Raw genomic sequence first — 72,089 nt, forward strand, 5'->3', positions numbered from 1 at the left:
GACGATACATGAAATTGGTACCATAGGTACACGCTAAATGACGCTATATACAATGGTTGCGCTAATAACCGACTGTTCCGGGCTCAGACAAGGGTCGGCCACCGCAGACAAAACCAGGCTCAAACCCTAACACTTAGGTGTTCTTTACGGGGGCGAGGCACGAAATATCCCTCAAAACGTAGTCTACTTTCACTTTCCCCGTACTCTCATCATAGTTGCAGACGGCAACTTTGGCTCTACGAACCACAGGCTTCCCTTTCCTAATTTGTGGAACTACCTCATGCACCCTCCCAAGTTGATACTTCCCACGTTTACCAATGTCTTGGAGAGAACCTACCACTACAAGTTGACCAGGCTCCAAATTCTCGGCCATTTTTAGCCATTTTTTCCGGCCCTGAAGACCTGGCAAGTAAAAATCGATCCATTTATTCCAAAACTGCTAAGAAAGTGACAAATTGAACCGATAATCCCTTCTTAATTGGTCACGATCATGTGGTTGCCCAACAGCACAGTATGGGTCTAAGTATGGGGTCAAAAGTGAGGCAGGGGTGATGACAGTAAAATCCCTAGGGTCGTCACTCAAAGGTACCAAAGGGCGTTCGTTCACGATCCGAACGGCACTGCCTGTGTACGTAAGCAGTTCAATAAAATTGGGCTTACGTACTGAAGAGTCCAAAATGTGAAAGAAGTATTTGGTCATATCGGCCACGAAACCAAATCTTTCAAGCCGAAATCTAGCCAAGACATCTGCCAGAGGGTTTAACAAGTCAGACAAGTCAAGACAAGAAGACATTAAATCATTAACACAAGTTCCTCGAAATTCAGACTTGCCATAGTAAACAATGCGCTTTTTTAATTGTGACGTCACAAAGTATGGTAAATACCATTCAAATCCCTTGACATTTCCTGCTTCACCAGCACGCTCAATATAGCCATTAGATTTAAGATCTTTCATGGTGTCAGTAAGGAAATCACGAAGTTCAGGTTGTTTTAAAGCTTTCTTTCTTAAAGCAGCAGCTCTATCTGACGCCAACACAAAATTGTTAGGTAGATCAATATCTTCCTTCAACGGAACAGGTATCTCAAATCGACCATCTTTCAACTCAATATTCGGTTCGACAAGTTCTCTAGCCAAAATATCATTGCGAGACAATTCACAGGTTTCATTTTGCAAAGTCAAATCCTGAATGACTTTATTCAGGTCTGCTATTTCCATATCGCGAGACTCAATTTTACGCTGAAAGCCAGAGATGACATCCGACTCTGAAGACGTCTGCACTCTGCACACTTTAGCAACGCTTTCAACTAAGGGTGACTTACCACCACAAGCCAACCAACCGAGAGGAGTGAGTAAAGCATGTGGTTCACTGCGATTTTCACCAACACGTTCTTCTTTTGCCCACATCAAATAAGCGTTGTCATTTCCAATCAGTACATCTACAGTACTACAATCATTCAAATGAAACATATTCACGTCATGAAAATGACGGAAACTACTTAAATCCTGCTTATGTGGTAAAGTCTTAACATCGTCAGCCCAAGCTGGGTTAACCACCGAAGTTATATCACAAAACAGTTCATTCGTCTCTAACGACTGAATGTTGAGTTTAACAAGTTCAGCACAAGTAGGTTTCTGACCAGCCAGAGTATCCATTTTAAACGACGCTTTATCATACGGTTTAAGACCAAGTTCGCACACCAAGTCACTCGAAACAAAGGTCAACTGCGAACCAGGATCATGCTGACAATACACCAACTTCGATTTGCCAGTCATTGGATTCAAAACACGAGCAGCAGTAACGCGGTTAAAGGCTGCTTTAACATTTCCAATCTTAACATTACGCACAGGAACTCTGGCACCAGCATCATCTTTACCGACCGAATCCAGAGAATCACGTGACGTCACATAAAAATCATGCAGAAGAAAATAGTGTTTCCTATCGTTGTTAGGCCCACACTGACGACAGTTGTTTGCATGATTACAGTCCTTAACCATATGCTGGCGCAAACAGTTCAAGCATTTTCCAGCTTTCACAATGACATCTCTCCGACGTTTAGGTGTCAAGCGCAAAAATTCTTTACAATTAGACAAAAAATGATATTCAACTTGACCACGTGATGAACAACAAAAACATGCCAGTATGTCACTATGTCTGGCCACACCGCCGCGCGGTGCGCCAACAGCAGTCGAGTACTGCGAACTCCCTGAAATCACATTATCATGGGGCTTTACCGACGTCTGCCTAACCGGACATGAAGGCAATTTTCCTTTGCCAAACTTTTTAAAATGCTGCGACTCACCAGAATCGCCCATTAGCATAATGCTAAAATCAGTCGACTTGCGCGTTTCCTCCCGTACTACAAAATCAAACAAACTCTGAAAGGTAGGTTCCTCAGTGCTACCATACTGATCACCTAAAAAGTCAAGATAACGCTGCTTAGCGTCAAACGGGAGTCGCTTAGCCAAATCCAAAACAAAACGTCCTTCTAATTTATCACGCTGACCATAAGCTTTCGCGTAAAGCAAACACTGCGACAATTCATCTTTAAACTCTTTCAAATCACTGGAAGAGATAGAAGTCAATTTGCTACCATAGCGATACTTTCTAATTTCTGGTTCTGCGAAAAGACCTCCACGAACCCCAAAATGTTGGGACAAGCGAGCTAACGACATTTCTATCCTGTCTTCCTCTGACAAGCCAGGAGTGTCAGAAACCAAATTAGCAATCGTTTGTGCAGCTGTTCTAACACAAGCTGCTTGCAACAAAGTCAAACGAGTTCCCTTAAAGGGCGAAGCTGCCATCAAGGCCATAACACGATTTTTAAAGAAGACAAATGGCATATTATTACCATCGTAACCAATCAAGGCCGCCTTATCGAAGAACGTCCTACTATTTTGGTATTCAAAAAAGCAATCCTGCTGTTGAGAACTCGATTTAGCGGGAGAAGACAAGCTATATCCCTTAATGGGCTGAGTGGGCTCAGTCACATGCACAGCCCGATCACGATCCTCACATACGTTAAAATCAGGAGACACGATACGCCTCTCACAACCACCCAAATTACGTGTAGCTGGGCGATCAAAAACTAGCGGCGCAGAAAACTTTGAAGGGGGCAAAGCATTACTGCTAATGGCGGCCCCGTGACCTGTACGCTCTGGGGGAGGAGTTCGGTTGTAATTCACAGACCTTGGCTCTACAGCCTTCGGAAGACCCTTAGCCGCGGCCCCGAGACCTCCTGAAACATCTTGAAAAGATGTGGATTGTACTGGTCCACTTACAGATTGAACAGGCGTCTGGAAAAGGTTAGGTAAATTAAACTGCGATTGATGTTCACTTCTGGAATGCCTAGAAGAGCCCTTCCTAGAGCTACGCCGGGAGCCCAACTCAGAACGATATTCAGCTAAAACTACCTCTTTACGTTGTTCAGCCCTCAACTGAGCGTCTTTGAGTGCGAACTCAGCAGCTCTGGCTTCGGCCTGAGCTCTCGCGGCAGCCTCAGCTCGTACGGCCTCAGCTCTCGCGGCGGCCTCAACTCGTATGGCTTCAGTTCTCGCGGCGGCCTCAGCAGCTCTCGCTTCGGCCTCAGCAGCTCTCGCTTCGGCCTCAACTCTCACGGCGGCCTCAGCAGCTCTTGCTTCGGCCTCGGCTTGTATCTGGAGCTCCTCTCGTCTTAGCTGTAGGTTAATTTGTGCAACTATCCGTGACGAGCTCTCAGACATCCTAGTGCTTACATTTGAGGCGCTATCCTCAGGATGTATGTCAGCATCCAACCTATCTGAGAACTCACTTTCTTTTTGTTCGAAGTTATTTTTTAACGAGTTAAATTCGGGATCTACCCTATCATGAAGTTCTGCTAAGATTGCAGAGTTAACAATTTTACTCAAAAGAGCATGGAAATGCCGTAATTCCTCTTCTAAAGTAGACAACTTAGATCTAAAAATTAACAGTTCCTGCTTATCACTCAAAGAACCTAGGGCTACAGAAAGTTTCCCAATTTGAGTCAAAATATCCCGTCTAAGATGCCGGGCCTCTCGAACTGACTTAGCCTCATCGTTAATGGGTCCCTCCCCAGAATGGCCTGCCCGACCGCAAAGAACATCATCAGGCTTAAACTCAGTCGAGTCGACGGCGGTCGAGTCCCTGTCGCCACCGAGTGTAGACATATTAAATGTTAGGGCTAAATTTAACAATTAAAAAATTAAGTTACACAAACACACAAATTACAGTAGTTATAAAAAACTTAACTGCAAAGACCGTAAAGATACAAAAAAGAATTTAAATGCACGATACCGTAGCTGTACGAGTATATGAAGTCCAAAAGTCCACAAAACTTGCTTGGATTCTTCCACTTGAATCTTCAAGCACAGATAGATTGCTTTTAATCTTCTTTCTTGCCAATGATTGTCAAAGTTATTTTTCTTCAGTACCAAACTGAGAAGATATGTCTTTACTTTTTAGCTTAAAGTTCTTCAGTTGCCTACCGAGAAGAAATGTCTTTAATTTTCTTTGCTTCTTTAGACTACCAACCAATAAGATCTTCTTTTATTATTTCTTTGCTTCTAAGTGCTTCTTAGCCTACCAACTACAAACTTCGTCTTTTATTTTTTGCTTCTAAGTGCTTCTGTGCCAAACACTAGACAGAGAATCGTCTTTTATTTTTTATGCTTCTAAGTGCTTCTGTGCCAAACACTAGACAGAGAATCGTCTTTTATTTTTTTATGGTCACAGCGGTAAACCATAATCTCTTCGTGGGAAAATTGTAACGTAAGATTCCCAAATCCGTTCGTCTGCATGCAATGACCCAAAAATAAACACACTTTCGAAACGTCTATTCAAACAGTGTATTCCAGTAAAATTAGCCCGAGGCTATCGAAAACGAGGGGTAACGCCTACACCTCTAAAAAAACTGTCACTACAATACAGATTAATTGGATAAAAGACGGAACTTTTGTCCAGCTAGCAAGCACTAAGCCAACAGTTAAATGTGCGGCCAACTTTCAAACAATCATTTTACGAATGACCAGAATAGATAGCAATATCTCAAATTCACGTATGCAGTACTGTGACGCAATAATGAAAGACAATTATGAAGTCATTCCAACAGGTGTTTAAAGCTGATGTAATATTTCCTGTTTAAACAGGCCCAAACAGGTCTTATGAACGATGGTGCAATTTTGGCACATGCTTTAGGAATTTCCATGACGTAATATTCAGTAGACTTGAACGGTTTTATATGACGTTTGATTTGTACAGAGATTGGCCGTAACAATCATCACTTAGAGCCTGACCTATATTCGTTTTAATTTTAATTAGTGAGCAGAGACATAGGTAGAGAGTAGAGAATGTGTTAGCGGTGGACAGGGCGGTTCTATTAAGTTGCACCTGCCGTAAACCGTAAAGTATACACTTGCCTTGTTTGTTAATGTGATGTGTTTGCATTCCATTTGTGCAATTGTCGTATTTTGTTTGCTGCTAAATAATTTCAAAACCGAGTATTAGTTTTAGTTCTTATGACATCTTAAATGTATTGATTTCGTACTGGGTTGGTCTGTGAATAAGTTTATTATAAAAGCCTACGACAACACATTTCACTGATTTTTGAGCACTCCACGTTTACTTCTGATCCGGTTTGCAATACGCAAAATGCTACAGAACGACAGGAAATCTTTGCATTCGTTTATTTTTGATTTTTTAGATTCGTGGTTTTAAACTTCTATACATTAAATAACTTAAAATAAGTTTTGATGTGAGTGAAGGCTATATTTTATATTGTTATTGCAAAATTGAATTTTATACATTCTTTACTTGATACAAACAGTGTTTTATTTTAATAATTCTTCTGTAGTCATGTATAGCCCTGAAAATAGTTTCCAATCCTGTAGTTGTAGACATCCTTGGTAAATATACTCAATAAGACAAATTCATGCTTATTGCTTAGCTAGATGTTCCGAATAGCACTGTTCATGAATTGAAGCAATAGTGGTTTCTAGTTTATCTGCTACTACAGTAATTTTTCATTAATCAAATTATGCAAATGAACCGGTCATTATGCTCTGACAGTGCTAAATTATTATCTGTCATATTTGATCGTAAAATGGCATTTTCAAAAAATTATTTCAATTAAGTTGTTAGCGTTTTATTTAACCTTAGAAGTAAATAAAAAATTTGGCCTTTTTTTGGCCTTATTTTATAATGGATTTGGCCTTACTATAGCTTGAGTATCTGGCAACCCTGGTTATAATATCGGCCTTGTAAGCAAAAGTTTGAGCCAAATGTTGGCTTTACACTGTTATCCTGGCTGGATAGACTTTGGAATAAGACAGGATATGTGAGGTCTAAGCTAGACTTGACTTTGTAGCTGAGTTTTTGGTGTTCTCTAATTATAGTCGCATTTTTGCCCTTTGCCCGTTCGTGTGTAAGAGCTACCTTTAACAAGTTAATAGCTGTTTATCTGCTAATAAATTTCATACAAAAATTACCCTAAAGGTGTTTCCAGAAAGCAGTATAATTCATTATTTGAGTGTAATTTTGCAAAAATTTTCCGGGGGAGCATACCCCCGGACCCCCCTAGAAAACACGTGCCTTCGGCACGCTCTATTTCCCCACGAGTTTTATTGCTTCCCTTGCTCAACCAACCAGGATACGCCACTGCAACAACCAGTTTTTATTGCTCTCTCTAAAAAACAAGGAAGCAATGAATGTGAAAACTTTCGGCCCAAGAGTCATGTTATGAAATTAATTTTAAAAATAGTTATAAGTAATCTCTGGTTTTACTCAGTACAAAAAATTAATTCTGAAATTTGAGAAGAACGATATAAATTAGTCACTTTGTGCCAGACAGAGGAATATGCAATGCAATATTTCTGCTCCGGACCATTTGTGAAAAGGCAATATTCAAAACAAGTTGATCTTTATTTCTAAGTCATAAGCTACAAAAAGGCTTAAAGAATGAGCACATCTATAACTTTCGGAAATGTTACATGCAATTAAAAGGATTAAAATAATTATACAAAACCTCCACTTCCAACAAAATGCAAAGATACGCATAGGCGCTACAAAATGGCCTAAAATTACATCAACTATAAAAATGCCCAAATTAACATATGACACAATGGCTTTAAATGATTTTTTTTAAATTTACACCACTATCATTTGTAATTTACACCACACCATATCAACTATTGGAATCTGGGTAATTTCTTGATACAACTGCTCAAAGTAACATAATGTTGTTCCCTTTTTAATAAACATTTGCAAAACAAATCCTATGCTATTTTACGCCATTTGAGCAGCTACAAAATGAACATAGTTTGGTGAAATATAATAAAGTGACCGGAATTTTTTTTTTGCATCTGAAAGTAGGCTTTCAACAAATATCGTAGCCAGGTTTGTTTTATTTAAATCAATCGATCAAAATCATTAAGACTTTTTCAAGCATGGAGGAAAAGGCTATCTTTGAATGAGCTTGACGCAGCTATGAAATTTTCTGGGGACGTTAGTCCTAACATTTTGTCAGAAGTCCTTAAATATCGTGCTAAAACTGGGCCTTTTATACCATACGCAGGCCTATTTCAAGAAGATGTGCTCAAAATGGTATCACTTTTGACATGGTGGGAAAGACCCTGTGTGAAAGAATCACCAATGACATGTCAAAGGTGGCTTTGGACTACCAATGCACATGTTGAAAAGTTTGAAATCGATTGGGCACTGCGAAAGCTGGCAAGCTTGTGTACAAAATTTTCAATGCAAAATAAACCGCTAATTTTGTTCATCTGAACTTTCATTGTTTAATGTTTAGGTCCGTATAACACTCAGTAGCCTACTATTAAACTTTATTACAAACGGTCTGATTGTATGTATCTCATGATCAAAAACAACGTGATGTGCTGAAGGAGAAGGGACGTTTGAGTTTAGCTGCAGCCTAAGTCTGATGAAATGAGTTCTGATCTCAATCTGAATGCAAAACGACACAATAAAATGACATAATCGAAGCAATTAATGGGTCAAAAATAAACTTATCGCTAAACTAACCCTCCTCTTCCTTAAATAGACAACAAAAATCTGTTCATCCAAAAACTATGATTTAAAAAAAATCCGATTATTCTCAATCCTGATCGTAGCACTGCATAAAGAACAGCGTCAACGAAAAGAGCGGAGTTTCTAATGACCAGGGCACAGCAGCCAGTTATAGCCTACAGTAGAGTTGTAATATGTGCTTATCTGTGTGCAGTTGTAACAGCTCATTCGATAGCTGTTTGATGCATATTTGGCATTTTTTGATTTTGCCCCCCCCAAAACTGTTTTGCCCCAGTACGCCTATGCGCACAGGAACAACCGAAACAAGTTCGATACCGATTAAGGAGGTAGTGAGACAGGGTTGTGTTTTATCTCCCGACCTATTTAATTTATACAACAAACGCATCGTGCGTTTCATGACAGTGAAACCACATTACCACATCATAAATTGTTAGCGAAGGAATGACAACAAAAGATGTGATTATAAATGATCTCTCGCTTAACTTGCAATGTACTGATTTCAACCAAACAAGTCAACTCTTTCTGAAATATTGTGCTTGGGATCGTTCCTTACAAATGATGGTAAAATTACAAAAAAAAGATCAAAAAAAAATTGCTAAAGCGAAAAAAGCATTCCAAAACACTGCATAGCCTACGTTCTTTGAAACAAAAATTTACAATTTGCAACAAGGAAGCGTGTTGCATCTTTCCATTTCACTGCATAGATGTGAAGCCTGCACGATAAACAAAGAAACGCGGAAGTATTCAAATGACGCTAAAATGTAGTTTCCACGTAAAATGTAACGAATATCACATCTCAGCCACAAATAAATGAAGATATACTAGCTCAAACCAGAACTCTCTTGAACAACATCGTCAAACGACAGAGCAGCTTTTTTGGCCATGGCATGAAGTAAGAAATATAGGAGCACACTGCTTTTGTGGAAAGATTAAAGGAAAACGAGTACGTGGAAAACAGTGTCTCACTTTTATCAATAACCTCAAGGATCACCTTCAAGCTACAACCACAACTTTTAACAGTCAATTACCAAGATAAATGGAAAAAAACTGTGCATGAAAGTCAAAGCCTGTAACAGGCATGGTACCAGGTACACGAACAACATTGTCTTAAAGGCACTGAAGAGTGAAGACAGAAGATTAAACAAATAAAAAAACGTGAGGTTTTCTGGATTAACAAAGCAACGCTTCAAGAGTATGGTTGGAAAGTGTGATTTCGACACAATTACTGGTAAAAAATAAAATAAAAACCATTGGAACAAACTGGGAACTAGCGTACGGTACCTACGCGCAAACTCGAATGGACACAAATTTCTTCTGCTTGGACTGGCCGGTAAAGTGTCGATATTGGTTGCAGTTGTATAAACGCAACTGAAACAGATTGAAAACATTACAGGAGTTTTATCTGACTAGCGGTGTTGTTCAAATCACCGTGCTTCGTTAAATGTAGAATTGTCCATGAATGTCTTCATTTTCAAGGGGCAGTACCTTAACAGGATACTGTATGAAAAACATCAGCATGAAAAGCGCATTGAATTAGAGAAAGGAAACTTGTCTATTCAGTACGATAGGCAGTAAGGCACTATTTCCTCAATAACTAAACCAGTACAGTGCACAATACATGTTTGTTTAATCCAGCTTTGTAATTAATGATCAGACATACGAATATAGAAATCAAACAAAAAATAAATAGAAACTACGAATATTGCGTTATCAATAAGTTTAGTACACTGAAATATTGGTTATAGGCAAATTTTTCGTAAGCAATTGTTCGTAAAGCAATTCTTCGTAAACAGTTTTTCGTAAAACAATTGTTCGTAAACTGTTGTTCGTAAAATGAAATCCGTAAAACAATTCTTCGTAAAGCATTTCTTCGTATACATTAAATTTCAACTGCATGCACGAAAAAATGCTTTAGGAAGAGTTGTTTTACGAAGATTTAAGTTTACGAAGAATTGTTTTACGAACAATTGCTTACGAAGAATTGCTTTAGGAACAATTGCTTACGAAAAATTTGTCGGACACCGAAATATTGTGTTATTATAGACATGATCAAAATTACTACAACAAGTTATACATATACATTAAATAAATATCTAAATAATCTCGTTATGCAGAAAACAGTGGTCTTACAAGCATTGTAGTTTCAACACACAATAACTCTGAAACATCAGACGAATGCAAAGATGAACATTTTTAGTTAATATTCACTGCTTGAATCTGTGAGCAATTGAGTGTGAGAGCTACTGACAATTTTTGACGCTGAACTTTTTGAATATTTTTGTTTTGGAGTGATCAAACTTTTATATTGATCTGATTTCAAAAACCTTGCATAACTATCACTCCTCATCAAGTGAAATATGTGTTCTTGTGCTTGTTCAAAACAATATCGGTCGGGATTTTCCATATTCTTAATAGTGGCATCCTTAACTTGGGAATCGATGTTTATTGGAATAAGAGCTTCATCTGAAAGGTAACTTCGAAAGATCTTTTGCACAGTGAACTTTACATCTCTTACGGGTTGCATCTTAAAGCTTCCGCAAGCCAGATAAAAATCCAAGTTTTCAGCTGAAACTTCCTTTTCCAAAAACTTACGAAATTCACTTTGTCCTTGCACATCTCGAAGAAGCTCTAAAAACGAAAGTTTCCACCTTGTGGCACGCTGTGGAGTTATATCTTGCGCTCTACTTTCCGTCCAGTAATGATCTTCATTGCTTATCCAAGGATTGGAAGGCTTAACCACGACCATAAACGGGTCATAGTCAGCTTGTTGGTGAGTGTAGTTAATGAAAGATTCACAAACTTTTGACATTTTAAGGCAATGTCGATCTAGTTGTTGTTTAAGGGTCTTCACGCTTTGATTTAACAACTCAACAGATTTACATTCCATGCTTTTGGCCTGAAGTAGATTTTCATTTGTTTTTCTAGGTGATGAATTGTATACCGACTTTTTGCTTTTATCTTTGTACCAATATGCTTTCTTGATGTCAATTTCTAATGTGTTAACACATCCTGGTACAGGTCGATGCACATCCCAAAATGCTCGTTCACGGCTGTCAAAAACTTTCCGTTGAACTTTATCTCTTCTTCTGTCTGCTTTTGCTTCTTCTTCTGCACGTGCAAAAATTTTTTCCCATATTCTGGAAAATGACCTTTGTAGCCTTGCAAGATTTTCTGCTTCATAATCAGCTAGTTCTAATCTTGCTTTATTTTGCATAGTACGTTTGCAAAGGTACACAGCATACTCTTCATTTTCTGGATCCCATCCATTTGAAGGCCAATAAAATGGTGACTGAAACCGATAAAAAGAACTATCATTTTTCAAAGAAATTACATGATCATCAATTGGAAAAAAATATCCATGAGCTGCTATTAGTGATCCCAGATGTATTGCTTCATCCTGGTCAATTATGCCAAGGTTTTTTATCAACCACGTTACCAAATCTTCACCACTGAAGACATCAGGTATTTTTGTTAATAAACTTTTCACAGTTTTTATTGGCACACCTTCTGCGCCTTCAACTTGCATTTTAGTGATCAGGTGTTCCATTTTTCTGTACAGAATTATAGTTGGGGAGTCTTTTTGCACTGATTTGGAAGCTTGTTGCGCAGGAGTGACACATAATGTTGCTTTTTCTGCCATTTTATATTAACAACAAATACTACAAAACCATTTTCTAAAAATAAAATGTCAGTGTTGTTCAGAAAAAGCAGTGGCAACTAGTTTGTCTAATTTTATAAAAAAGCATCCAATACACACAGAACTTGATTGTTTGCTGTCTTTGTAGCTTTCATTTGTGGCAAGATTTTTTAACAAGTTTAATTATTTTTACATTTTTTATTGGACTAGATAACTGTTGGCCATTTTTGAACAGTTTATTCCAGGGCTACTCAACTAATTTTAGCAAAGGTCCATTTTGACAAGTTGAATATTTTTGCGATCCGGTGAATATTTCACATGCAACCACAAAAATTAAACAACCAGTACGAGCACCGACACACTTTTCAGGTAGTGTGTAACACATCTTGGATTTTTGTCTGACACAAACAAATAAAAAATGAATTGTGTTTCTTTGTAGTGTAGCTGTGTGGATCGCACATCAGAAAAGACGGCAAAGCATTGGGGGTCTGGGGGCGAAGCTCCCAGCTCCTTGGATAATCACAAAAAAATTGCTTTTCCCTAATGGAAATCTGTTTTAAAAGGCCCTAAAATGTGTCAATTAAGTTATTCTTTCGGAGGCTCGAGGTCCACCTTCAACACCCAGAAGGTCCGGATTTGGACCGCGATACGCCAGTTGAGTAGCCCTGGTTTATACAAAACCCTCCATTAACACTTTCCTAGTTTTTGTTTCAGGTTAATAAACAAAGTTAAATGACACTGTTTGAAACAAAATGCTTTGAAAATAAGGCACAACCTTGAATAGTTTTGACACAAAAAATATCATACTTTTTGATAAAGTTTTCAAAATCCTAATAAATTAGCAAAATGTGGTGCTGACTGCTGATGCTATGTCACCTTGGCGAAGGCTTAATGTCAGTAGTAAATCAATACAAGCTGATGATTCACCAGACTATTCAAACATAACACCAACCAAAACTGTCCTGCTATCACAGTGGCTAGCAAACTTTTTATGACCAAAACCCACAAGACCTGGCATGCACAGAGCATTTGATGAATGCAAAATAGCAGTATGCACTATGCAGTGCACAGCATACAACATAATGCACACATAAAAAAACAGGCTGCTATAGTACCAGTAATGAAATAAACACTCATGTCTCTCAATTTCTGTTCTGGTTCCTCAGTGTTATTGAGAATGAAAAGTTACACAATGACTCCTCATTGAGAATTCACACTAACAGGGGGGACTTAAACCAAAAATTTTGCTCCAACCCCCTCAAAATATGGAGAAACATGTAAAAACACCAAATAACTTATTTTTAGTGATAAAAAACCATGTTTACCCCCTTGAACACGGGGGTTACAAAATTTTGGACATTTTAAAAATATTTACTGTTTGTGGTACCTAAACAGACCACTTTTGTTAATTGCTTTTCTGAAATCTTTTAGTGTTACATCAGGTTTTGATGCAATTTTTTTAAGGCAAACCTCAGCACTGGCTGACCTAGTGACCTATTGCAAGTGCAGGGTTGTGATTTTTGCCTGTTTTGGCGGCAATGCCGCTCGACACGTGCCGTCACTGTTCGACATACACCGTGCCTTGCGGAATTTTTTTAAAAAAAAAAAAGAAAAAAAAATTGAGGACGTCAAGTCAGGTCGAGGAACAATCGGGGGTGGAGAGAGCATTACTTGATGCAATCATAAGAGTGCAGCTTACGTAAATTTTCTTGCTCCAGGTACATCAGGGCAAGGTCTAAAAGTGACGCTTCATGCGAGAAATTCCCAAGGCATCCGCATCGCCATTTTGAACACTGAGGAAAAATGCTTTGATCGAGTTCTAACGCCTGGCAACAAACATTTTGCCACACACATTTTGTGCTATTCGACACAACTGGTTTCTTTTATAGATGAAATAACGTAGGCTACTTTTAGTTGTCAACGTCTATGCCAGTTTGTATTTTACCATATGAGCTAATTAACAATATTGCACTGTTAAAATGATTTTGTTGGATATTTGTTACAAAAGTTTTTCACATCTAGAAAACAGCCTAGTTTTCGACCAGATGTTCAGAAATACCGTCACAAAAGCCGCTATTTTTATGGAATGGAGTTATCTTCCTGAAAAACATTTTGAACACTACAGGAAAATATTTCGATTGAAGTTCTAATACCTGGCATCAAGCATTTGGTAACTTGCATATTTCGCTCCTAACTGTGTTTGCGTGCGGGACGGTACATGCATAACCATTTACGTACTATGCAAGACTAAAGAGATATATATCAAAAGAAAAAATCTCGCAGTGGGTTATGCTAGCGGTTAGCCTAAGGGCTTTTTTCTTTTGCGATCCTCGGTTTCGCGTTTACAACAGTTCCCTTCCTAGAGCAAAACAAACAATATACACTTCTGGTAGGTACACAACTTAGCGCTTGATACTTTTTTGCAATGACTCAACCAGCGTGCGATTAAAAACTTAAGTAACTCTGGTGTACATCCACACAACTTGTGCGGTAATTCGCGGCCAAACGTTTATCTGACTCTTGTAACGTCATATTCCTACTTGACAAACAAACGCAGAATTTTTGGTCGTTTGACAAGCAAGAAAAAATTGCAGCCCTGCGCAAGTGTTTATAATATTCAGAGACTGGATTGTGTGTTGCAAAATAATGTGTCAAAATGATGTCACAATGCAAATTAACATCAAACTGCAAGTGCTATTACTAGGCTACAAAAAATAATGAAAATGTTGCTTCCAATGCTTCGTGAAACTCAGCGTGAGAACTCTCATAGCCTCCCATCCACAAATTATCAAATTAAAATGTCTACAGGAACTGTTTGAACTGCATTTACAAAGTTACAAGGGTTCAATCTTTGCTTCTGGTCAATTAAAGAAAACTTTTCATATCTATAAATTAATTTATTTTGTAAGACAAAAAAGGTTTAAAAGTGATAATGTTATTTCATATGGCAACATTGAATGAAAATATCTGTATTCTGTAGTAACCACTAACCAATTGGTCATCTTAAAGGGGTATGCTCAAGGGGTTAAACAACAGTCCAGGGAGGCATAAATTTTGGTTTGATGGAATTGTCAAATCATGATCAATATTTTCAGCCTATAAGAGCATGACTTTTTGCCAATTAATCTTTTCTAAGTCCCGCCTAATACAACCAAATGATAAAACATAACACGTAAACAAAATCAGTTTGGGAAACTTGTTTTAGTGATCAAGCTTTCGCAACCGTAATGGCAACTTCTTTAGCACCTAAAAGAGCAATAAAAACACAAATATTAATTAGCTAGTGAAATCTACTGCAAAAACCATTTAAAACAACAACAACTTCTTAACAGTTGCAAAGCTGTACAAGATTCACAGCGAAAGATATCATAGTACTGCTCAATGTAACAACAAAAATACAGCAAAGAAATAACAAATATAGGTAAAAATGTCATAGAAGTTCATAACAATGGAATATTTGCTATTAATATTATGCAAAGGAAAGTAAAGATGTTATCATTAACCCATTAGTGCCCGACTGCCTAGTGCCCGACTGCCCGCGCGTCCCTACAAGGATGTAAAAAGTGGGTATTTTAGATTCCAAATTGCTTTCTTCAGATTGCTGATAATAACTTCTTTTTTTTTTCTTTGGTTAGAATAACATTGTAGCTATAGAAATAGCTCCAGAGTATTTTCTTGAATAAGTTTTAGTGTTCACTATACAATGTTCAAGGTGGACCTTTTGTGAGATATGGAGCCAGCACATGGTATACGAACTGTGGCCTACAAATCGAGCTTTGTAAGGTTATTTTTAATCAACTTTTTGGTTTGATAAATCTATAAATATGTATGGCCGGTAGACGACAACTGGGCGAGACAAAGTGGGCGATACCCACTTGGGCGAGACCAGGTGGGCGACGAGACAAGTGGGCGACGAGTCAAGTGGGCGACGGACCAAGTGGGCGACGATCCAAGTGGGCGACGGCCAAAGTGGGTGACGGAAGCGAAAGTTTAGCCGTTCGGAAAAAAAAACACTTTTAATTTTTACTTTAAAATACAATAATTGATTTGTGGAAAGGAGGCAATGAGAGTTCTCACGCTGAGTTACACAAAGCATTGGAAGCAACATTTTCATTATTTTTTGTAGTCTAGTAATAGCGCTTGCTGTTTGATGTTAATTTGCATTGTGACATCATCTTAACACATTATTTTGCAACACATAATCCAGTCTCTGAATATTATAAACACTTGCGGTAGGTCACTAGGTCAGCCAGTGCTGAGATCTTAACTACTAAGTAGCTGGTTTGGTAGGTACATGCATTAGACATTGGAATGTTTGTAGTGATTTTCAAGCGAAACAGAAGTTTTTGTTAGTTGTTCGAGTGTGTTATTGTTTAAAATATATGTAAAAACTTACATACGAATCATTAACTACGGAGATTAGCATAACTTTGATGCTCTAAAAATAAAGTCATATTTTTCAATTTTTAGGTCATAAACAAAATGGCCCTAGTCATATTTTATACTGACAAGCTTTGATAACGGTTAGGGAACATTCATAACTGACTTAAACCACTCTTTGGCCATTCGTTTGTCTCTTTTCTGAGAGGTTTCTCTTAAGCTTCACGATAAACCCTGACGCTGCAAATTGCAAAATAATGTGTCAAGATGATGTCACAATGCAAATTAACATCAAACAGCAAGCGCTATTACTAGACTACAAAAAATAATGAAAATGTTGCTTCCAATGCTTTGTGAAACTCAGCGTGAGAACTCTCATTGCCTCACTTCCACAAATCAACCATTGTATTTTAAAGTAAAAATTAAAAGTCATATTTTATACTGACAAGCTTTGATAACGGTTAGGGAGCGTTCATAACTGACTTAAACTACTCTTTGGCCATTCGTTTGTCTCTTTTCAGAGAGGTTTCTCTTAAGCTTCACGATAAACCCTGATGCCGCAAATTGCAAAATAATGTGTCAAGATGATGTCACAATGCAAATTAACATCAAACAGCAAGCGCTATTACTAGACTACAAAAAATAATGAAAATGTTGCTTCCAATGCTTCGTGAAACTCAGCGCGAGAACTTTCATTGCCTCCCTTCCACAAATCAATCATTGTATTTTAAAGTAAAAATTAAAAGTCGTATTTTTTTTTCCGAACGGCTAAACTTTCGCTTCCGTCGCCCACTTTGGCCGTCGCCCACTTAGTCCGTCGCCCACTTGGCTCATCGCCCACTTGGTCCGTCGCCTACTTGTCTCATCGCCCACCTGGTCTCGCTCAAGTGGGTACCGCCCACTTTGTCTCGCCCAGTTGTCGTGTACCGTGTATGGCTGTGAGCCCAAAGCAAAATATTTCATTTTTCTCTTACAATTTTTTCTGAATATAAGTTAGAAGTTAGATGAGTCCTTGTAGGGACGCTTGGGCACTGGCCCGGATGCTTTTTTGCCAAACCGTAAACATATAAGAAGGTTCGCATAATGCTATAGTATGTTTCATTTCGTATTTCTATTTCTTACGTTTTCATGTTTGGTGAAAAGACGAACGTTATTTGTAACGGGTTGATATTCAATTTTCAAAACCGTGTGTTTTAGTTGGGGACTGGGATAGCAGGTTAGGTCATCATTTCATGTGCGGATGGTGGTGCTTTAGAATGTAAGGGTTTCACTGGAACAACTACCTCACATGGTTTTTTGATAGAGTGCTCAGTAGGGTGTACCAAAAAAACCTTACTTTCACTGATCTTGCTGTTGGCTGGCAAAAAGTTGTGTTTGGGGTCAAAACTAATGCTAATATAAAAATTTTTAAATTTCATTGATGTTTGACGCCTATTTTCTTTACGTTTTCATGGAAACAACCCAAATTTTAAAAAAAATGGCGTAACTTGAAAACCACTATATAGTTAGAAAGCTCTAATACACACCAAAAGTTCCAGAACACCAATATTCCTATGAGTGTTTAATACATTTTATGGGTCTAGGTAATGTAGTTTTTTAAATATTTCCTAAAATAGCGTTTTTGTAAAAAATCTACCGGTAGTTAATTTACTCTAAAAATTATTTTATACAAATATTTGCTATAGCTGGCTAAAGTGGCAATGTAACAATCACACAATAGTCTGGCAATGTAAACAAAAAATTAAAGTATTTGATTATTTGACTTCGGCAGTTTCACAAAAGTAAGTTATTAGAGACATATTTTGGTGGCTGCCCGAATTGGCATGATGCAGTTGGTTAAATGCATTTCGTACTACAGTTTAATCACCATGCATAGCCGAGTGGTGAGAGCCCTGGAATGGCAATCGAAAGGGCGCCGGTTCGACACCGCTCATGAGCACACAGCTGTGTCTTTGGAAGGACACTTAAAGACATGCCTGAAGGTGGACACGAAGATTGGCTTCCTTGCTTTCCCGTCCACTTAATCTAAATCTTCAACCACCGGGTGTAAGCATGGATTCGACAAACAAAAATCACAATGCAATACAATATATACATCAATACAGGTGTGCCAAATGAAAATTTTGCGACACATTTCTTGTGCAAATAAGAAGCTGTACTTAGTTTATTTAGTTTTCCTTAATTCATGCAATTTTGTAGCTTTTCATATAGCAATTTTTTCCCTAATAATTGCAAGATTTTGTCCGAATTCAAGATGTTTTGAAACAACAGGGGGGCAGCTTCCCCCCTGCCCCCTGGCTGGTACGGCTATGTCTTAAAGACAGCTTTCCATTTAATGGCACTAAGCTATTTCTCAAATAAGCCTTCTCAGTCCGAGGATAAGGATTCAATTGATCAATCAAAACAAGCTTGTTCCAGAACTTAGCCCTTTGGTAACGTTTCAAGTCAACTGTCTTTCCGAACAAGTATTCTTTAAATATGCTCTACATAACATTTGCTAACTGTACCAGCTGCACTACAAAACTGTCTGCAATTTAAACAACGCATGTTTAACGTGCTACAAACTACTGCCCTGGTAGTGTTGTGAGAATAAGGAAATTGCTGCGACTTGCCAGCCTTGGTATCCCCTTCAGACTCGCCAGCCACCACCGTATCGATTGCAGTTTTACTGAAGACATAAAATAACTTTTCCATCAACAAAACAAATTTATTCAACCATAACATAAAACACAGAATCCAGATGCAATACATCAAACCAATTCAAAAACCTCAACACATAACAGAGCGTACAGGTGAGGTCAGTCAGTTCTCTACCAGTACCACCTATTGCAACTTTGCAAGATTAGGCTTCTAACTTTCTTCTATTAGGCCGGATTAGCCAGTGGTGTTGTCCAACTTGTCCCACTTTCACACAATGCTACTGGTTGTAGTCTAAGGCGAGATTCGCACCGAACACACAAAACTGTCTTCAGCATACAAATACGTCCCACAAAATGGCGCATGTTTATTTTCTTGTATTCCTGGTGTGAGTGGTAAAAGAAAACAAACAAATACGCTATTTTTCGTGCGACAAACATGCTCGCTTTTTCGTGTTTGTATGCTGAAGACAGTTTTGCATGTTCGATGTAGGCTAGCCTAAATCTTATTAAAATTATACAAAAAATTAAGCTGATAACGATGGATGGAAAAAACAAGCGTTTATCTTGGTAGAATTGTCTTGCGTTTGTAGTACGGAATGTATGGAAACTCGCATTGCACAACGAATTGCTCAAAACACGCTGTTGTTCACGAAATTATGGCCATAAGCTATCTGTCTCCGTATTGTGACATAGATTGTGGCACAATGGTGACGTCATCATTGCGATGCACTGTCACGCTTGAGCGACAATCTCTCGTTATTCTTTCTCTATTTTTCTAACTAGTGTTTTCGCGACTTAGCGAAACGTGGGCACGTGGTTCGATTTTCTTTTATGATGTGTGAATCTATCGGATGAACGTGCCGTAATAAGAGTGTGCAGTGACTATTCCACATCACAATTGAACCCGTCTCTTTTTGACAATATACCATCTTAACTCAACACATATGGAAGTTGTGGAACTTGAGTCAAAGGTTAAAAAGAAGACAGGTTGGGTAACATTTAATGCATAGAAAGAACATCAATGTAATAAAATGTTCACACTGTTCAGTGTAAAGTGTCGACAATCAGACGTGGATTTCCGCTGCAACCCTGCCTTCCAGATACTAATAGACTGATTTTGTTCTGGTCTTTCGTTTGCTGAACGTAATATTTTTGTCTACAGATGGTCACAACGGTAAACCATAATGTCTTCGTGGGAAATTTGTTACATAAATATGACCGAAAGAAACACTCTTCTGAAAACGTCTATTCAAGAATTGTATTCCTGTAAAAATAGCCTCAAGGCTGTCGAAGAATGAGTGAAAACACCGTACCCACTAAAACTTGTCAATACAATACAAATTACTGAGATAAAGACGGAAATTTCGTCTAGTTGGTAAACACAAACAAAACCATTTTAATATGCGACCAACTTTTCAAGCAACAATTTTAAGATTGACGAGAATAGATTGCAATATTCCAAACGCACGTAACCATCTTCTGTGACGTAATAATGATAAGCATTATGAAGCTATTCAAACACCTGTTCAATTTGGCTTACACCATATCTCGTAATTCAAGATTTAACGATGATGTAATGTTTCAACAAGTGTGACAATGGTGATGCAATCTTTGCTTATTTTTTAGTGATATTCCATTAAGTCAGACGCCAAGACTCAGTAGACCTGAACGGTTTTATGTGACGTTTGATTTGTACAGATATTGTCCGTAACACCTTCGTTTCTACGTTCCTTACAATTTTATTCAAAGTTGGAAGGTTGGAAGTCGTTAGTCAAAAAGCAATGACTATTTCACTATTGACTTCAAGCACAGAATTGCGATAATATTAACCGTTAATTTGGGTAGCACTTTGAGTTGAATCTTTTTTTTCATCTACATATATTCCATCGACGTTTGAATATACAACTCATCATCGTTCAACATTTCTTCAGCTGTATTTAGCTCGTTCTTTTTGCAACTTGCAACGGTCTATGACAAACGTGGTTTCTTCATTTGTTATTATAATATCATGGTCTTTCAGAGCGACGGTTGCTATTACAGAGGCAGCTAAAATAAAAGTTATACTTTTTCATTGAATTTTAATGAAAAAAATCATGTTTTTGCACATAACTTAATTTATAAGCATTTTAAAGAATACATGTCTTTAGAGCAGATATAAACATGTGTATTATGCATCTATAGACACCAAAACCAACCTTCTAGCATGTGTGTATCAAACGTTATGGTGCATTCGAGAATTTTTGCTTTTTCTGGCTTTTTTTCATGTTTCATCGATTTTTTGTCAAATTAATAAAAAGCCAACATGGCTTAATTTTATCTTAATTTTATTTTGGCTTTGGCTAATTTTATTTATATTAATTATAATTTTGGCTTAATTTTATCTTTCGCGACTTTTTTTAGGAAAAAAATTCGGTCTGCGTCAATTCGAGCAGTAATTTCTACCTTATTATATATTTGGTTGTAGTGTTCGACCGAATTTCGTTTTGAAGCCGAAACTAGAAAATTTTCTAGTTACGTGTCTTTTCATTAACTATGTTTCTGCGTTGTCGCTGAAGTCAAAGTTCGGTGAGACACTATTTGGTTGTGCACTTTTTATATGTGTATGTTTAATGAATACTAATTGGTTTTTTCTTGGCTTTTTCAGTTGTTTTTTGCTGGCTTTTTTTAGGCTTTTTTTTGTGACTATGTCTGGCTTTTTTGGTGAAGACAGGTTGGCAACCCTGCATGTCGCCAGCATCCCAGCAAACAGCAGTTAGCGAAATTGACGTTTTTGTCAGGGTTGCCAGATGGCCGTTTTTTAGGCCAAATTCCAGAAAACTGGCCTTTTTAAATTGCAGTTGGCCTAAAAAAATTGATGCAAATAAGGCCAGAAAATCTGGCCTTATTTGGCCCTTTTTATGGCTGCAAGTTTTGACCGGTTTAGAAAGTATTATTTTAAGGAAATTCAATTTCAATTGTAATATAAAAGTATCACTTAGAGGCTGACCTATATTTGTTTTAATTTTAATTAGTGAGTAGAGACATAGGTAGAGAGTAGAGAATGTGTTAGCGGTGGACAGGGCGGTTCTATTAAGTTGCACCTGCCGTAAAGTATACACTTGCCTTGTTTGTTAATGTGATGTGTTTGCATTCCATTTGTGCAATCTTGTCGTATTTTGTTTGCTGCTAAATAATTTCAAAACCGAGTATTAGTTTTAGTTCTTATGACATCTTAAACGTATCGATTTCGTACTGGGTTGGTCTGTGAATAAGTTTAGTATAAAAGCCAGACGACAACACATTTCACTGATTGTTGAACACTCTACGTTTACTTCTGATCCGGTTTGCAATACGCAAAATGCTACAGAACGACAGGGAATCTTTGCATTCGTTTATTTTTGATTTTTTAGATTCGTGGTTTTAAACTTCTATACATCAAATAAGTTTTGATGTGAGTGAAGGCTATATTTTATATTGTTATTGCAAAATTAAATTTTATACCATCTTTAGTTGATACAAACAGTGTTTTATTTTAATAATTCTTCTGTAGTCATGTATAGGATAGCACTGAAGATAGTTTCCAATCCTGTAGTTGTAGACATCCCTGGTACATATACTCAATAAGACAAATTCATGCTTATTGCTTAGCTAGATGTTCCGAATAGCACTGTTCATGAATTGAAGTAATAATGGTTTCTAGTTTATCTGCTACTACAGTAATTTTTCATTAATCAAATTATGCAAACGAACCGGTCATTATGCTCTGACAGTGCTAAATTATTATCTGTCATATTTGATCGTAAAATGGCATTTTCAAAAAATTATTTCAATTAAGTTGTTAGCGTTTATTTAGCCTTAGAAGTAAATAAAAATTTGGCCTTTTTTTGGCCTTATTTTATAATGGATTTGGCCTTACTATAGCTTGAGTATCTGGCAACCCTGGTTTTTGTTGCTGATGTATCTTGATCAAATGCTGATTCAACGTTACTACGAAGTGTCTAACGCTGAGTGTTAACGGGTCCACGTCTTTTAGGCGCGCACACTGTGGCGTCTAGATATCTAGGTGCGGAGCCGGTTCAATTAGGTGCTATTCGTAGTAAAGTCTGCAGGTTGTATCAGCTTGGTAGGTAGAGCAATGCTTTTCATAGAATATGTTATATTAAACAGAAAAATATGTTGTTTAGTGAATGCGCGTGTGGAGATGAAGTGCAAGACAACGCTCTACTACTCTTGATATTAGCACATCTCCACAGGACATTTGCTACGCATCCTGAACACAGGTTGCAGCCAGATGGAACTTTACTTAATCTATTATCTTTAGCAATTACTTCTACTCGGGATGAATTGGTCGTGTGGCAAGTTCGTATGAGACAACGCTCTACTACATGAACACATTTCTATGAGGCATATGAACCCTAGCTACAAGTTGCAAGCATAATGGTGCGACTTTGCTCGCTATTAAACCTAGTAGGGGTTTTGACGGAAAACTAAGTTACTCCTCACTCAAGCCTCGCATTAAAATACAATATATTTTGGAACTGGCAAATTTAATCTGGCAACTATATTGGAACTGGCAAATTTAATCCACAACACTTTTCATTAGGCTGTCATTCATTACTACATGTGTGCTTCTCTCTGTTTTTGTTTTATTTTTTGGGTTATGTGGCCGTGCTAACTACTGATATATATTTCTCGGCAGCCGATTTGTAGCAAGAATTGACAGCGATAGACACGTGTTTCGCCCATGAGGCTGGGCTCATCAGTATCGCACCGTATTCTGCCACAAATTTATTCGACCACCGCTTTACCAGTCAGTTTAACTCTTATCTTTGTGGAAACAAAGAAAGAGCCAACAAAACCAGCAGGCGCCAGGGCAGAGGACATTGTGAAGAAAGGGGCGTTCTTCCCGGCTATCAGCACAAGGCTGAGCACTCACTAGTACAGCGAGCAACTGCGATTCGCCAACCATAACGGTGTAGCTTCCACGCTAGCCATTCAGACTTTCCAATCAACAATATGTTTCTCGGCAGTTAAACTGACTGGTAAAGCGGTGGTCGAATAAATTTGTGGCAGAATACGGTGCGATACTGATGAGCCCAGCCTCATGGGCGAAACATGTGTCTATCGCTGTCAATTCTTGCTACAAATCGGCTGCCGAGAAACATATTGTTGATTGGAAAGTCTGAATGGCTAGCGTGGAAGCTACACCGTTATGGTTGGCGAATCGCAGTTGCTCGCTGTACTAGTGAGTGCTCAGCCTTGTGCTGATAGCCGGGAAGAACGCCCCTTTCTTCACAATACTGATATATATATAGCCTACTACATAATTTTTCATTCAGGCTTGTTTTAAACCTTTCAAGGTTTTGCCACCTTTTCCCGTTTGTTAATGTGCTGGTATAGGTTTATATCGATTTTTGTAGTTAGTATCTTTTTCGTCCCGGACGCGTTAATGACGAAAAATAAAATGATTGATTGATTAACTGTTCAATATAACATTTTGTGTGAAAAGCATTGCCGGTTTAAGCACCTTTACACACGGAAGGGGAAGCCATGACATATTTTTTTGTTCAATTTAACATTTTGTGTGAAAAGCATTGCCCTACCTGCCAAGCTGATACAATCTGCAGACTTTACTAGGAATAGCAGCTAAATGAATGGGCGCCACAGTGGTCCGCACCTAAATATCTAGATGCCACAGTGTGCGTGCCTATTTGACCGGCGCCTAACTGTCTGCGCCTAAAAGACTTGCTCCCGTGTTAGCTGGGTAGTTATCGCTATTGTTAATACGTCATCAGATTTTAAGTGAAAAGTCAGTAAACTGGTCAGACCAGTGAAAAATCGTGCGGGCTAGTGAAAACGGGGAGCAACTAGTCCGGTGGGCTAGTGAAAAAAAAGTTAACATCGACCCCTGGTAGTGGGCTTTGTCTTAGTTTTTACTATGCTAGTACAGTGACATAGACGACTTGTTGAGCTGTGGGATTGAAGATGCTGCATGCAGTAGTGAAGATGAATCAGCAAATTTGGCTTCCCCACCTTCAGAAATAGCTACCTACCTCACGTTGTTGAAACCATCCACTACATCTGTTGAAAACACCCTGTTTGGTGGAAAGCAAACAAAAACCAATTTTCTTGTTTATAACAGTTAGTTTTAAAATAGGCTGTGGCTATATTTACACTATATAGTGTAATAATAGCCTGAATAGTGTTGCCAGATAAGAAATTCTGTCCTAATTTGAGAAAAGTTAAGCTATGTAAAACAAAAACTTGTATTTTGGAAAAAATGTTATTCCCGGGCAAAGATCAAAACCCTAATTTATTCCTAACTCTAACCCTCACCTTAACCCTTCCTAACTTTAATCCTAACTCTGGCAACACTTGATTGTGGAAAAATAGCCACTTCCTTTAAAATATGTTTGTGTACCGGTACCTGCCACATCTGCTTCTTCAGAGATGTTTTTCGAGTGCAGGTTTAACTGCCACCAAGTTGAGATCCTGTTTGACTGGAGTGGTGAACATTTAGAAAGTCTAAATTTGGTATACAGTACTACAATAAGCAATTTTTGTGATTGTTTTTTTAAACTCATAAAAATCATTAAAATGTGTCGATGGTAAAAACTGTCAATTATTCTAGAATAGATATCTGTATTCTATTTTCGGTTTCAGTATATTCTAGCATAGCTAAATATTTTATTTTGCCCATCCCTACCACCTATTGTAGTTAGAGATTTAGTTATCAAAAGTGGCAGCTGGAATCTTGGCTCCTCATCTCGATCAATGTGGCATTCTTGACTCCAAGGCCAAGATTACGTTCTTTCGTAAAAAGGATAAAATTCTAAGCAGCTACTTTACTGAAGAACATAATTTTGTGTTCTTTGATTATATAAATGGCCTTCATACCTGGATGGGGTGTTGCTCAGTAAGCTTACCATAATAAAGAGTTGCGTTTGTTTATCGATAGCTTTGTTTTGCTTACTTGGCTAGGGTGGCGACGATATCGTCCCCTGCCGATGTCGTACCCTCATACATCGGGACGAGTTATATATTCTACATATTGTATCCTCAGGCTTGCTTCACGTCATTTTGATTGTTACTGGGCCAGTAAACGTTAAATAGCTGTTTGTTTGGGTTGTAATCAGTGTGATTGGTTCCAAATAGCGTCTATACAACTGAGAAATGTGCCTGGGATTACTTTCAGTTTTGTGTATGTAATAAACGACACGACGTTAAATCTATCATCATCATCATTAAGTTCCTCTCGTCGAGGGTTGGAGGCAATGAGACGCCAAGTTAAATCTATAGGGGCTCAAAATTGCAAAAAAAGTTTTTGCTGTATCTTAAAAACTAGAGCCAATTCAAAAAAACAAGTGTATTTTCGGAATCAAGGGCATCGAAATACCTTAAAATGACTCTAACATGTCGTGCCTTTAAGAAAATTTTTTTTTTGTTGGCCTGTGAAAATCAATCATTGTTTGTGCAGTGCTATTTATTGTTTTGGAACCATCTCAATAGTGGAGTGGTTCATATCTTCACTTCTGGTAGGCCATGGTTTGATCCAAGTGACAACACGTTTTTTCAGACTTCAAAGTAAAGCCCAAAGACAGTCCACATGGTAAAGTAGTCAATGAGAGTGTCATACCTCACAGCGAGTTTAGTGTATATGACCATAATTACAATAAGAGTGTCTTAGAGATGCTTAGCCATATAGCTCAGTTGGTTAGCACATGATTTTGTGAACAAAGAAGCTTCAACATCAAGCTGCGCTGGTTTGTCTCTCAGTGTATACACCTGAGCTGTTATTAATATTTTTGTGTAGGTTGTGAGTTCTAGTCAATAGAAAAGCAAGTACCTGCAAAATTTTTGCATAGATTATTATTATCTTGAATGTCATTGCCAAAAAGCAACACTGGAATCTCCCCAAAAAATGGTATAATTTAATAGGCTATTTGATGTACATTACTACATTAGGCTATATAGTTAGAATGTTTATAACCTACTTTTTAGTGTGGGAACTACAGTTTATGAAAATTTAGTAGCTTTTATCCTACTCCTTTTGTTTTACAAATCCTTGAGTAAACTTGTAATTCAACCTAACTCTAGGACAAACTTATTCAGTTATATAATCACTGCTGCAATTTCCGGAGTGGCCTGTTTCGGTGAGTCCGATCCCTATTCGGTAATTTTTTCATTTTTTTTGGCAGTGGTTATTTGACCGGCGCCGGTCTTTGAATCTGAAACACTATTTGACTGGTCATGAGTTTCATGACGTCACTATATAGGCATTTTTTTCTTTTTCTCTTTCAAAGCAAAAGACGAGAAGAGTGCCTATATAAGTTCTAAATTTGGCAGTTATGTTCAACTGATTCGGTGGCGCGTAGGATAAGTCTCCGGCTGGTGCTCTAGAGGGAATGAGTTCGATACTACATGGAAGCGTTCTTTTATTTTTTATTTTTAACTAAATTTTGACCCGAATTGACTCAATCGTTAGGCTGCTGCATTTTTGTGGTTAAATTTTAATTTGAGTAGCCTACAGCCCTATTTTTTATGTCTTTTCAACTATGAGTAATGAAGTTAGAGTTTTTAATTTTCTGGAATTTGAGAATTTCTCTGGGTAATTTCCGTTTGTCATAATTTCCCGTTCGTCATTACATTTTTGCGTCGTTCGGCAAACACGGTCACATCCTCTTATGACAAACGAAAAATTGCACTACAACAATAAACCTAAGTGCATTACCAGTATTCAATTCATTCATGAGCTACATAGCAATTGTCATGACAAACAATATGTAAATTGTGATGTCATCAGCAAGCAATAATGTAAATTGTGATGTCATAGACAAAAATCTTGTACAATAAGTGTAAAAAAGTGCAAAATTTGCAAGTCATAAAATTTAGCTTTTATCATAGTAGTTATCAAAATTAATTCATATTTTTTATTTGACATGAAAGAGTATTGATATAAGTATAAAACATGTGAATTATAAAAAAAAAAAATTTTTTAAAAAATTGCTCCGCCGACCGCTAAACGCCTGCAAGGCACGTGCGTCGTGCATGCCAATCCGTTTCTGCATGTGATTAACAAAAGTCCCTTACGTGTGTGTGCGCGCGACACGCGTGTGTTGTTTTGAGAGAACAAAGACAGCAGAAGAAAACGATTGAACTTGAGAATGAAAACTTGTTAAAATGATGATTTTGTAAAGCTTCTTTTTCATGCCATTGTAAGCGTAAAGCTGAGCCGGTTTCCCGCACTGCAAGTTTTACTACTCTGGAAAGTCAGCCATTTTGTTTTTATGACATCATATTGCGTGAATAAATGACGATCTGTTAGTATTTTTATTGCGGTTTATGCGACTTGAGCGTGAAACAAGTTTGGTATGCATAGAACGTAGCTTGAACTGACACACGTTAAGTAGTAGGTAAGTCTCAGTCTAGTTAGTCGTCCGTCTTCTTGAATTTGCAAATTTTAAAGGGAGTTGTCATGCCGACTATACGACCCCCCTAGTTGCGTCCCTGATTTTCACTGCATTCTGCAATTGTACCTGCATAACTTGTACAACTTTCGACATCACATGATGTCGTTTCATCTTCTTCATTTGGTGTGACATGATGTGAAGCCACATTGGTACTGGAATGCTCTGCAGGCCTCGAAATTCACGGCGGTCACGTCCGCCATCACAGCATGTGATGTCCACTGGAAGTACCATCTAGATCGCTCATATTTGTCCGCCGAGAAATATCAATAGAAATCGTCATTGCATAGCACGAACAATTGTTGCAAATATATAATTTCCCGTGCATTCTAGCACTTGCTGTTCGCACTCTATTTAAAGGGTGGATTGACGATTTTGGAGCAGTTTTGTTGGTTGTATAGCCAATTTTTCCTTTAGATTCAATTTGTAGGTTATATTATATAGTTTTTTTTTGTCTTCTTGGCTCAGCCACTCTCCTTCTATCTTGGTAATGTCAAACAGGTTTTCTGTTTCATCTTTAAATGAATCCATTTTTGTTTTTTTATTTTTCTCCGTCAATTTTTGTAGCTTTGAGATTACTGTTTGCTTTGTCACCGCTGGAAAGTTCAATTTTGCCCAGAAAATAATTAATTCATCAGCTATTAGATTTGTTCTTGTAATCTTGTCCTCAGCTTGGTCCAAAAGTGAGTGGTATCGCCCGATAATGTCTTTCTTTTTGGGAATGCAAACATAATTACTCAGGGTTTCAATCATTGGCATGTTTCTTCTTCTTGGCTTTATAGCAAGATTTTTCGTCCAGGACACCACATTCTTCTCAACAGATTCACTTGACTTGTGGTAAGCCTATGATGATATGAATAATTTAACCTGTGCAATCACAATTTACCAAAATAAAATTTCAAATCTTTGCAATTGAAATTGTGTCAGGCAAATTCAAATTAGTCGATATTAGTCTATAACTCTATATCTACAAAAGAAAGCCTTGGTGCGGGAGATTTTTGTTTAAACAGTCTTAATTTTTGTGAGTTTTCAAATCAGGACATAAAAGTTCATCATTTGTGACTACAGGACACACAAAATTTTGAACTTTTTTTTTCAAGTCATAACCCTAGTGTACAATACAAGAATAATTGCATGTTTACAAAACAAAGCATATTAACAGAGACTAAAGTTGTATACTGGTTTCAAACATAAAACCTTAAAATTTTTGTTGTCTAGTTCAAAAGGCAAAAAATTGTTTTGCAACTTTAATAGGCCTATTAGGTTCTTGAAAACACTGAAATATATTTTTTTTTAGGATTTTTCTAATGAAGAAGATATTTGGTATTACTACATGCTGCTTATTCCTTTTACCTTCCCGGCTATTTTGTTTTTTGTATTCTTGAATTGGATGGGATTTATGTTTTTTAGTTACAACTAAGTAAGTACGGTAAGTTCAAAATTTGATCACTCCAGTTAAAATGTTTTTTTAAATATGCTAATGAAAATGCGTCATTGATATTACTTTGCAGTCCCTCAAATCAACGTTTCTCGGGTTCCGTAAGAATGAAACTGCCTGTTAAGGTTATTAGTAAATAGTAACTGTATTTGATAAAATTGTAATAAAATTAGTAACTAGTCAATGCAGATCTTGCCTGTTTAAAATATATTTATTGGTCGAGTTTATTCATTATCAAACGTGTACTATACAAGTTAGTTCAAATTGTTCATAATATAAGGCGTGCATTTGTCAAAAAATGGTTTATTTTAATTGTATTAACTGTATTTACTATATTAAAACTACCCATTCTATTTTAACAGCAACATGAAGTTTGGCACACTCGGAATACTGCTTTGAGCTTTCCAGAAAAAAATTCACTTGCTCGGCTAGTGTCCAATTTAGTTGGAGTTGGAATTGAAGTTGGAATCACAAATACAGTGAATCAGCTGAATTGAAGAAAAACGTTGTGCAAAGTCCAAATGTTAAGCACTTGTTCAGAAGATTAAGATTATGTTCCTTATCATTGTCAAGAGATAAACTGCGTTTATTAGAAGCAGGGTCATAATTAGTCTACTTGGGTACCTACTTTTTCGGAACTATGATAGTTTGAAACTTTGTATTGTAACTTCAATTTTATTTGTAGATATCTTACAACCTGCTCAGTTACATGAGCATTAACATGTGATGCATTGAAACATACACTGACTGAGGCATCCTGAACTGATAAAGCTTACCTGACATTGCTTGACCCTTACAAAATTTTAGTGCTTTTGCCTGCAACATGGTTTTCTGTGAATTTTTAATTTTATCAAGTGTCCATTTTTTTAATGTAAAGATTTGAAAATTTTTGTTGCATTATTTTCATAATGTGTTTTTGAACTATGGGATAAATACTGAGTCCAAGACAAACATAAACAGTGTTGCCAGATAGTGGACAGTCCAAACTGACAAACACTTTCAAATTCTGCCAAACTGACTGCCAACTCACCAAAAAATTCTGCAAACTTACTAACATTTACAGCAACATACTATTTATAATGGCAACCCAACCTGCGATTAAACAAAAATGTACAAAAAGGAGTTCTTGTTAATTGTTCAGTTTAGTTTGTTTTTGTTGGCGAAAAAATACATTCATCGTAGATATAAATGGTAAAACAGTTCGCACAACAAGGATGACAGCGACCAAAAGGTCATCAAAGTCAGCTGACACCCAAACATTAGATATAGTAAATAATATCATAATATCTGAAAATTGAATGAAACTGTTCACCAGGCGTTTAATTCAACAACAAGATGTTGTTTCTTGTTTTGATTGATTTATAAATGGAATGCTTTAACTTTCAAGTACTTGAAGCACTGTAACATCTTGCAATAGTTCAAGTTCACTGTCCTGGTTATCATCTTCATATGGTACATCTTCTTCTTGCCTGAACCAGGCATCGACGGCCTCAGATGAATAATTACTTAGACCAAATATTCCATTATTTCCATTATATGTTGCATGGATGATTGTTTCTGTCTTGTTGTTAAATTGTTTCAGATGTGTTTGTCTTTGTCTGCCAGGTGCCCGCTTTCCAAAAACACTTTTAGTTAAAGAGAGATTCTCCAGTTTTTTGTTCTTTTGGAATTTCGACTTAATGACAATTTTAATTATAAAAACAAGAAAATCTTAATTAAAAATTGCAAAATGTGCTGGATGTCCAATTGTCCAAATAAAAAGGTCTTCACCCCCCCTCCTGGATTCGTTACTGGGCCGAACCGCTACGAAAATAGTTTTAAGCAAGTAAAACCTTCAATAGTATGGTGCACAAAGCACTATAAAAATACTTTCCAGCAGGTAACCATAAACAAAAGTGTGGTTAACAAAGCTCAGCAAAAACTTTTTCAGGCTAAAATGGTCGAAAAAGTGTTAGTTTTGAAGCACTATGCAAAACATACTGAGAAAATCAAAACAAACTACATCAGGCATTCAAAATGCTCAGTAACAGTTGGAGACAAGAAATGTCACACATAAACTAATACACAAGATGATAAAATAAAAACTTCCAACACTGAAATAAAATGAAACATCTTAACAACCAATGGCAGTAAAAATAGCACAAAACTGCAGTAGGCCTATCGTCCATTCAATGCACAAGACAGGTAAATATTTTCAATTAACTCAATTTCTAAATGTTTTGCCTGACTTCTTTGGTAGACGTCGGAAAATACAAGCAGCAATAGTTTTTAAATAGTATATTGGCTAAAGTGATAGCGTAACGTTTTTTCACATCGAATTGGTACTGTTTTGCATCCCACTGTCAATACATCACACAAGGATTTTTTGCAACATTGATCTACTATTTCAAGGAACAAAATATAGCCATAAATAGTCCACTGGCACACCGAGTCACCTAGAATGCACAGACCACCACGGTTTAGGTTTTTAACAAAACTACCATTCTTTTCATAATAAAAGTGACTATTTTCAGTTGGGTCATCATCCTTTCGGATTATATACCCAGCAATGTAGATCAACCCCACAATGGAGTCGATTGAAAGGGATTTTTCCATTTTTGGCAAATGGTCCAAAATGCATCACAGTTGCTCACTAAGGACAAAGTTACACTTGGAACAAGAGTGTCCTCTTTCTAATTGAAACAAATGTTCAGCTGTGCTTTCATTCAGCCTCAGCAACAAGTTTGTTTTTGAAATAGCCACTTTTTCCAGAATTGATCCTTGGCGAAGCTTACCAAATTCTTTCTCAATGATACAATTTTGGTAAAGAGGTGACTTTCTTCAACCATAAACAGATGAAACCTGATCCTTGGCGAAGCGTACCAAATTCTTTCTCAATGATACAATTTTGGTAAAGAGGTGACTTTCTTCAACCATAAACAGATGAAACCAAGCAACCACACGGCATTTAACATAATTTATTAAACTGAGCAAAAACTATCTACGAACGTTTTTGGCCATGCACATGTTAGCCCTTTTCAAGTAACGAAAAAATAACTGGTTTTACATCTACATTGAAATAAATAACTGATCTTCACACTAAATGAGATCTCAATGGGATCAGAAGAAAAACAGCCCAATAAAATATATTCAAATTCTTTCATTTGCAACAAATATTTGCTTAATTCCATGAGGCCACCACAAGTTTGCATGAGACCTGCTGAAGTATTTTGAGTTAAACTTTTAATACGCTTAGATCCCCCTGGTTTAAGGTTTTCGGCAAACAAACTCATTTCTGCCAGCTTATACAAGTTTTCATGTTGTGGCGATGTTATGGCAACTCTCAGTCCATCATGCATCCGCTGTTCTGTCAACAAACAATGGACATTAACAATCTTCCAAAATTCTAAGATTTTTTTCAAAAAAATGATAGTGGCATCAGCAATTTTTATACCTGGATGGGATTTTAAAGCAGAGACTGTTCCATCACAAAATACTTGCAGACATGTTGACACTTTTTGTCTTTCAATTGGTTTCGGCCTTATTTCTTCTTATGACAATTTTGACATTTTTAGAGTTTGTTTGCTCTCAAGAAGATACAACTTTTTTATATCAGCCCATCTTGCAGTTTGTTTCTCTCCATTGATGGAAAATTCTATTTCCTGAGTAGCTTCTGTGATCCAATTGTTTCTAACGTTTTCTAAGAAGTCTACATAATCAAATAAAATAAATCAAATAAACATATTATCTTTGGTACGCCATGGCTCGCTGCTGCTCGTATCGAACATTTTAAAGAAAGCTTGATTGACTCTATTGCCATCACAAATTATTGAAACAACTCTGGCTCCAGCCGTTTTAAGTTCAGCAAGTAACAAATTGGTTTGTTCATACAGAAAAGTGGCTGTCAGTCCCTTCACAGGTAACATCTTGCAGAGAAATTTTGGTCCACCAAACAAGCATACCACCATAAAACTTAACACAGTGTTGGCTAACTTCTTTGGGTTATTAATCGCTTTTCCAAAAACTGTACTTCCATGCTGTTGCGACATAGACTTCACATAACTTTCATCCAAGATTAAAACACAAGTTTTCTCCCTATCTGTTAAACTAGAAAAGACAGCAGTGAATAAGGAAAAGTCTTTTAAATTTTTAACAGCCGATGTTAATGAAGTCAAAGTTTGTATTCCAGGAAGCTGAAAATCTTGACGCAATCTGTGGTATAAAATAGCAAAAACATGCATTTTCAGGAATTGTCTGATCTGAGGCATAAAAGTTTGTCATACAAAGTAAATGTGCATTTTTGTCACAATTATGTAATCGCGCTTTGTCATACAATATATGGTAAATGTACGTTTTATCACATTTTCATCAAAAATTTATCACAACGCCAATTGTCACTACTCCAACTTTGCTCGTTTTCGCAAATTTGGCTTCCCTTTGCGGTCGCATTCAACTACTTGAAGAAGATTTTGGAAGTGGTCTTCTCTTCTTGCAGCTGAGGCAAAATCAGTTGTGAGCTTTACTGCTCTCTCTGCATGGTCATTCACAACATTTAGCCCATCCACAATGAACTTGGCTGCCTTGAATTGTTCACTGTTCTTCCAAGTGTCAACATCCTCTGCTAGGAAGGTCATATCCAGGTGAAGAAGTTTGACTGCAAACCAAGAGTCCTCGTTCACAAGATCAGCCAGGGTTGTCACTTCTGTAACTTTTGGAAACAACGGTTTGCCATATTTAGAACCATGATGATATTTTGGCATGCTTGGCAATTCATCTGGCTGTATGGCTTGCAACGCATCTGCAAGGGCACGGCGCTCCTGTTGAGGTACTACATTGCTGAATACATTCAAACTTCGATACTATGCCACTTTGCTATTATGCCACCCTTGCTACTATACCACTTTTGATCGTCACCAGCTAAATTCAATAGAAAATATATTTACTATGCCACCCCTTACCCTCACTAGTATGCCACATGAGAGTACAGTGTTATTGTATTAACGAAATAATTAACGGTACGAACGAAACGATTGTAAAACGGCAAAAGTATATATGTATGTGCATGTAGGCTAATGTGTTCTCTCAAGTTATCTACTGTAGCTCAGCCCAAAACTATGAGGAATCGTCAGCTGGCGCATGTTCTTTCGGTGAATTTTGCACACCTCGTCGTCGAATTTCGCAATCTCATCCAATGTGAAAGATCTACCAGTCTCGAGGCGCTCATCAGCTTCAAGAAAGTCAGACAGCTCGATCTCTTTGTTCTGGTGCATCTTTTGCTCGGCAGGCAGCGCTTACCAGATCTCGAGCAGATTAACATCATCTGGCTCAGATTGGATTTCCTCGTACAATTATAATCGTACAACATAACGTAGCATTACATGGTCATGTCACAAGGCTGTTTTTACAAACTCTCGCTACTATGCCACCCTCGCTACTATGCCACTTTCTCTCGGTCCCAAAGGGTAGCATAGTATCGAAGTTTGACTGTAGCGCCAAAACGACCAGGTCCGAAGTTAGATACCACAAATGTCTATCAAAGGCAGTTACAGCATTGACAGAAATAGTTGAGTTGACAGCTTTATAGTTGAGCAGAGTCTTGTATAAGCACAGATCAAGCCATGGGGCATTTGAAGCAGACTGACATAAGAGACACCAATCACAATAAATATAGACAATGAAAACAACAAACTCTTTCAGTTTTTCCTGTTGACGTGGTGTTGTTACAGTTTCTCGAGATAGTACAGAAATTTGTTCTTCAAGTAGGCATATTTTGATGGAATAAAGAATCTTTGACATCCACCTTGCTTTATGCATGGCCCCTGGTCTGTGGAGTGTTCCTTGTTTTGTGGCATCATCACCGAGGACTACCTGGCAGAGTAGCGCCATTTCCTTGTAGTCTTCCCTACAGTATGAAGCGCTTCTACAAATTGTGGTTAAAACCTTGTTTTTACACGATGAAAGCAGTTGTTGCGCATCGTCGTTGTACATTGAAATGTCAATTTTGGTTAAATTTTCTTCCTTTCCATGAGATATGTGTTCCCAATTCTTTTGGAATCTTTAGAACAAAGACACTTCTGGAGATTTTGAGGTCTCAATTTTGAGAGCGTTAAACACATGATGCAGGATTACCTCTCCAACATGATGGCGACATGCACTCCACAGAAGAGCACGATCCAGTTTTGAGTGAATGGTAATACAGGCAGCTGAAAGGTGACCAGTGTTCACTGCTGTTGTGTCAAAACATAAGTTGACAACGAACTGTTTGCACTTCCATGAATGCAGAAACTTGTAAGTGTGCGAAGCAATGATATCATTATCACCTGATGATTTATCACTTCCAAGAGTATGTATATATCTTGCCACTCCCAATAGCTTTACATTAGTGGCTTTTCCAACCAACACAGGCAATTGATCTTCCTTAAAATTTTTGTTTGTGAGCGTTGGTACCTGCTTGCCATCCCAATGAAGTGTTGCAGCTTTTGGGGCAATCCAATTTTCTCGAACATCTTTTGCGATAGCACTTGTTGTTGATTGTCGAGCCTTATCAGCTGTGGAGTATGACTTGGCCACACGACGTGGATCACCTCCTGCCTCTTGCATTACAGCTTTGGTAAGAGCAGCCTGTTGCATAGGAGTAATGTTTAATCGAGTAGCAACAGACACAACTGAAGGCCGTTTCAGAATATCATGAGGAATATATCAAATATCCAAGAGCAAATAGCAAATATCCAAATGCACGAAAGAACTGACCATGTGGAATAAAACATCGATGAAGCCCGTTGGAGAAACTACTTGAAACTACAAATATCCAAAGTAGTTGCAAGTAGTTTCTCCAGCGGGCTTCATCGATGTTTTATTCCACATGGTCAGTTCTTTCGTTCATTTGGATATTTGCTCTTCACGTACAAATTTCTTTGAGATTGTGTTAACATCAGCTCCTGTGTCTAGTTGAAATCGAACATTGAAAGAGTTTACTTTCAGCAGTGCTGTTAGCCTCGAGTTAATAGTTTCATTTTTCACTCCATGAAGGTATACGGCTATACGCTGTCAGCACACATTCGTTATGTGGCGATTGCTTCACTTCGTCATCATAGACTTGGTTAATTTTCTATTTACAAACAACTTTAAAGTGGTTTCTTCCTTTACAGGGAGTGCAAGTTTTTCCATAGGCGGACAAAAGAATTTGCCTTTTCGATGTTTTCAACCACAAAATTTACATTCAACAACAATGTGACTATTTGCGCTTTTGTTATATTCGTATTCCTTACTTTTGCGGTCAAGCTTGTGCACATTTGTTTCAGTATAGTCGGTTTTTTCTACAATTCGGTGATTTAATTCAAAATTGCGGCAAATTTTGATTGTTTTATCCAAATTTAGATTTTTTTCTCTATTTAAGATGCTTTGTAATTTTGTACATGGGTCATTCTCTGCTTAATTTAGAATGAGTTCACCCACGTTCTTGGATCTTTTCCAAACTGGTCTCATTGGAAAGATCTCATTGAAAAAATAAGATTGCAAAAAATTTGAGCGTTTTAGCTCAAACGGTTGCCAAGATATCGCAAATCGAATTTTATGCATTGTCGCAAAAATTAGTCACGCTTGAGTGATTTTTGCTCTACTGCTTTCCCCTTATGCTAAAAAGACAGAAGAAAACTCTATTCCACCATTTTTGAGGGTGAGGAATTCAAAAATTTACATTAAAAAGGTTTATGAGCATGTTCTGCGGGTGAAAACAGCCAATTAAGTTTTTTATTTGAAAAAAAATATGGCAATGCTGCAAAAAAGTAGAGGTTGCTGCTACGTATATGCCAAAACATTGTTTAAGCATCCATCTACAGGTTTTTGATGATTTCACTCTTGGTCGATGCAAAATGTTGATGTCACATGGCTTTGAACATTGACACCAGTGCATGAACCAAGCCACGGAATAAAAGTCATTGACAAGAAACTATCAGCATACAGTACACGAACCAATCCGTGGAATAAAACAGTCACTGATGAAAAGCTATCAGCATACAGTGCATGAACCAAGCCACGGAATAAAAGTCACTGATGAAAAACTATCAGCATACAGTGCATGAACCAAGCCCCGGAACAAAATAGTAGCACATGACAAACTACCAGCAACAGGGCATGAACCAAACCATGGAATAAAACAGTAGCTCACAACAAAATATCAGCAGTGCACAAGCCAAAAACGTAGTTTAAGGCAAACTAATCACCAGTAAACAGTGTATGACGCCAAGCCACAAAAGAGAACAGATTTGGCAAACAGGTGGTGATACACAATCTGTTAAACATCTTTGATAGTATTTTGTTACTAGGCTTCTTTCACAGACTTCATAAGTGCGTCCAGCAGAGTTGGATCAATTGTAATTGGTAATTGTATCATAATTGATGTAATTAATTACAGTTTTTCATGTAATTGTAATGCAATTGAGGCATTTTCATTTTGTGTAATTCAGGGTTCCCACGCAGTCGGGAAAGTAGGGAAAAAGTAGGGAATTTGAAAACCTGTTTTCCAGACCGGGAAAAGGTCGGGAATTTCGTGAAACCTCTTCGTGGTATTGAAAAAGTATGGAAAACCTTGATGACTAAATTGTAGATAAAAAATCATGCGATATGGACTGTATTAAACCGGATACAATACCATCCTTGTCAGCTGGATCAGCTGTTAAAATAAATCACTACTGCACCAAGCGGTTTTTCTGCGTTTGTGTTTGGGTTCAAAAGTCAATCCATCCAGCATGCTTTTACTGATTTGATTGATCACAATTACAGAAGTGCCTGCCGTTGTTCAGACGTGGAGTGCTGGTAAGCTAGGCCTAGGTTAATAACTGATGTTCAGTGACTATGTGGTCAGATTGTAGGAGAACTAACCCAACTACGCGTAGACTAGTTCAGGGCTTCCCAAAGTTTTTTGCTCGGTACCCCTTCTAATCTCCTAAAATTTTTCACGACCCTTTACGGTTAAAAGGATAAACAATGCAAAATATACGTTTTTGATATTTATTGAAAGGCTTAATTTAAACGAAAACTAACAACAAGCTATCTGTAATCGAAGTCACTACTTGTAGCCTGCTGGAAACAAAACCAAAAAGTAAACACATTTATTCAGTGTGATGGGTGCGACTGTTCTCTGCTACAAAGCAAGCCCAGCCTTGGCTTGATGTTTGTCAATGCTGGTTTCAAGGCGGTTTCAATGTTACTTACGCTGGAATGGTATTTTATCAACGTTGAAAACACTGACACGCACACGTGGAGAGTGGAGACAAACGGCAGCAGTGCGGTTACTGCTAAGCCATGTAATGGTGAATATTCCGCTCTAACGTTAGGCTAAGCCAAAATGTGTGAAACTTTTTTCCAGAAAATTCAAACCACAACTTAGAATCAAAAAATAGATCTGCAAATTTTTCCAGAGATTTAAAAGAGAGGTGTTCGGTAGTTTGTTTTTGCATTGCGAATGAGTTTTGGATCCAATCTAAATTGGTATATTGTCCAATTCTAGAAAAACACACTTTTTACACTTCTTCAACAGTCTTGACAATAACCAGAGGAGTAGCCTAATAACATTTGATTCTACGCCATTGCTTGCCAAAAACGTGATTCATTGTGCACTTGTGCAGTAGCTTTTTACTTATTTCATTTTTGCCAGTAGTGTGATTTTTAATTGTATTGGTTTGGCTTATGGGGTCTGCTACTATTCGGCTAGTCGGATTGGGCTGATCCGATTCGGCTATTACCCTTTTCGGCTACAGCCCGATTCGGCTAGTCCGATTTGGCTGATCCGATTCGGCTAGTTCCCTATTGGGCTACAGTCTTTAGCGGTTAGTTCCCTATTTGGCAATTTTTTGAAAATCCAACGATAATCCTTCTGTAATCCAACATCGTTTCTTTTGCATTCCGACAAAGAAAAACAAATTGAAATGAAATTTAGCGAAAAATGTTTGAACTATTAAATTTAACTTGTTTGCTCACATAAAATGGACAACGACGTCTTCTGTTTATTTAGAGAATGTTGTAATATCGCTTCTTTTATAGTTGAAATCATCGAAGCTTTAGATGAGTGGGGTTTAGACCTAACCATTGAGATCTTAAAACTAAAAAACGAATTAAATTTATTTTTGAACTATCAATGTTTGCTCAGATAAAATTGACATGTATCATGCGTCGCCGTCTGCATGCAAACTTAGAATATATTAGAATCCTCAACTATTACAAAATTCTAAATCCAACGACGCCTTCTGTTTATTTGCCCTAGAGAATTTTGTATTTTATTCCACAATAGTTGATCTCGAAGCTTTAGATGAGTGGAGTTTAGACCTAACCACTGAGATTATAAATCATATTTATGACACCGGTTACATCCCTAGTGATATGGTACGTTCCATATTCATAACTTTACCAAAGAAAACCGGAGCAACAGAATGGTCACTCCACAGAACAATTAGCCTTGTGAATTACGTAACAAACAGCTTACTCCGAATCATGTTGATGAGATTGAGACCAAAACTACAATCGGAAATTTCAACAGCACAGTTTTTATTTGTTCCAGACAAAGGGACCACAAAAGGAATTTTTACATTAAAAATGATAACAGAGAAATGTATATCCGGTTCTTCTGTTTATTTAGAGAATTTTGTATTTTAATTCGACAATATGGTATCTTTTGCATTCTTGCATTTTATCCAGTGTTTACCTTTGAGTGCCTTCCCAGACGGCAAAATCCGTCATTTTTACATTCATTCAACGTCTGCAGACGTTGAATCAATGTAAAAATGACGAGTTTTGATGTCTGGGTTCGTTTAAAATATGTGTTTTACATGAAAATAACAGTTTTCATGATTACCAATATGGGTTAATGAGATGAAGTCTCAGCCAAAACGTGTCAACGAAAAAAAGACAGTTGCCAAATAGCGTTTGCCATAAAAGATGAAGTTAAAACCTAAGTGGCAGTTTAGAGTAAACCTGGGTTTCGGCGTTATATGACCTGAAATTCCTTTGGTTAGTTCCTTCGTTAGACTCTCAGTTGATGTTACTTGATCATGGCAGAGGAATCGATTAGTACGCAGCGCAAAGGTGAGGTTTTTCTACATGATGGCTACATGTTTCAACTAGCTCAATATAGTCCAGACGGGCTTAAGAAATACTGGCGTTGTTCCCGACGTGATGAGAAATGCAAGGCTCGCATCCACACTTGTGTGGCAACAAATCAGGTAATAATGTGTGTTATGATGACTATATTTTGATCATTTGAGAAAATGTGCCAAGAAATGTCAAGTACTTGAATTGTAATAATCGCAACCATTGTTCACCTGCATTGACGTTGGACCTGGGAATGCACCACGGACTGGCCTACCCTAATAATTACAACTGCTTTGATAGTGACGTTGTGCTATTACTTATTACTAGGGCCATTTTTTTTTACCTAAAAAAATGAAAAATATGACTTTATTTTTTGAAATATATGATAATATATGACTTTGTTTTAAAGCATCAAATTTATGCTAATCTCTAATTAATAACTCGTATGTAAGTTTTTACATGTATTTTGAACAATAACACACTCGAACAACTAACAAAACACTTCTGTTTCGCTTGAAAATCATTACAAAAATGCAAATGTCTAATGCATCCACTGGCGCCGACTTACGGGGTGGCCAGCCACGCCACCCCATAACCTCTATGGCATGATGGCAGCCACCCCGCTTAGGTTACATTACTTACTGCAAATAAATGTAATTTGAACGGACGTTTAAATCTTTTTTTTGATCATTTGTTTTCGCTTCAAGTCAACGTAAAGCAAGAGGTGAACTAATACAGTATTGCGAAGAAAGTGATTGTTTTTGTCACAAGCATGATACTCGCGTAACAAGCAAGCTACGTGAAGATTACGCAACACGTGGCTACGAGTTTTTTCCTTGTTGTTGTTGCGATTGTTTTATTTGTTACTTGTCATAAGTCATTGTTACATTTGTTAGGTTTACAATGGGATTTATTAATCAATAAAATACGATCTTTCCATTGCCTCCCTCAAAAATCTTTTTTGAAAATTTTTAAACTGCTCATAATATCGCTATAAATTATGCCAGCTATAAAATACTTGGAAATAAAATTATCTCGATGATTTATAGCTCCACCTAAATGAATATCTATTTTCAAATTTTATTAAAAAAATGCAATTTTTGAAACTTTTTGAGTTTTATTTAAAAAGTACACCTAGTAAAGTAGCAGTTTTAACGTTCTGCAAACTTATACGTTTACATGATTCTATTCGAGGAAAGCTACACCCCCTGCCAATTCCCAATAATGAAAGCAACTTTTTTCAATTAGTCAAGATTTTGCATTTTGAATTATTTTCCGATTTCAATTGGAGTGTACTGTCATCTACTTCTTGCTTTAATTTTTACTTTGTTATCTACTTCATGCAGTAATAATGTAATATTGCGTGTCAATGCGTGACAAATTGTGAGGCGGAAATTTATTGGTCTTACATAGGAGTTGCTTGTTACATCATAGAAAAAATCACGAAAAGTTGTCCTGTAAAAGTTTGAGGAGGGAATTTATTGGTCTGACATAAGTTAGGAGTTGCTTGTTACATCATAGAAAAAATTACAAAAAGTTGTCCAGTAAAAGTTTTCCCCGACATTCCAGTTTTATTCAGCTTAAAGATGCCACCGAAAAAGCGTTCAACTGTCGCAACTGTTTGATCTATTTGCAAGCAATGAAACAAGATCATTAATGCTTCCAAACGTGGTCTGCGTTGTGAAAATATACTTATCGTTGCCTTCCACCACCTGCAAGGCGGAGCGATCGTTTAGTAGTGCACTCAGGCGCATAAAAACCTACTTGTGATCTACCATGACGCAACAGCGATAGAACCACATCCTAATTTTAAATGTTACAACTTGACCAGTTGATTAACAGTTGGATTGACAGAGCTGCCGTTCGCAAAAATACTTTTGCCAAATGTTAATTGTCAGAGCGACAACGTAACAATAAAATTCACGACATACTTTCTGTGCTTTGTTGTAAAGTTGCTTTGTAAATAATCGAGCTACAAATCAGGTGTGAAAAGACAATTGCATCTACGAAACACGCTTAGTAAAAAACAAAAACATGCAGTTTGAAAGTTTTTAGGTTGCCATATTGTGCTATCCGCCACCCCGTGCAAAAATAAAAGTCGGCGCCTATGCCAGTGTCATAAATATGATTTACGATCTCAGTGATTAGGTCTAAACCCCACTCATCTAAAGCTTTGAGATCAAAATACAAAATTCTCTACTGTAAATAAACAGAAGGCGTCGTTGGATTTAGAATTTTGTAATAGTTGAGGATTCTAATATATTCTAAGTTTGCATGCAGACGGCGACGCATGATCAGGCCCGGTGCTAGGAACCGCGGGGCCCAATTAGAAATGTGATGACGGGGCCCCTACTCTTCATAGCAGAACAGAAAAATTTAATTGCTAATGGTGACATAACGATAATTTACTAATATTACTGTAGCACTTATCACTTACCGAAATAAAGAGACTATTTCTTTAATACTGTACGACTTAACACAACTAGACCTGCAACTATAACTTAGTTAAACGATAAAGCATACAAAAGAACTACATTTAAGATTAAGCTTGCTTCAAGTCTTAATACGACACACTTTAAAAGAACGAATGATCAGAGCTGCCAGATTTTTGACACAAAAAGTAGCAAAAAAGTAGCAAAATGGCTTGATAAGTAGCCCAATCTGGCAACTCTGCGAATGATTGCAAGCAAGCAACCATATTCATTATGACGTAACAGGCAGACACAGAAATATAACTTTGATTTAGTTACGATGCATAACAAATTGATGTTATGAGAAAGAATATTATTTCAATTTTTATTTTACGTTTCAGTAGTATTTTAAACCTCGTAATACAGAAAGACCCCCGCTAGCGCGGGGCCCCTTCAAGGTGCGGGGCCCAATTTGATCTAATCGGTCAAATCGGCCTAAAACCGGCCCTGCGCATGATACATGTCAATTTCATCTGAGCAAACAGTAATAGTTCAAAAATAAATTTAATTCGCTTTTTAGTTTTAAGATCTCAATGGTTAGGTCTAAACCCCACTCATCTAATGCTTCGATACTTTCAACTACTGTATAAAAGAAATTTAATAATTCAAACATTTTTCGCTAAATTTGTCGGAATGCAAAAGAAACGATGTTGGATTTTGTTGGATTACAGAAGGATTATCGTTGGATTTTCAAAAAATTGCCAAATAGGGAACTAACCGCTAAAGACTGTAGCCCAATAGGGAACTAGCCGAATCGGATCAGCCAAATCGGACTAGCCGAATCGGGCTGTAGCCGAAAAGGGTAATAGCCGAATCGGACTAGCCGAATCGGATCAGCCCAATCGGACTAGCCGAAACGGGCCATTCCGGGCTTATGGCAGGTTGCCATGTCCTATGTAGTGAAGCTTTGAATTGTAATTTCAGTATAAATGTGACAGTTTATCCGGACTGGTTTCAGTTTAGGTCTTTTGAAAAAAAAAACAGTTGTTTGTTTTGTAGCAATGATGTGAAGGCTCACAGGGATTGCCTTATTTTTATGATACTACCAGGGCGGTAGTTTGTAGCACGTGAAACATGCCATTCTTTTCAAAATTGAAGAAAGTTTTGCAGTGCAGCTGGTACAGTCAACTACCAAAGACAGTTAGTAAACGTTACATAGAGCATATTTAAATAATACTTGTCGACAGTTGAAAAGTTACCAGTAAGCTGTTTTTCTTAACAAAGCCTTTGCAGTAGGCGAGATATGAAGCAACTGTACGGTAGTTGAATTAACAAGTAACCATGAGCATGCCGTGAGCATCCAGGCTTGATGCTAATAGCGCAATGCAGGTTATTATAACAAGATTTATTAAACTACTATCAGTGCCAATTGTCATTTTATGATAAACACAGATTAATTATTTACGATAAACAAACGCCCTTCTATTGTCAGACGTATTGAAAGCCTTTGTATCCCATTCTCTAGATATCCCTGTTTTGTTCAAACAGGAATCTTCTGACATTAGTATTTTTTCATACTGATTCGGATGTAATACTGTAGAGTCCGGATATACAACTTTAAACCTATGCATGATCGTGTTTAGAAATAATACAGCACAGAAATTTTCATTGATTTAGCACTGCTAATGCGCAATTTAGATCGAAATTAGGTAGGGAATTTTTAAAACTTAGTATTGAATTAGTATTGAAAAAGTAGGGAATTTGTTTATAAAAAATGTGTGGGAACCCTGGTAATTGTAATTTGCTAAAATTTTGGCTCAATTACAGTTTCAATTTCATTTAGTAGTGTTCCGCCTCAGCTACCACCTTATCCAGTACTTTTTTTCCAAAACCCCTTCTATTGTTAAGAAACGCCAATTAGTTTATTGTGCATTATTTTGCCTGGTGAAAGGCGCCCCTTTTTCATTTATTGATCTTTATTAATTATTAAATGATTTTTAAACACGTGGCCGTTGGCTTGACTGTAGTGTGTATGTGTAGTCTATGCCATGCCGAAAGGCATCCCTTCATTTAAATTGTAATTGTAATTTGACATTTTTAGCACTGATTAATTGTAATGTAATTGAAACATTCAAGGGAGTAATTGTAATTGAACTAAATTAATGTAATTGATCCAACTCTGTCGTCCAGTATTTGTTGTGGGAGCATCAATTTTACAAATTACATCAGCATATGGCACGTAACAAACATCATTGTGTTGAGGCCAGGTAAATGATGGTGAAGGACCAGCTGGATTCATAAATTTTACCTTTGCATCATTGTTTTCGTCTGGAGAACGTCTGTCTGGAGAACCATGCCAATCTACCAGTGACAGTTGTAGTTGCAGGCGATGAAATCCATTGGGTTTATTTTTTCAAATGATTGCAGAGCAGAAAAGTCATGTATGGCTGCATATTGTCTATCAGAACAGACATACTTGCAGCCGATTTTGTTGTTGGGTAGTGGATCATATGCATGATAAGAACGGGTTCCACGAATTGTTTTGCCCATTTCAAACCTTCTTTTCAGGGAAATCCTTGTTGTTTCTAATTTTTTCTTTGTGATGAATCGAAACTTTATTCCACTGATTTTTTTATTACAATACAGAAAGAATGAAGAAGGATCCAAAATCTGTTCTGATATTGTACGTTGGTGACTTTCACGCTTCACTAGTTGTTTGACGGTCCCACCAATGCCGTCACAGGGAGACTTCCCATGACTCGTTGCGAAAAATACCCAGTTGGCGTGGATTCCAAAATCTCTCTTGTGCTCACCAAAATTAAGGAAATTTTTATACTGTTGGGCACCGCCGTCTGAAAAGTAAGTGATTGTTTGGATGTGAGGATTTCATTCTGGATTATCTGGCTAACTTCACATTGAACTTCGTAGACAAAAGGGACATCATGCTGTCTGTCATCAGATACAGTACAAATGCTCTTGTGTTCAACTTCATTTGTTTCTGTGCTCCTGTAATATATAACTGCAGGGTGCAGTGTACACTTGAGGTTGTTCCAGTGAAATCCTTGGACTTCGTCCTGAACAACAAAACTGTAATTTTCCGCGAAGTCTAGCAGAACTATAGCATGGGTCACTTCCAGTTCTTCTTTGAGCGTTTTTAAGTGTGCGCTTTGTGTCTTGGCTATAACGGAGTGTCGTTTCAATGTGTTCATTGTGTCACAAAACAGCTTGATGAATTCATCTGTTGGAGCAGATTGGTTGACTATAGTGCACCTGTCTGTTGCTGTCCATTGTTGAAACGACACTTCAAAAACATCATTTTCTTCGAAAAAATTCAACAAAAACTCTTCCATGGCACCTATTCCAGGGCAGTTTGGGCATCCATGAAGCATGCAGTCTTTGTTGGAAGCATCTTTCACAGACAATCATCCTGATGAATCTTTGTAACCGAGATTTGTCCCACTGCCCTCAGCAAGCAAAGTTGCGTTTTGGTGATTCGCACATATGGTCAATTGGTCATACACAAACAGCATGGGATTCTGATGCAAAAACAGTTATGCACTGTTTTGGTCGAAGTTTGTAAAATGTTGATTTTCCAATGTGAACATCAGGGTTGGTTTCCTTAAACAGAGTATACAGTTCATCGATATTGCACAATAAAAGGCGTTTTTGTTCATGAACATTTTTACGTATGCTGACAAAATCTTTTCTTCCGGGCATGATCCGTGAAAATGAATTATGATCATCCAAGTAAAACTCCCTCACAAGTTGTTTCATATCTTCAGTTAGTTTTGTTTTGGATCCTATTGTGTCAGTTTGCCCAGAATTCCCTTTTCTTCTTTTACTTGTGATGCCATAGCTATATACATAATAGTGTAAAACATCAAAAAACCTTGCTGCTTGAGACACTGACCATGACTGTGGTTTGAGGGTTAAGAGAGTAAGTTTTTCATTTCTGCTTGCTGGTTTTATTTTCTCTTGTAGTTCAGACATCAAAGTATCTAGGTCATTGGCTTTTGTGGCATTGTCAATATCCTGCAGATCTTGCGAAGTTGAAGGGATGTCCAAACTGTCTACTCCAAGTGCAAAAGAAATATCTTCGGACAAATTCCTCAAAGTTCTGTTAAATTTTGTTAGACCATATTGAATTGATGACGCTGACGTTTATGCACACTATGCAGTTTAAATGGTGATTGCCCACTTGTTTCTAAAAGTTCATTGGCCCTCTTTAATGCTGTTGCTTGCTGTAAAGGACTTGAGCTTTTGCTGGCTGAACTAGTGGTACTAGTGCTTTCTTCTGAAGTGCAGCTTGTGTTACCATCATTCACTTCCATTTGACTTTTCGTAAATGCTGAACAGTTGCGGCAGAGTTTGTAGCCAGGGACACAACGAATCTTCTTGCTTTTGAGAAACAAGGCCATCTCCAAGCTTATTTCTGTCTTCTATATGGTTTCTTTGCTTTGGCATGCTTTCCATAAACATCACAGTACTTTGCTGACTTCCGTGTAAAATGTTTTCCTAGAAGTTTTTCATGGTGAAAGCAAATGGAACTACATTCCTCTTTCTTGCCCAATATTCCTGCTCTCCATGCATAAACTGGTTGTTCATCCCCTGTTAAATCTTTGAACAAGATAAAAACCTTGCCGGCAAACATATGTCGTTTTATGGCATACAGTTTCTTTACCTTTTAAAATTCCGATTGAACATGGATCCATAGCAAGTATTTCTTAAAAAGCACAGCCTAGGCAAGTATATATATATATCAGTTTTACTGACAAAGTCAATTAATGTATCACATTAACCATTTATTTTTAAACAACCTGAAGGACAAAGCTTACATTATCAACACAATAATTCACATTTTTCATCGGCTTGTTATAAATAAGGCTTGATTTGCTCACACAATTTCCAGCAATACCTTCACACCTGATATCACAAAACTTATCAGTATATTTCTTTTGACATTATTTTCTATTTCTTTTTACATTATTATACCTACAAAAGTACAAAACTAGTTGACATTAATTCACTAAGTTGTTCAAAATTTCACCATCGTGGTGGCCAAATGAGATATTTTACAATTTATAGCTAAATTGTAAACTTTCGCGCTTCATTTCGTGAGCATATTTCAAAGACGTTTGCACCATTATACAAACCTTAACAAGATCTCAAGCTGTAAAACTGCCATACGGCGATACAACCAAGGTGTCAATATTCAAAACCATGTGACATCAACATTTTGCATCGACTAAGAGTGCAATCATCAAAAACCTGTAGATGGATGCTTAAACGATGTTTTGGCGTATAGCAGCAACCTCTACTTTTTTGCAGCGTTGCCATATTTTTCTTTGAAACAAAAAACTTAAATGGCTGTTTTCACCCCCAAAACATGATCACAGATCTTTTTAATGTAAATTTTTGAATTTCTCACCCTCAAAAATGGTGGAATAGAATTTTCTTTTGTCTTTTTAGCATAAGGGGAAGGCAGTAGAGAGCAAAAATCACTCAAGCGTGACTAATTTTATGCGACAATGCATAAACTTCGATTTGTGATATCTCGGCAACCGTTTGAGCTAGAACGCTCAAATTTTTTGCAATCTTATTTTTTCAATGAGATCTTTCCAATGAGACCAGTTTGGAAGAGATCCAAGAATGTGGGTGAACATTTTTGAAAAAATTCTAAATTAAGCAGAGAATGACCCACATACCAATATCCCAATTTTATCGCGTATCATCCGTTCGGTGTAGTTGGCAAAATTGCATAGTTCTGCTTTTTTCGTAATTCAGAAAAAGTTAAAGGGTTCACTTACTTTGGCTTCCCAGAATCTTCGAGTGTGAACGAGTTCGCTTTCTGCTTGCGTACAGAAATTTTGCAGTTTTTCCAGCAAGACTTGCGGATTCTTCTTGTCTTCTTCACTTAAGTATGTAGGCCTAAATTGCTTTGCAACTTTGATTACCTCAGGACCAGCACAGTTGAGTATTGTTGCTGTTTGAACTTCCTGACTTTTCTTGGACGCTCCACTGGCTATCATGTAGATTTCTACTTCGGTCTTCCAATCTGGGAATATTTGCGCCACATTTGCATTGTGTATACCCAACAATGATGTTTTTTTTACGTTTATGCTCATTGTAGTTGCTTGTCTTCTGAACTTACTCAATTTAGCATTTCATAATAATCCTCGCTGCCACCATGTTGATCACTGTCGTCTCTATTTAATGAAAGACACACTCAGGGATTTATGTGTTTGATGCGGGCTAATTTCAATGTTCATCTGTCATGGGATAATACGTACACTAGTTCGTGTGTTGTAGATGCAAAGGGGTAACACCCAATACATCAACACACCTGAATGATTGGGAAGCTCTTCGACTTCAGGTATCGCCGAAACCGCAATATCCAAGCAACTGCCCTCTTTGGACGCACAAACGAAGAGAAATAGTTTATCAAGCGATTGAGAGGGGTCCCTCCAATAGGTTCCTCAGTTTCAGTTGCATTCACTCGGTAAATGTTTTTGATCTCAGGGTCATCCTCAGGTAAAGGAACCAAGGCTTCAGGTCTGGCTGGCCAAAACTCGGCACTGAGTTGCAAGAAGTCTGGCCGTTTAAACCACAGGTCAGCTTTGGAAAGCTTGTCTGGACTGAGACCACGAGACGCAGTATCTGCTGGGTTGTCTTTGGTTCCAACATGATGCCCCTGTGATGGTTCTGACCCAGCATGAATTGCTGCAACCCTGTTTGCCACAAAAACTTGAAACCTTCTACCTAGCAGTGTTCCTAATGTACTGTAATGCAGATGTGGAGTCAGTTTAGAGGTGTTCAATTTCGATTATTTGAATATTCGAAATTCAATCTATTTTCGATTTCCGAATTTCGATTTCGAATATCACAACTATTCACCACACTGCAAAATGTGATTTTATTGAAAGAAACGCCATGAAAATTCGCTAGAAAACACGATAAAACGCCATAAAAATTTGCGAAAAAAGTACACAAAATAACGTCTACAGCTCCAGGCCCATGTTGGTGTTTAAGAACACAAGCTGATCGACATGGTCACCCATCAGTCGGGATCTCAGCTTCGTGACGGTCAGGCCAGCTTTTGTAAACGATTGCTCCGCTGGAGCCGAGATCGCTGGGATCACAAACACCTTCTCGGCTAGCTTTTTCAGCAGCGGTAGCTCGCCTTCATTCGCTTTCCAACAGGAAAGCGGATCAACTTGCCCAGAAGCAAGCTTCTGCTTCATAAAATAGGAAATCTCGTTTGAGTTTGAGCTGATTTCATCATCATCACTGTTGTTGGAGTCTTCCGTCTGGACCCTGCCCATGGAGAAGAGTTCGGTCAGAGTGGTCTGGTGTCTTCGCTCATCGCCTGATGGCGTCGCCTGTGTTGTCTCAACGTCGGGGCTATCGGAATCGGAAGAACTGACACCTCCAGTTGGCTGCACGCGCGTGGAAGACAACGACGTTGCGTGGTTTTCTTCTAAGCTTTTCACCTGAATTAAATAACCGGCGTTGGAAAAACCATCCTGGCTAGACTGATGTAACAAGGTGTGGTGTTTCTGTCTACAAATTTGGCATGTCCTGGACGAAGGGCACCTTCTGACAAAATGGTTTCCAAGACAATTGAGGCAATGCTTCTGGACCAAATTAGCTTCCACCTATCAGGCCCAGACTTGTCTTTGAAGGTTTGGCAATTCCAGACTTGATGTGCACCTTTGCAAGCCAAACACCTAGTAGAATCTCTGACTTCCTTCGATTGACCAGCTTCTACATTCTGCGCTACAACAGTTTGATTCATGTAAAGAAAGGGGCGTTCTTCCCGACTATCAGCACAAGGCTGAGCACTCACTAGTACAGCGAGCAGCTGCGATTCGTCAACCATAACGGTGTAGCTTCCACGCTAGCCATTCAGACCATCCAATCAACAATATGTTACTCGGCAGCCGATTTGTAGCAAGAATTGACAGCGATAGACACGTGTTTCGCCCATGAGGCTGGGCTCATCAGTATCGCACCGTATTCTGCCACAAATTTATTCGACCACCGCTTTACCAGTCAGTTTAACTCTTATCTTTGTTAACTCTTATCTCATGGGCGAAACACGTGTCTATCGCTGTCAATTCTTGCTACAAATCGGCTGCCGAGTAACATATTGTTTGATTCATGAATGTTGAAACTCTATGTGGTTATCTAGCAGTGGGTGCGACACTGCGACAGTACTTGATGCCTTTTCTTTTCTTCTTCCAACGAGCTGTCCAAGGAAACTTCTATCTGCCTGGGCCTTCCTTTGAACAACCTGAGAGAGCTGAGAAAAGGTCACAGCTTGTCCTCTTTCCAATTAATGACTGACAGAAGATACAAACTTGTCTTGCATATAGATTGGCAGTCGACCAAATATGGAGCCAATGACTTGTTGCGTGTCTAAACCTGAATTAGGTAAGTCACTGCAAGCAATCTCACAGCTAGGCATGTCTCTGGCTAGCTTAACAATACTCTCTGCATCATTAGGTTTGATAGCAGCTCCCTCGGTTAACTTTCTAGTATAGGCACTTACAATGCTGTGCATTTGACCAAAAGAGCTTTCCAAAATTCGCCTTGCTTCCAGGTAGCCCAAATCTGGAGAAGAGCTGAGGATGCAGTCTGCAATGCTTTTTCTTGCTTCACCAACTCAGGAAAAAATTAACTTGTCTAGTTTCGTCGCTGCATCGACAACTCCCTGAATGGTGTATGTTTCAAAATGTCGTATAAAACGCCGATAGTCTTCATGGGAACCATCAAATGGTTCCATGCTGGATTGGTTCCGATTTATGGTTTACAATGCGTCAACAAGTCCATTAATGTCAGGTGGATGAGGTCTTCTGTCTTGAGAAATGGACGTCCAATTTTCGTCTTGAGTTGATCTAATTCCAACAGAAGGAACTGAATTGAAGGCAGGCGGACTGAAGCGAACAGGGTCCACTGGAGAACGTTCCTTAGTATAGTCGGAGGGATCTAAACGGCCAGGCCTACGTTCCTCTACTCTGGTCCTATTTAGCCACTGCTCTGAAGGGCCTACTTTATCATATGTCACATAATGACTGCCTGTCTCACCCTGTTCACTATTTCGAAAGTGATCGCTGGACTGAGAAGGGGGCGGTGGCTGAGGGGGGTACATTTCCGACCTGTACTGAAAGCGACAACCAACAGACCTATCCTTTTCTATTTGCTTATTATAGTTATATGCAGCCTCCCTAGCTATACGAATTGCCCTTTCACGTATGTTTTGTTTAACAGATGCCTCTCCAGGTTGCACAACTTGTCCAACAGTGTCTGGTGCTACAGAAGATGCAGACTGGCGGAAGGTTTGGGCATCACTTGACGAGCGTGGCATTGTAGGACCTGTTTGTCTAAAAAGGCGGGCATCCATTTTATCTTTGCGCTTCTGTACTTCATCCCATCGCTGGCGTGCATCTTCCAATTCAACAAGGTATTCTTGCTTGACAGGGATTGCAAGCATATATTGCGAACATGCCCCTATACATGACTGGTACGCTTTATTGTTCTCACTTTGAAATTGTTTCATTTGATCCACATCGATCCCATCAGCTAAGGCACCCAAGACATCTCTTTCTGTTCGAGTGAGAAGACCCAAATGAGACTGTTGTGTCTTTTTTCAGCTGTGCAGCTTTTCTGCCTAGTAACCCTCTTCACTAGCTACATTTTGTCTAATATTTGTCCCTATACTTTTTGAGTACGCATACTTACATCTTACGTATATTGCAATATCAAAAATTACTGAAAATTTACTTAAACAAAGATGCCAAGTTATCACAACTACCGGTACTTGAACAAAACAACCCAAATGTACTTAACGATGAGGCAATTAACTTTAACACTAACAGTGCAACCAATACACTAGAATAAGTCAATAAACACCAACTGTGTTTACCAAGGCGACTTAATCACAATTCAACATACATACCAAAAACAATCAAGCACTAAACTATTGTGACTAACCACACCAAAATGGTTCAACCAATGAACCAGAGTTAGGCAACAGTAGCAAAGGCAGCAAACTAAATTTTCAATATTTCTAAAGACAAGCCAATTAAACTAACTACACACAAGCGTTCAGCCAATGAACTAGAGTTAGTTTACCAAATAATTACCTTGTTTAAAAATGATGTTGACACCAATATCAACGTGATTCTATTTAATGAATAAAGCACCAACAAATAACACTAAAAAATGCAGACAGTTACTATACAAATAATAAAGGGAAATGTACTTCGTGGGGTAGCCTACAATAGCACATGTGAGTGCCAAACCAAATGATCCTAAGTTATGATCAAGAAGGCCCAATCCATCTAAAATACTAAAAATAGCTGAGCTAACAAAAAAACAATCCAGGCTAGCTCAGAAGAAAAAGAGAGGGGGAAAATGGCAACTCCAATCCAGAGTTTCATGTGCCACTGATTATTAGCAAGTCAATATTCAGAGCTTAGTTCAATTGTCCAAATGCTTGTAAGTCTGTTAATCTGGTTTATGTGATTTTTAAACATTAAGGTCAAGTGCTGCAAAATAAATAGATTCTACACACATGTACAGGCCTCGAAATTCGTTTTTGTTGACGGCGGACAAACGTGTCCGGTCTGAGCAGCTATCTCTGCTGACAAATTAAGTCTCACGGCGGACACACCAGTTTTAGCGTTGATCGTCATGCTTAATCACTTTATCTTGATAATTCTTCACCATTTGAGAACTATAGCTACGGTTTAGAAGGCTTTTTAAAATTTCAGCGAAGTCACTCTGAAAGGCTTTTATCAGACCAACGACGTGCGCTTGAAGAGTAAAAGCGCCGTGTAGCTGCTGCGCCGCATACCTGATTAACTTCCACCGAACGAGGCGATGTGGCTTCTTGCGTCACAATGCTCTGGGCACGAGTCGGAAAACTTCTACACTTACGTTACTGTTTTCTTCTGTGCAAAGTTTCACTAGGCTTTTTTCTTTAGGTTTATTTTTGCTTATCATGTGTTGAAACAGTTGAAACATCAGTAGTTTCATCGACCATCAAGCTAAAGTTTATCGGGAATAATGATGATTTGATTATATTGAAAGTCTGCTGTTAAACGTTGAACTGGTATCATTTTTAATAAGAATTCGGGACCGCCAAAAAACACTTAAGGGCTAAATCATTTGTTACACTACGGGACAAATCACAATTTTTTTTTTATTTGACTTCATCATTATGATTCTTTATTATTAAATTCTAATGAAAAATCATTTTTGAAATCTCCTGGTGATGAACTTTGCTTTAATAAACGTTTTTCCACAAAAAGATCAATTTTAGTAATTGTTTTAACTAAAATTGTGACGTTACACTACGGGACACCTGAAACAACCATCAATTTACCCATTTTTCTGCGATCAGCATTTCTTCCTCAATTAGCCTTTAATATTAAATTTTTTTGCGGCAAATGTGTGTATGGCTTTATTTGTGTCATGGACAATAATCTCAGAAGTTTGAAATAATTTAAACTGAATCTCTACAATGTTTAGTATGTTACACTACGGGACGTTACACTACGGGACACATTTTCCTTGCATTATTTAATTCAAAACAAACGAATTCAAGAACAAAACGAAAAATTCACAGCAACTTAAGTATCAAATAACATTCTGTGTTAGTCAGTGTGTATGCATTTATGCACTTGTAAAGGCATGTACCAAGTTCTGATATTTGCTTCCAGGTAAACTGTAAATAATCCTACCAGCACCTGCCATCAGCTCAGGCTCCACTGTTTTAGCTAAAATATCCTTTAGGTTTATCACTCCAATATCATCATCCTCTGGATATTGATAGCGATTAGGTCCACACGATGTTGGATACTTAACTCGTATCCTTCCTTCAGATTTAAGGTTAAATTTTTTTCTCTAACAGAGTTATATTTTGAAATATAAATAAATTTGTGAAAAAAATCAGCATTTCGTTACACTACGGGACATCAGAGTTAGGTTGATTTTGGGAACCATAATGTGATGCTATATTATAGTACCAGTGCAAGTTAAAAAAAGAAGCTGCAAATACATTAGTTTATGTCACTGTAGCCCAAAAAATATTTAAATTTACTCAAAAATGGACCGTTATATCACTTGGCGAAAACAAGGCATTTTGTGCAACATACTCAACAATATTTCCTCATTGGTAAATAAGGCTAAAAATTTGTGTTCAGAATGTAGAAATTTAAAAAATAAAGTACACAGTGTGAAACTGTAAAGCAACACCATTCCAAAAATGTATAACAGGTACCCATTTGACAACTTTCAAAAATTTACTAACTTTCCTCTCCCATATGATTTTTCCCTTAACCATAACTGCTAGAACAGTGGTTGCTAATTGTTTAGGATCATTTTGAGCTGTCCAAAACATCTTTCCTCCGTGGTAAGACATGCTGGGCTTGACATATATTTCGTTTATCAAAAGAATTACTTGTTTCTGGCGACTCTGCAATGTATCTAAAATAGTTCTTAAGAAGTTAAAACGTTCCATGTTATTAACTTTTGATGCAATTCTAGTAAGAGTTTTTAGACTGGGAAGTTGATAATCCTTTCGAAGTAGCTCATAATGATGCTCTGGATCAAGTAAAATATTAGAAAGCTCGAGTCAATGTTGCTGGAAAATAAACTTTGCTTCCAACTGAACATGTGGAAGACATTGCTTCTCTGCAATCATCTAGCACTTGACTGCGACTTTTGTCTGCTTTTGAAAGATAATTATTAACTGCTTCTATAACTGACCACTTGTTCATTTTGACAATTTTATTTTTGGCTAAAGAGGTGATGAAGCGTTTAATTCCAAGATGGTAACAATCAAACGTAAAATTGTTGTGCAAAGTTATAAAAAATATTGGGATTTCACTTAACTTAAATCGGTTGACTGTATCGCAATGCTTGATTCCTTAACAAATGAAATTACTGCGGATTGAACGATATAGCGTTTAGCTTTTTTATCAGTGTATTTGCATCAAAACTAGTAATTGTGTCTGTTTTATGATACCGGTATTGGTCTACTTCATCAGCAACAAAGTTTCTTTTACTACTTGTAGCCCTCTGAGTACCGTAACCCTTTTTTACAAATATTATTAGGAACAAGACTTTTTGAAATACAATTGAAAACTGATGGATATGACACTAACCTTAATTCACCACAATACAAAACTTTTTCGCAATCTGTGGGCCAGTGCTTCTCACACACTACAGTATCTTTGCTTTCTTGCATGCTATCTTGTGGTATTGTTTTTAACCAGTGCTCTCTCTCTTCACTATCCTTGGGTAAGCGATACATTGAAATTTGTTTATTTCCATCGTGACCAGAGCTGAATCCAGTAACACAACACTTTCTGCCCCCATTATCACTTAGGCTATCACTAGGGCGATTTATTTGTAACCTAAAAAATTCAAAAAAGTAACACCTAGCTGTGTTGTTATAGACAAAGTATAAGTAATTGGTGTAGGTGAGCCAACAATCTTTACCTTTTTTTAAAAAGAAACACTGTTCAGTTTGCTTTTAATTCTGAACATCAGGGAGCGTTCAAATATTGCATAACGCTGTTTTTCCGAATTTTTGACCCCCCTCCCCCATGTGACGCCAACGTAACGTTTTTGTCAACCCCCTCCCCCATATGACGCTTTTCCATTACAAAGCCCGCTTTGCCAGTTTATATCAAAGCTATGACGTGGAAACACGTGCTGATAAAATATCTTGGTTTGTATGCACCTAAAGCTTACGTTTGAGACATGAAATTTTAGCTATATTCTTTTTTGGAATTAAAACGTTATGTACCTACTGACCTACTGAAAACGTTTTTATCATCTATGTTTAGTTCACCCTTTTTATGTTTGTTGTAGGCTAGATACTTTTCACAATGCGGTCGACCTTAATTTTCAGATTCATTATGAACTTTTCTCCAAAGACTGCATAGTTTATTGTACTGTACTTGTTATCAGCCATTTTTGTTTTCACTGAAAAAGTTTTGATGTTTACTCTAAAAGTTACGTTAAAAAGACTATTGCAGTGTCGTCGCCAGACGTAAGCAAGGTCCCAGTTCAAATAAATGACTAGTTTTGTATGCCGATCGCCTGTTATAAGGCTGCTACAGTCCGTAGTTTCATAATGGTAGTGCAATGCTTACAATGATGTGATATTTTGTGCTGTCACAGGCGATCAAGGTCTCAATTAGGTCGTTGTTCTATTGTAGAAATGTTGTGCAATGCCCGCCACGTTCTTCTGAACGGTCTGCGTGATACTCAGCATGATGATGTATTGTTGTTCACTCACATCAAAGCAAGCTTTGTGATGTAAGAATGCTGCCTTGCAATTTCGCAATGCGAGGTTTTAAGCACTTAGAACCTGTATGGAATTATGGGAATTACAGTGCCGTAGTTGATACTTTATAGAGATTTTGTTGGTGCTGTTGGATATTTCAGCTTAATTTAGTATTTTTCAGCTTAATTTAGTATCCAAACGACGATACCAGCCAGCACAAATAAACTACCGTACTCGTATGCGTTACGTAACGTTTTGCTTGAACCCCCTCCCCACCGATGTGATGCTAACGTAACGCTTTTTATAAACCCCCCTCCCCCTCGATAGCGTTACGTAATATGTGAACGGTCCCAATCGAAAAACAACTCACGCTAAAACATGGCTTGAAGTACAGAAAAAGGTAGAAGCAGCAAAACGTGGTTGAATCCGAAATAAAATTATAAGTTTAAAATTTGGCTTGGTTGCTACACTGCAATCTCCTTTTCTTTTTCTTTACTGCATGGGCTTACACTTGAAACTCGCTTTGCATGAGCTAATTCCAATCTATCTCTTAACTCAATCGTAGGCTACTTATTTGAATGAGCCAATTCTAAGCAAACTTGCAAAAAATTGACTGTAGGAAAGTGAGGAAATGCATCTCCTGAAATGAGCGCTTGTGTTTGCAGCTTTGCGAGTAAGAACCAATAAGCTGCCAAAGTGACAGTTACACTGAAATCTCATTTAGCTAACGAACAGTACAACTCCAAATACAGCAAAAGCATATTCCTAGTTGGTGCAAACGAAATTATACAAAACAAATAGCCTGTCTGTCAGGTCTTTGGTTTTATGGGCTAAGTTATAAGCGCCAGTCTTTGATTTTAGCCAGCAAACAGTTTTTGCACACATCTGAGTTCATTCAGTGTGGGCAGATTGGAATGCTTAACCTGAGTATCCACAGCCGATCGATGAGCCTGCAACCATTTCTGAGTTGCCGCAGTGCCATTATGAGGAGGTGGTCCATTGATGCCGATGAACAACATTAGGCCTACTGAAACAAGTTATTTGGTCAGGCGTGATCGTAGCGGTGTGATAACCAAGTTCATTTGCGAAAATCCACGTTTGGCTTCAGCAGAACTTATAGCAATCATGTTTAGTAGGCTTACTACATTTTTGAGCAACTTCATCGTATCTGGTATATGACAAGGATTGTCAACGTAGGCTACAATTGGAAATAAGAGTGGTGACATGAAATCTCTCCTCTATTTTCCGTAATATCTGCTCCGCTTTTTGTCATGGAACTTCAATTACAGCAGGCCATAACTCTGGTACAATAATTTCCAAGCTCTTCGCAGAATTTTCATCGTTGGTGTCCACCATCCTGCTTCCAATGTTGTCAACTGAAGCTTGGATAAACTGATTACGATCAAAAGAAGAATAGTCTCTACATCGAGCTTTGAACTGGTCCAACGTTATGCCTTTAAAGGAGTAGTTTTTGTACTTCCAGGACTCAAGTTAACAACTTCATCAAACGAATAGGCTACTTTCCTTCTTGAACATTTTTTTTTTTTATTTGAAATAGAGAATTAATAGTTCATTTGACGTGACAATTGGCTACTACGAAGTTGATATTCTCAATCTGGAGAGTTTCTAACAAAAGCGATAATTGCCGGAGACAATCTTCTACGAAGCGTCAGATCTTCTACGAACTCCTTGATGGTCATTTTGATGCAGAGACCTCTGAACAATGAACATGGCCTAATCTGTTTCTCTAATATTCTTCCTTTCTGCGAGGGTTGTGAAGTGTTTATACAATGCTGGGATTCCACAGAGCATTGATAGGGGAAGGTGTGGACTGATGAGCCACTTTTTCACATTAAAAGCTATAGTTGGTTAACCAATCACTCTATGATGACGAAACTTCCACACAACATAGTGTAATCACTTCAGTATATTGTGTAAAAAATTCAATCACGTATAATTATAGGATCAACAAAAATATTTGACAACATTGACGGTGATCAGAGTGGTTCAAGGGTGCAAACGCGTTTGGACCCTTGAACCACTCTGATAAGTTTGACCTTAAAGATGTTTAGAGCAACTTTTATGATACAATAAATACACTGTCAAATGCGCACACTGCTAACAGTTTGCAAAAATAGATTAAGCAATATTAAACTCCGAAAAATCGGTTTAAAACTTTTTAATGTCGACTGTTTGTTTTGTCGTTCCTGCAAGTGGTGGGGGAGGACAAAAACAATTGACAAGGCATCACCAGCTTCGCTAGTTATTTTAAAATACTTTACACTCTACTTACAATACACAATAATTTCTGAAATAAAAAATAAATGACACACGTTTATTGTCCCTCAATTAGGCATTGTGCTAACTTATGAACTATGTGGTTCAAGGGACAACACTTTTGGTGGATTATCGGTCAGAACTGTTGGTGACAAAGTTCCATCTTAGCTTTACTTCATTAGCATGAAGTAAAGTCTAAATGAACTGTACTAAATCCTGCACTATATAGCCCATTACAATTTCTGAATTTTATATCTCGATGCTAGCTGTATTTAAGTTTCTGTAAAGCTCCAAACGCAAACGAGAAATTTTACTAAAACACCTCAAAATCACACCCCACCCTCTAACTTGCAAAATTTTAAAAGATTCCATTCAGAACTTTCCAAGAAATACAATTGAACTAAATGCAACTTATTTAGTTGATAAAAAATCTACTATAAGGTTTTATTCGAATTTGGAAGGGGGTGGTTCATGGGTCAGGTATGGTCATGGGTCCATACCTTCCCCCAGGGATTCATAGTATAGGGATCGCCAACTCGGCTGAAAATCCGACAATCGGAGTGTAAAAGTGTTGCCAGATATTTTTTGTATTTTTAGAACAAAATATTATTTTGGCATTTTTAAAGAGTAGTGGTCGCCCAAAGCTTGTCCGTTTAAAACTAACCTGAAGTTTAAAGTTGCACAAGATTGAGTTAAAGTAGTTTGTAGTTGTGTAACTTTGCAATAAGAATGTTCTAAATTTATGTACCAAACTTAAATAAAACTTGCAGGTGTAAAAAAAATTATTAGAAACCAGTTAAGAACAAAAAAAATTGAGAAAATTAAAATACACCTCAGGAATAAAGAGCTTCATGTTTTAAGTGTTGAAGCCGATAATTATTTTTCAAGCAGGTTTAATATGTTTTATGTACAAGAGAGGGTAAATTTGCCAAAAATATGATAGCTTGATAAGTTTAACATCTTCAAGTTTATTACATTTACATAAACATAAAACTACGCAACAAATTAAGCTTGATAAGTGAACAATAAAATTGCTTTAGAATAGTTTTAAAATATTTATTTACGGGCAAGTTTTGGGCAACTACTACTTTAAAAATGCAAAAATAATATTTTTTCTAAAAATATAAAAAACTATGTGGCAACACTTTTACACTCCGGTTGTCGGATATTCAACCGAGTTGGCGATCCCTATAGTATGAATGCCTGCCTTCCCCTACCACTATGTGAGGACGCAACATAACGCACATTGAAAATTTTACCCACTTTCCTAAATTTTAAGGCACATGGGTTGGAAAGGCTATTCAATGCAAGAGTCACATCACACGCAGACATCTAGAATGTCAAAAGAGCCACAACATTTTTATGTCGTTCTTTATTGCCCTATTTGCAAAAAGTTTGATTTGCTGTATATAGCCCACATGTAGATTGCATGATAGAATTAAGCTAACTATACGGGACCTAATCACGGAAAACAGCGATTGCTACCAACTTATGTTCTTGTATTTTTGCAGTTCTGTTGTGAGAAAGCTGTTAAAGTGTTAGCCTACTTGTTTAGTCGATAAGTTGTTGTTCAGCCAGAAGAGCTGAAAAGTGGAAGCTTGAATGAGCCCCCCTCCTACATCACGCTTTTTCATATTTCGGGGGTCTGAGCTCCCCCCAGGAATGCAACTCTGTTTACGAGTTTTCGTGAATACACCCGATGCGAACAAGCATGGGCTCGTGCAAACCTAAAATGCGTCTCTACAGTACAGTAGCGATGAAAGATAAATAGCCTAAATAAGGGAATTAGGCAAAAAAGTATGCAAAATAAAGTGACCTAACAAATGAAAAGTACCGTAACCTAAAAACACAAAAAGTGTAAAGTTACCAAACATTGTTTTCACTTAAATATTCTTATGAAGAAGTCTTAATATTGACCCCACAACCATGAAATTTTGGTTCTACATTTTTTTTGTTAACTTAGTTGGTAGCCTACAACCCAAAAAAAAGTAACTTTAGTAGCTAACAAAAAATCGCCCTACTTGTCACATTAGGGCTAGCGGTGTCTCTAAACTACAGGTGTAAAGAAACATATAGGCTATGTTACTTTCAAAAGCACACATTTAAGACTAATTAGCTCGGATTGTGTCTCATTGCCTGTGCTTGTTAGGATACACATAGCCTACGTAGCTTTACGTTGTTTTAGCGTTGTGCATCTGCTGCATTGCTTGGATCACTAAACAAAAGTTAGTATCAGTAGGCCTATGGTTTTTGTCAGAAAATTGCGTCACGGTTTTTTAGTCAGTTCACCATCGGATTATTATCTTGGAAGTCCGCAGTGTCAGTTTAGTTTTTATTTTCTGAATCAGTTCATTCTATTTGTAATCAAGGCATTATTTGGCTCAACGTTTTCGATCTGGGAGCTCGTTATTTTTCTTGCAATAAACTCATACGTGCAGAAAAACAAGTTATCATTCTCAAGATCATCCCCACCAGTGGCGGCTGGTGCTGTTTGTGAGCAGTGGGGCTGCAAACGATTTCGCTGGGGGTCTCCCCCCAGAAGATTTTAAAAAATCGCATTAAATTTGGTCCTGAGCATGTTTTTACCCCAAACTTTAAAAAAATGCATTCAAACTTTGTTGAAAAGTTGATGTATTCCTAAGCTGTATTTAAAAAAAAACTAACAGTAAGGTAGGCCTACCTGCAGCTAATTAGGCCCGGTCAGTAATAAGGCTCACCCCCGGGATCTCTGTTGTTACATGTCTTTTAAACAAAAGTGGAAGCTCTGATTGCTGCTATGGTGAATTGAGTGTTACTCACTGAGTGGTAAAGTTTTGCAGCCTAAAGTTCAGAACTTTTTAAGTTACGGAAAGTTGAAGTCTGGGGGGACTGAAACTGAGTGGTTTTATTAATTTTCACATATTTTAGACTGCTCTGCAGTTAACAAACCACTTTGACGTCCGTTTTTTTTTTTATGTAAAAGATATGTGCATGCTAATGCAGTAAAACCAATAAATTTGAACTTTTTTTCTAATTAAAGCAAGACTGATAATGATGATTACGCCTAGGCTAATGTTGGTAATAAGGCCCATGAGGTAGGAAAATTGTAGGCTACCGTTGTGCACCCTTGGTTAAGAAAGTGAGGGTTAAAGACTTAAGTAACCCAAAAAATTCTTGTTACACCATTGATCCAATATGTTATTGCAATGGAAATCTTATAATTTCAGTATCAAAATACTTTAGTATCCCTACCATATCTAATAACACCATGTCGCTTTGAAAAAAATGGAGCATGAGGGTGGGAGGGAATAGTTGTCTCTGTGTATTTACTTATTAGTTCTGTGTGGTCGATTAGAAGTTGTTTTGTGATGTTGTTATTGTGAAAATACACCTTTTCTATCACTTTTGGTGCAAATTCAAACTGGGCCTTATTCACAGCACATGCATCTAATAAGGCTCGCTTGAGATTTTTTTAATATTTCACAACTCTTTTTACTTAGAAACTTGTTTCACAGATATGTTGTTTAGATAGACCAGGGATATCTAAAGAAGGGGATACGAAGGCTTTTATTACGTCTGACAATAGAAGGGCTTTTGTTTATCGTAAATAATCTGTGTTTATCGTAAAATGACAATTGGCACCGATAGTACTGTATAGTAGCGCACCCAGAAAAAAAAGTTTGGGGGGGCTAATTCAGAAATGTCAGCCGAGTGATTTGCGACAATAGTGACAGTGACAATAGGCCAATACCCATCTCTTTGATTAATATGTAAAGACACTCACAGCCAGTGGCGTAGCCAGGAATTTTGAAGGGGGGGGGGAGTTTGTTGGCCGGCGGGCGAAGCCGACGGCCTGTTCACCTAAGACGACACCCAGCGGCTGGGGGCCTACCGCAGAAATTTTGAAACATTACTTTGAATTTGGTGCATTCTGAGAGCATTTTCAACAAAAATGTGGGTATAAATATTCCTGTATAATGGTGCTGTCTGGTGGCATAGCAAAAGGATAAGATCATGTTTTCTTTGGCATCTTTCCGAAATGAAGCTAAGTTTCTATGCTTTCTTGTTGCTAATTCCTGGCTGAGATATTTGAATGTTTTTGTATTGGTAGAACTCGCTCTTTTAATGCAGTTTCGCTTAAAATTGGGCAAACTTTGCTTTAAAGACACAAAGAAACTGAAAGCATCATTCTCAATATGGTGACGTAACACGCGTGCCAAGGGGGGTGTTGAACATCCATTCTCCTTGGCTACGCCATTGCTCACAGGCCACAACCTACCGGTTGCCAATACATCAGGATTCGTTCTCTCAATCAGATTAGAAGTTGGCCTGGTGAACCCCATGATACTAGCACCATCAGCTTCCTTATCCCTACGTCCACTCTCGCAATCTTCTATAGATCAATACGTTTTCGTCATGTATGACAAAGTAGAATGAGCTTTCCGCTTGCCAACACAAATAAGTGCGGAAACAACAACTAGCACGAAAACAGTTTGAAACAAAACACTAATTTTGTAAACAATAAATTTGATGTGGACGTTTTTTCTACCTACAAAACATTCAAATTTAGTTCGTATTTTCAAGTAAAGTCCCAGACACCTTCGTCTCTCTGCTCAAACGTCGTAGGCTATACAGTTTTACATGTCCGTGTGATTCGGCATTGACGTAGGCTACATCGGTATGTTCACCAGACATTTGACCACGAGAGTACAGGAGCATCTGAACTTTTGGGAGTTAAAGAAAAGTGCCATTAAAGACCATATCACGGAGTGTTTATTTTGCTCTGATCGAAAATTCTCTGCCGACTCATTTAAAATTTTACACAAAGACAAATCCCAATGTGACACCAAAATTTAGGAAGCACTGTTAATCAAACGCTAGGCTATAATTCAAATTTAAACAAACAAATATTTGCTGGAGGCGAGTCCATTCTCTTCAACATTTACTTGATGTATCACCATTTACTTGATGTATCACCTATGATTTTAGCATGCGAAAAACAACTTATTTATCGTCGCGGGCCAAATTGCGTGCTTTTGCTTGGAACTGCTCGCGGGCCGGAACGAAGCGCCTGGCGGGCCGGACCTGGCCCGCGGGCCGTAGGTTGCCGACCCCTGGTGTACGCCTTCCGGCGTACACCTGACCCACGCTGCAGCCGACGGCAATGTCTGTTTCCGGTTGTCTACTCGACTTATGACTTAAATTTGGTAGGCTACTACCCATTACTCGAAATCGATCACTGGGTAGAGCAGTGATTCCCAAACTGTGTGCCGCGGCACACTAGTGTGCCGCCAGACATTCTCAAGTGTGCCGCGAATCTTTTTGGAATTTTAAAAAAGAACTGTATAAATATTTGAAATAATAGCTTTCTCATGCTGCAGGAAAAAGAATTGATTGCATTGCAAGTTAGCCTACAAAGTGGCACACTTGTTGGCGAAACGTAAAAAATCACACACGGATGCAGAATCAGCCAGCATTAGCCATTGTTGTTGAAGAAATGCTTGGCATAGTGCTTCCCCGAGGAAGTTGGAGTTCCGTTGTCAAATAGCACAATTTCATGATGCATAGAAGAGCTATCCTTAGATTTAAAAGATCAAGTTTGCGACCACTTTGTTGCTACAGACATAGAGCTGTCTGTATTATGGTCTTAACAAGTTAATGAATCTACTGACAGAACTGAGAAATCTCATCTGCTGGCTTTTATTCGCTTCATCAACAATGAAACATTGGTAAATGAATGTTTGTTTTGCAAAGAAATGAAGGGCATAACCAAAGGAGAAGACATTTTCAAATTGGTAAATAAAAATATTTTGCTTTCTGAGTTGAAATGGAGTAACTGCGTGAGCGTTTGTACTGATGGTTGTCCTTCAATGCAGGGGAAAAATAAGGGTCTTGAAGAAAGTCTTTGATTCGTTTCTTGCTCTTAATAAATCAACTCATAAACAAGAAAGCATTCCGCAAATCATGAGCACATTGTCTGGACTTCAGCTTGCACTGCAACATTACTTCCCACCATTTGGAAGCAATGAATCAAGCAATCTTTCTGCAGAAGAAAAACAGCTCATTGATTTACGAAACGACCCGTTTTTTTCAAACGCTGTTTCCACAAAAAAACTTGGATGAGTTTCGGTTGTCTGCTTTCAAATCCCATTCCATGATCGGTGCAAAAGCAATCAAAATTATATTACCATTTGCATCTTCATGGCTATTTGAACATGGCTTTTCTGTTTGGACTGAAATTAAAATCTGTAAACGAGAGAGACTGCTTGGAATTGACGATGAAATGCGAGTAGCCTATGTTTGTCAACAATGCAACCTCGTTTCAGTCGTATATGTTGGTATAAACAAGCACATCCATCGCATTAACAAGTGGAAATAAATTTTTTTAAAGCAACTATTCTTCTCTTGTATAAGTGTGCCGCAAGCATTTTATAATTTTTCTAGTGTGCCACAAGCTGAAAAAGTTTGGGAACCACTGGGGTAGAGGCAATTATCGCAGGCCCGTAATTATACATTTTAGCTTGGGGGGGCTCAAAAGCTGTTGCGAAGTAAAAGGCTATGCACCAGTGGCGGACTGGCGGCTCGTGTCTTTTGGCCATGGGGGTGCTGTAAATGGTGATGTTAAATATGACGTCATAAAGTGACAGGAACGGACGAGCGCCGAAGGCGCGAGCCTCCTAAGGGGGTCTGGGGGCATGCCCCCCCAGAAATTTTGCACTTTTATATGCTCTAAAATGCCATTCCTGGTGTTTTCAGGACAAAAAATAAAAATTTCAAGCAGTTGAAAACGTGGATTTTTAGAACTTTGAAACAAAGAGCATGAGGGATCAGTATCGAGCACGAGGGATCAGAGAGAGAAAGCGAAAAATTAATGAATGTCATCACGGAGGTTGAAGATACTTTATTTCAAGAGCTCTGTGCCCCTGAAAAGAGCGATGTTGGTGCAGTGGACCTCACTAAAAGATTTAGGCTATATATGCTAAACCATCACAGCACGCTTAGAATAGTGATACCTTTCAGAGTAAACGTTTTCAAGGCATGTTTTTGAAATACAACACACCAATACCATCCAGCGCGGCTGTGGAACGCATGTTTTCGCTTGGAAAGCACATTATGCGTCCCAAACGCAGCAGATTGTCAGACAAACGTTTTAAAATGCTTATGTTTCTACAAGGAAATAACTAAAAGCTTTGAGCTTGGGGGGGCATTCCAAGCCCCCCCGGCAATTACGGGCCTGAATTATCGTAAATTTTCTTGCCCAGAGAAACAACAGCAAGTGCGGGTGGCTGGAGTCGAACATGCAGGCTCTCGACTGCGAGCCCAACGCGCTAACCACTCGACCACTGCTGCTAACCTGTAAGCAAAATATAAATGAAGAGGATACAAAAACTTCATTATTTAGTGGCGGGTTTGGGGGGGCTTGAGCCCCCTTAGCCCCATGCTGGGTGCGCTACAGGTACTGTAGTTTAACAAATCTTGTTATCATAACTTGCATTGCGATATTAGAATCAGGCCTGGATATTCACAGTATGCTCATGGTTGCTTGTTAATTCAACTACTGGTACCGTACCCTCTACCCCAGGGGTGGGGAACCTGCGGCCCGCGTGACTGTTCCATGTGGCCCGCGTCAATATTTCTTTACCCAAAATATATTGAAACAAAAGCTCAAAAAAGAGTAGGCTAGGCTCTGCATTCTCGGTATATTGCGAATGGCCTTCTATGACTAGTTAATCCATCATAAAAGGCAATTTGTAACAACAATGTGACCAGTTATTGTTAATCGGTCAGTTATGCCATTCGTGAAAAGTGTTTTGCAGAGTAGCCTACTTCTCAAATTAGCAAAATTTTACGTTGTATAATGGCTTCTGCAAAGAAAAGAAAGATTAGTGATGAAGGCAGAATGTTCCAGAAAGATTGGACAAACTTGTACTTTGTTGAAGTAGCCTAAGTGGCAAACCTGTGTGCATTGTTTGTGGTATATCTGTAGCAGCAAAGAAAAAATCACATTTAGAGCGTCATTATGACTCCTGCTATTTGAAACAGCTAACAGGGCAGGCGAGGCAGGATAAGATTAATGTCCTTAGAAGAGAGTTACAAGCGCAGCAAAGCACTTTGTCAAGGTAGGCTACTGCAAACAGGATGAAGATATTGTCAGAACGAGTTATGAAGTTACCATACTGAACTGATAGCAAAGAAGCTGAAACCACATGCAGATGGAGAATTCCTGAAAGAATGCACTGTCACCGCTGTCAAGCTACTAGCTAAAATTTCGAAATTTTTAGTGGCCCGCCTGTGTTAGTTCTCATTTTATGTGGCCCGCAATACTAAAAAGGTTCCCCACCCCTGCTCTACCCATATACTTGCTTTACATCTAGCCTCCTGCAAAGGCTTTGTTACAAAAAACAGCTTACTGGTAACTTTTCAACTGTCTTTGTAAACAAGTATTCATTAAATATACTCTACGCAGGCCCGGATTAAGGTCAAATGGGGCCCCTGTGCTAATGAATTTTATTGGGGACCTTACCAGCTTACGTGGAGCGTAATGGAAGTAAGCTAGTTTCGTTTGCAGAAGAAACCGAGCCTTGCTAAGGTAATTTAGATAACTTTGAAATAGCATGTGATCGATGATTAAATAAGCATGTGCAAATTAAGTCAACAATGTTTACGTTATTGTTACGGACAATTTTCACCAAATCAAACGTCATATAAAAACCGTTATGGTCTACTTAACCTAGCTGGCATCTTACGTCATGGAAATTGCTAGAAAATGTCCAAATATTGCACCATCGTTCGTAAGACCTGATGAAACATTGCATCGCCAACTTTCAACACCTGTTTGAATTGCGTGACAATGTCTTTCATTATTGCGTCACAGTTACTGTGTAGGTGAGTTTGAGATATCGCAAATTATTCTAGTCATTCGTAAAATGGTTGCTTGAAAGTTGGAGGCATATTTAACTGTTTGCTTAGTGCTTGCCAGCTGGACGAAAATTCCGTCTTTTATCCAAGTAATCTGTTCTGTAGTGACAAGTTGTAGTGGTGTACGGCGTTGCATTCCAATTTTGACAGCCAGGTGGCTAATTTTACAGAAATACAATTTTGAATAGACGGTTTCAAAGGAGTGTTTCTTTCGGTCATTACATACAGACGAACGGATTCGGGAATCTTATGTTACAATTTTCGCACGAAGAGATTATGGTTTACCGCTGTGACCAGTTATAATGGATGCAAAATCACACACATTAAATCAACGAAACCGTTCAAGGGAAAACATTGTGGCAAGGGACCACTGTTAGTACTGCACACTACACTGCAAATCGCAATGAAAGGTTATTCTGAATTTCTATTCTAAACTGCTCTTTCATTCACTACTAACTTATACGTAAATAGGATTTAGAAAGCTAACATGAAATTCAGTTGAACGACTTTTTTTCTGGCTATTGATAAATGTTATTTGTTATTTTGTTTATTTAATTTTTAGGAAAAGTGGGGCCCTCTGTCTGCGGGGTCCCTGTGCTTTAGCACACCCTAGCACAATGGTTAATCCAGGCCTGGCTCTACGTAACATTTGCTAACTGTCTTCTGTAGCTCATTGTACCAGCTGCACTACAAAACTTTCTACGATTTTAAAAAGAACCATTTTAAAAACTACCGCCCTGGTAGTGTCATATCGCTGCGAGCCTTCATATCCCCTTCTCTAGATATCCCTGAGATAGACCTAAAGTAGCCTATCCGTATTCCAAGTTTGGTTCAAAATTATGCAGTAGCCTTCCGGTATTTGGAAAAATACTGAGGTTTGAAAATTAGCGGGCCTTATTAGCTGCATGGACCTTATTGCTTTGGAGACAAACTTTACTAGTATTGAGCTTAGTCTTGACTAGCCTAGCCGTTGCATACAAGGTTCAAGTGATTCTGAGATGCCCTAGCACTTTCTATAACCATGTTGAATACCCTAACTCTACAGCTAACACTTCTACATTCATGGTTCATCGCTAGGCCTACTCTGCAAAATAAAAACTAACTTTAAAAAGTCTGTAAAGTCATTCGGTTAGGTGGGGCTGTTTTCCATGCAGCCCCGGCAGATTCAAAAATTGCTGTAAAATACCCAAAGAGGTGGAGCTTCAAGGATAATTTTTAGCCAATCAAAGCACTTGAAATCCAGAATTTTCGCCAGCAAAGAAGTTTTCCCAAAATCGGTGTTGCCAAACGAAACTTTTAATATTTTAATTGGACTATCTATCCGAATTCTTAAGTGAAAAAAGTAACCGGGTCAGCCAAACACAGAGGAAAACATATTTTCCCACTTCTCTTTCTTTCAGATGGACCTGCAGCCCCATGGCACGAGACGCCACTGATCATCACTACTATGCTGGTAGGCTACTCGGAACGTTGCTGTGGTGGGCTACTTACTGCTAGGTATGGGCTGATGTTCAGACAATTCGACGTTCGTTACATCCCTGATTGAATGAAAGTGCAGCTCATTAAAACCACGGAAAGAGCTTTCTCTACAGCTGTGATAGCTTAGCCTACATCAAATATAATTTTTTAGCCATTATCTATATTGTTATTCTAAATTTGGCTAAATAAACGAGCTTGGTTTAATGGCATTCTTAAAGTTATGTGCCTTTACCAGTGCTTATTTGCCTATGGTACTCTAGTTTGTTCCATTGCAGTGAAAGTAAACCATGAGTGAAAGACTACGGTACATTGTTTTCACAAGAAGAAAAAAAACTACAGACGGAAATCTATAGCCTACCTATTGTAGTAAATAAGACAGTAATCTCCACTTATTATTATAAAGACACAGTACCGGTAACGCAGAAAGAAATTTCAAGTCTATTACAATTGTAGACAGCATTTTGCTTTCACACTACAAGCAGGTTTTGTAAGTGCCTTAGTTATTCGAGGTTACGAGAGGGCATTAATAAGTGGCTTATCATTCTATCACTTGGCCTTTTTTTTTATAGATATAAGTGACTTGAATAAAATATAATAGTCGGTTTTTTGTTTTTTAACGTGAATTCCACATTTTTACGAAGATCCTACTAACTGTTGAACAAGTTATCAAGTAAAACTTTGGTACCGTAGGGAGTTTGCTTAGTTGAACCATAGACAAACAAAATAAAGTAGCCTTAGCAGGTTTAGCACAATGTAGTACACACAAAAAACTATAACATAATTACTCAAACGTTGTCGACATTTGGTCACAGCGGTAAACCATAATCTCTTCGTGGGAAAATTGTAACATAAAATTCTCGGATCCGTTCGTCTGTATGCAATGACCGAAAGAAACACTCTTCTGAAAACCTCTATTCAAGAATTTTATTTCTGTAAAAATAGCCTCAAGGCTGTCGAAATTGGAACACAACACCGTACGCCACTAAAACTTGTCACTACAATACAAATTACTGAGATAAAGACGGAAATCTCGTCCAGCTGGCAAGCACTAAGCAAAACAGTTAAATATGCGACCAACTTTTCAAGTAACAATTTTAAAAGCGACGAGAATAGATTGCAATATTTCAAACGCACGTAAGCAGCTTCTGCGACGTAATAATGATAAGCATTATGAGGCTACTCAAACACCTGTTGAATTTGGCTTACACCATATCTCGTAATTCAAGATTTAACGATTATGTAATGTTTCACAGGTGTGACAAAGGTGATGACAAATCTTTGCCTATTTCTAAGCAACAGCCCATGACGTAAGACGTCAGGTTCAGTAAACAACGGTTCGATGTGACGTTTGATTTGAAAATTGTCCGTAACAAACATGTATAGGCTACGTGTGTCCTCGTCAGGAATTATTTACATCTGCAATAGGCTGTAGGCTACAAAAAATGAAAAGTGTAAGATAAATTTGACTTTGCACCATAGGCCTAACTGTAACGACACTCCGAACTGAAAAGCACAAACTGAACAAGTGATACAAGTATGATTACAAGTAAATTATACGGCGGGAAACAGATCACATGAGGTGTAAACTATAGGCATGTGACAAGCAATTAGAACACATAGGCAAAAGGAACGATGAGCCATAGGCAAATAACTGTCGGTTGAGATTATTGCGTTCGATTCTCAAGGCTTCCATGAATTTAATCTGAAATTGAGATCTGCCTCGAGGGATCATTTCAAATTGGTCGATCGAGACATTGTCAGTGCACGTTTCACAAGAGGCGATATGCTCTTTTAATGCACTTTTGGTTGTTAGGTTTGGGTTTAAGTACTCCCCGGTCCTTGTTAAAAACTGTCTGTTTGACATACCAATGTAGGATATGTCGACGACTGGTTTGCGTCACGCAAACAACTTCAGTTAAAAATAGTGGTGCACGTTAAATGTTTTATATACAGGATCAGATCAGTTGTTTTTATTTCTCACCATCACAAGACAAACAATACACGTCAACATAGCAAAGGTCGAGAAAAAGGTAGAAGCGACAAAACGCGAACGTTAAAACGTGCTTGTGACCAAAGCAA

General features: G+C 37.9%; 1 long non-coding RNA gene and 1 pseudogene across 1 annotated transcript; one reads left to right on the forward strand and one right to left on the reverse strand.

Moving 5' to 3' along the window:
• Window positions 1-8,480: 8,480 nt before the first annotated feature.
• Window positions 8,481-11,689, reverse strand: LOC145779542 (regulator of G-protein signaling 7 pseudogene; annotated as a pseudogene).
• Window positions 11,690-26,486: 14,797 nt separating this feature from the next.
• On the forward strand, window positions 26,487-31,371 carry LOC145780067 (uncharacterized). The gene is made up of 3 exons (XR_014290593.1): window positions 26,487-26,598; window positions 29,439-29,570; window positions 29,942-31,371. It is a non-coding gene; the product is annotated as an uncharacterized LOC145780067 (long non-coding RNA).
• The last annotated feature ends 40,718 nt before the right edge of the window (window positions 31,372-72,089 follow it).

The sequence above is a fragment of the Aplidium turbinatum genome, chromosome 11 (genome assembly GCF_918807975.1).
Source record: "Aplidium turbinatum chromosome 11, kaAplTurb1.1, whole genome shotgun sequence".
NCBI lineage: Eukaryota > Metazoa > Chordata > Ascidiacea > Aplousobranchia > Polyclinidae > Aplidium > Aplidium turbinatum.